Source organism: Rutidosis leptorrhynchoides, chromosome 10 (assembly GCF_046630445.1).
Source record: "Rutidosis leptorrhynchoides isolate AG116_Rl617_1_P2 chromosome 10, CSIRO_AGI_Rlap_v1, whole genome shotgun sequence".
Classification (NCBI taxonomy): Eukaryota; Viridiplantae; Streptophyta; class Magnoliopsida; order Asterales; family Asteraceae; genus Rutidosis; species Rutidosis leptorrhynchoides.
In genome coordinates, this window is record NC_092342.1 from 201,694,774 (window position 1) to 201,766,862 (window position 72,089).

Sequence of the window (72,089 nt, forward strand, 5' to 3'; positions counted from 1 at the left end):
GCGGAACCAATCCATAAAGTTCGTATGGTTGAGTTTGTATTTCTCGAGGAGAGACCTTAATGATAGGTTGTGTAAGTTAATTGGTGCATTTTGCGTGTTGTTGATGTTATTGGCGGCCATCTACAAAATTTAACAAAGTTCATTTAAGTATTGGTTTTAAATTTAATAAACAATACCCTTTTATATTTTAATTGACATATTAAATATTAGAATCCAACGGTAAATCAAATTTCGGTTAGGTGACCTTTATCCCGTTATTTGATTTAGCTAGGTAGTCATAATGACAATTACAATCCTTTTGCAACTTCTAAATTATGGGATCATGCAATCCTTTTGCATGGCATATTTATCCCATCAACGCCTATTTGTTCCTCATGCTTCGGTGACCCTAAGTTCATGATTCCCAAATCAAGTCGTCCTACTTGTGTAAACTTGTAAATTTAACATACAAGTGGTTAGGTGACCTTTATCCCACAAGTGTGCAAAATTTACCTTAATCATATTAGTTTGCTCATAACGGTTAGGTGACCTTTATCCCATCATGAGTTCCCTAATACGCCTAAGTGTCACACAATAGGATGGCGTTTAAACTTGTTTACCTTGTTGTTAAAAGGGATTTTAAGTTTTCGTTATTTCTAGTTTGAGAAAACATTTATGCCATACACCAACATGCATTTAGTGTATGGTACTTATGAAAATCCATTTTCATGTCATGTAATAATGCCAATTTTATTACTATGATATAAACCATTTTATATGTGCAATCCGTTTCTAGTTCTTAATAACCATTTATTAACGTCTTTTGCCATTTCAATTTAACCAATTAAATTGTAGTTTTGTTCATTGCATATAGTTAATAATTTAACCAATTAAATTGTAGTTTTATTTGTTGTTAACTTGTGTGATAACTTGTTGTAGTAACATACACAATCCACAATCATACAAGAAATTAAAACAACCACGCATGCAAAATAATTTTGTTCACAATCAAGCCTTTTGGTAAGCGTTTTGTTTAGCCGAAAACAAAATGCCACCGGGTAATGGGTCATAACACAAAGTAGGAGATTTTACCACTCCCACTTAATCTTTCATCCAAGTAGATTCTTCTTGTGTTCTTCCTTTGACTCCATCTTTTGCATCTTCATTTTTACAAAATTATATCCTAATACACTTTTCTAAAAAATGAAAATACAACCTAATCTATTTTACATACCAAAATAAAATAAATTACATAACCAAAATAATAATATTACAAACCAAATTGAATGAATATTACAACCACATGAATGAATTAATATTACATACCAAATGAATTATTAATAATCATCCAAACATGCTACCATTCAAACAAAAGGCCAAGGCTTGATTGTGAACTTCAACATACAACAAAATGACCAAAATGGAGGAACCAAACCCATTTTTGGAGCTTCCAAATTCGGCCAAAATCAAACCCACCCAAAACCCATAATTTTTGCATTCTATTTTCATGCATGTACATAAAATGCAAAGTTATGGTAAGTTCAAAAATCATCTCGAAGCATATTTCAAGACTTCGGCTCTAGATACCATTGATGGAATTCAATATATCAACAAGTTCATAGTGTTTATAAATCACAAAACCAATATTATGAATATTAATACAAGCGGAAGCATTATGTTATTTATGAACAAATGTATATGTTAAACCATTTTAGATTGAATTCCATGAAGTTATCAAGTCTTGAAGCTATACTTACAAACTAAAGAGAAGGATAAGAGATAATACCTCCTCAATATAGATTGAGGGCTGTTTTGGACAGCAGGAATGTAGAAGAAGATGATGCAAAATGAGCTTCTAACTTGAAGCCTCAAGTGTGCAATACCCCAAGCAATTAACCCCAACACCTTTCTCTATGGTTAGGCTTTTGTTTGACACTTGATACAAGCTTGCAATACAATTTTAGAACCCCCTTTTGGTCCCAAAACTGCCACGGCTAGCAGGCCTGTTTCAGCAGGAAGAAATGCAGTTTTTTGAAGTGTTTTGCTTGTTTCTCTCTTACCTTGAGTCTAGGAAATCCTTGGTTAAAAGGAGACTTGCATGCTTAAGGAATATCTTGTTCCAAGTTACCAAGTAAGCATGGGAATCACACCTAGGAGTCCCAAAATCTGCATCCTTTTATTTATTTAAATAACAAGTGTAATATATATAAAACTAGTTAATACAATTACAAAACTTGTTAAATAAAACCATGCATTATTTATGTTACTTATATTTTATAAACTTTTTATAAAATATAACATAATATAATCATTTAAACCTATAAACAATTATATATAAATTATCCAAATAATTTACCTCAAGTGATAATACTTTAGAAAACTGATATTTCTAAAATCCAAGTGTCGCGTATTTTCTTAACAATCCATTCGTTAAAATAAATACATATAAAGTGTTGGTAAGCTTGTTATTGGGTATGACCCGACTTGGATCATAACATAGTGGCCACGTTAATTTAATATGTCTCTCGGGCATACGAAATACCTTCAACTGGAACCCGGATGAATAGAATACCTAGTCTTATGCGCTTCATCCAAGACTAGTTCACGGAGATTACCGAAACGAGGAACCCAAATTTTGTTGCCAAAGTACCGTGTACCATTAGCTTTCACTTGAAGTTGGTTCTCGAAACCGATAGGTCCTTCACCTTCGATAAGTGTTGGTTTAATAGCTTCCAGTTGAGCTTCGCAAATTCGTAATATAAGATTTGATTTGATTTTCAGGTTTAGAGCACGAACACGTTTAGCATCGTATTTCTGACTAAGGGCATCGGCAACTACATTCGCCTTGCCGGGATGATATTTCAGCTCACAGTGATAATCGTTCAACAACTCGAGCCATCGGCTTTGCCTCATGTTCAGCTGTTTTTAATCAAAGATGTGTCGAAGACTTTTATGATCAGTGTACACCGTAAAATGGGTACCATACAAATAATGTCTCCATATCTTTAATGCAAATACCACGGCACCTAACTCAAGGTCATGTGTGGTGTAGTTCTCTTCATGTTTCTTCAACTGTCTAGATGCGTAGGCAATAACCTTTTCACGTTGCAGTAAAACACAACCAAAGCCTTGCTTTGAGGCATCGCAGTAAACAATAAAATTGTCAGTACCTTCGAGTAAAGATAGAATCGGGGCTGTGGTCAACTTCTCCTTCAGAATCTTGAAAGCAGATTCCTGTTCTTCGGACCACTCAAATTTCTTCCCTTTTTGTGTTAGCTTCGTAAGAGATTTAGCAAGATGTGAAAAATCCTTTATAAATCTCCGATAGTAACCGGCAAGTCCCAAAAATTAGCGAATATGCTTTGCAGTCTTTGGTATCTCCCAGTTCTGAATAGCAGTGATTTTAGCAGGATCAACATGTATTCCTCTTCTATCAACAACATGTCCAAGGAATTGTACGGTTTTGAGCCAAAACTCACACTTAAAGAATTTAGCATAAAGTTGTTCCTTTCGTAAGAGTTCAAGAATCATACGCAAATGTTGCTCATGTTTTTTCTCACTCTTGGAATAGATCAAAATGTCATCAATGAATATAATGATGAATTTATCGAGATAGGGTTTACAAACACGGTTCATAAGATCCATGAACACAGCAGGAGCATTGGTCAAACCAAAAGGCATGACACAGAATTCATAGTGCCCATAACGAGTGCAAAAAGCAGTCTTAGGAATATCGGATTCCTTGACTCTAAGTTGGTGAAATCCGGACCTAAAATCAATCTTTGAATAAACACTTGACCCTTGAAGTTGGTCGAATAGATCATCAATACGTGGCAACGGATAACGGTTCTTGATAGTAAGCTTGTTAAGTTCGCGGTAATCAATGCACATCCTTAACTTACCATCCTTCTTTTTAACAAATAGAATAGGAGCTCCCCATGGGGACGAGCTTGGACGAATGAAACCTTTATCCAATAGTTCTTGGAGCTGGTTGGAAAGTTCCTTCATTTCGGAAGGTGCTAAACGGTATGGTGCTTTAGCAATAGGAGCAGCACCGGGAGCTAAATCAATTTGAAATTTAACTTGTCGAGGAGGTGGAAGACCAGGAAGATCTTCGGGAAACACATCGGGAAAGTCTTTAACTACTGGTACATCTTCAATACGCTTCTCTTTCGATTCAATCATCTTAACGTGAGCTATAATAGCTGGATAACCTTTCTTAAGGTATTTGCGAGTTTTAATATAGGAGATGATGTTGAGATTGGAACCACTCTTTTCACCTTGGATGATGAGAGTCTCTCCATTTCCTAATGGAACATTAACAGTTTTATAGTAACACATGATATATATAAAACACTTTATATTATTAAGAAACGAGGCATTAAATAAGCCTTAATACATGATTCGGAATTAGAAATAGTTTTAAGGCATAGCCTTTACATAGATGGAAAAATAGAAAAGATAACTAAAGATTATTAAGATTGAAATAATCTTCATATCTCTTCTTTTCGTCCTCAAACTGCTTCATCACTTTTTCCATGTAATTCTTCACAAGTTTCTCTAACCTTTCGGTTTGAGAGTCGAGAGACTCTTTGATAAACTTATCATATCGCTCGTTCTTCCCTTTTTGCTTTTCGTAGAGATATTCGAGATTGTCATAAAGGTTGGTAACACGACTGTTAACGGCATTGATGTCGTATTCCCTTAGGGAAAGTTGCTTGTCGACTCGGCTTCTCTCCATTTTCATTCGGAAGTTAACATCCTCCTGGAGATGAGCAAGTGATTGCTTTCCCCAATGAGTGTTGCGTTCTTCCTCGTACTTTAGGAGCCTTAATTCTTTTCTTAGTTCAACATTTTCCTCCACCAACTTCTTAATTTCACGGTCCTTCTCATCCATACTGGCCTCCACTCTCACCATGTGGCGAAGCAAACCCTCATACTTAGCAGCATCATTATAAGAAGAAGATTGGACTCTTTTCCTTGACGGACCAGTTTCCTCAGGACGTTTCCCCTTGTCTCCAGTTTTCGAGGTCGGGTAGTGATCGGGAGAATTAGGTAAAGTATCCGGACTTTAGTTTGGTGAACGAGGACCACCAAAGCCATGAGGTGGACTTTGGGCTGGTCTTTCAGTGGAAGACCCTTTAGTATCTTCTTCGGTCGGCTTGAAAAGAGTCATTTTGTTCGTTTGATGAAAATTAGACATCCTAACATTAGGAAAGAGACTTTGATTAGCATTTTAAGCCAAGATTATCAAAGCAAGGTTGTTAATATTATAAGGTAATCCTAAGTGCTTTAAGTCTAAGGCATGAAAGGTTATAGTTTCCTAGATTGCTAAGGCACCCTAGCTAACACATAAGGCACACACAAAAATGCAATCCTGGTTCTCTATAACAGCCTGGTTATGCTCTGATACCAATCTGTGATAACAGATTGGGGATTTATTCCCAAACAGTGCCGTGTCTAGTGACCACTGAGCATACCTCAGACTCTGATTTTACAGCCCGCGTCACTGCTGTTATTTGGCTAACCATAAAAGGATCGTAAGGAGTAAGAGCCAATGCTTCGTCACAGGTAACATTGTGATAACCCCCTCAACAATTAACTCACCCAAAGTCGTTGCCGTTAACCGAACCCGTATCCTGGGAACGTTAATCGGTCGTTGCTTTGGACACAGTTGAACCAACTCTGATACCAATCTATCACACCCCCAGTTAGGGCCGGGGCGAAATGTGACTTAATATCAAAATATACCAACATATTATAATAACGTGAACAATACTAAATGAGAAAGTTAAACTTTATGGAGTACGCAGCGAAAAATGAAATGTCATTACAAAGGAGTAAAGTAAATGTTTAAATTCAATAGTAATAAATACGATAATCTCTTGATCCTATGTCCAAGTAGCATCACATAAGCAGTAGATAAGTAAGCTTGAATCAAACAGCACCTGAGACAAAACATGTTAAAGTGTCAACCAAAAGGTTGAGTGAAGTTCATAGGTTTAACAAAAGTTTGACCATTGTTTTAGACCACAAGATTTAGTTTGTAAAGTTGATCTCCCGTAGGATCAAAAAGTTATGCCAAAGCGTGATATTTAGACTAAACGTTCAAGTTTGCCCCATGACAAGTTGTGTCTGTCCTTGTCTGTTTAATTTCATTATCAAGTAATACAAAGACTTAGTCAAATGTATCGGGGACGTTACTCCCGATAGGCCTACCCCCAATAATTAAGCATGCAGCAGAAATTAAAAATATCACTGTAGGGACTTAGTCGGACATAGACGGGTATAGCATAGTTTAATAGTTTGGTACTTGTGTCTAAATTGTAAAAAGTAAAAATAGCATGTGTCTCACCCAAGTAAAGTAAGTAAGTTTGTTAGCAATAAAGAGGGGCTATGAATTCACCTTAAATAGCAGTTGAAGTTTTCCACGCAAGAAGGAAAGTAAAGCAAGTAAGTGATCTGGATATCAACCTAGAGGTATAACGTTTGATTAGTTAATGTCTAACTGACATAAATTATGTTTATTAATATAGCAACTATATTGACAGTGATGGTTTTCGAGAAAAGTTCCTATTTCTCAAAAGTTTCTATTTTTGGAAACTTACTATTTATGAAAAGCTTCCACTTATAGTAAGCTTCTAGTTTAAGAATGTTCGGGTTATAATTCTTAACAAAGATGTTGTACAATCTCGCCCAAACTTCGTTGCTAACATGGAAGTCACTTGAATGATCTATTGTTACCGAGTGGCCCAGGATCTCTTGACCAGAATCTAAGTCTTGGCATTCGAGATTCACAAGCATCCCATAATGGTAACAAGGATCACCCTAGGCCACAAGTAGCGGTGATGTTTGTAGTCTTTGTACGCTATCTTTAATTATAACCTTCACGTTAGGTGCGTATATACATATATATTCATTAATTCGATTTTAATTATAATTCCTATATATATTAATTCATAAAAATACTTTTATAATTTTTAGTAACATATATTACTAATTATAACATGTTATTTATTTTATTTTTAATTGCATATAATTTATAACATTATTTACATGTTTTAGTAAAAAAAATAATAAACCGAAGTAAAAAGTAAAAAGTAAAAAGTAAAAAGTAAAGAGTACGAAAAGAATACTTACTAATAGTAATTCTTCAAAGAGAGAATGAGAGAAATTTTGGTGTGAGTTTGAATGAGAAATGAGGGGTATTTATACTTGAAAAAATTAGGTTAAAAGAATAAAATAATTAAAAGAAAAAGAAATATTTTAATTTTTAATGGGATTTAAAATTCAAAAGTATTAAATTTTAGGTCATGGGATAATGCACAAAATAAAATAATGAAAGTAGTTTTTCCATTATAATTTTTTAATTAAAATGTATTTTATTTATTTATTTATTTTTATTTTTTTAATTCATTTATTTTAAGGATTTTTTTGTATAAATAAACAAATTTATTTAGTGCTTTTCCAAGAATATTTGTCAATATTTTTTTTATTTATTTAATTAATAAATACAAATTTTGCATAAAAATAATAAATAATCAGGTATTTTATATTTTTAATAATAATTATGATTTTAATTATTAAACTATAGTTTTAGTAAGTTTGTAAATATTATTACATTTATATAAAATGGATTTATTATATAGTTAAATATATAATACATTAACTAAATAATAAAAGTGATACAAAGTTTATATACTTAGTTAAATTATGTCAAATTATATAAATTAATAATATATTATTTATTTAAGTGTACATTGTTGACTAAAAATTACTATTCGGTCAATATTTAATTGTATATAATAACCCTTAATACATATAGTCAGGCAGATAATCCTAGGGTTAATTCAGTAAATTTAGAAGTCGAAAAGTGAGGGTTGTTACAACCTTCCACCTATTTTTGTTAATTGATACCCATACACACATTCTTAAATACTATTATATTTTTATATATTAAAGTCGGAAAAACCTGAAATATCTAGATCAAATCAAGTTTTGACAGAGCACGCATTATGAGTAAGACGGATTGGGTAATTTGTCATAACTCATACGTAGTAAGTGATTAATTTTTATATAGTTTTTATTTTTGTCCCACATAGTTAGCCATCGAATATGATTATTTTAATCAAAAAGAAATTTGCCTTATACTTGATTACCTATTCCTTTCAACAATTTAAAGATATTCTAAGATATGGTTATAGATTTTTGCTTTGTTAGCTCACAGACTTAATAATACTTTTATCTATGAAAGATGTCACCCATTTAACCAAACCAAAAACATCAACCTCAAACATCATCATCATGTTTCCATATAACCACACAACTTGTACCATTAGATTCCTACTGCGATTTCTATTTCTGCTTTCAATTCACTCCACTCACTTTATATACATATAATATATTCATATATGAATAAGCAAAACATCTTCTTTATATATCTTACATATATACATACATCACCACTAAACAACCCACCACCATGGAAAGCAACTAACTCGATCACTGTTTCTATTCATCACCATCTTAAAACACGACAACCTTTATTCACCACCATCATGAACACTCACCATCCTGCACATCCGGTATTGTTTTCTTATTTCTTTTATTCCTATTTTTCCTTCACATCACGCACCACTTTGATCATCTCTTAACTCCACCCTAATTACCACCCTACACCCACTATATGAGGCTACCATTATTTACTTTTTTTTTGTGCAAACCACGAGCCACCGAAACCTTGATCATCACCGCCACCTTAAACACCAAAATCAAAACCCATTTAAAAAAAAAAAACATGTTGCTGCCAGTTTTTGTTTCACGACCGAGACTCCTTTGTTTTGAATACTTTTGTTTAACAATTCGAGCTACATGATGAATAAAGATGATGAAAAGTGTGATTATAAGAATGTGGATCCAGCAATATAAAGTAACAAGAAGGGATTGTTTATTTTACAATCTAAAGTTAATCATGTGCAGTGGGACAACCCACAACTTCATGACAGACAAATTTGATGACATGTTGGATATTTTTTTTTTTAAACAAACCGTAAATAAACATTCAGTGGGGCTTGGGAATATGTTTTGGTAACTTGGGCCGTAAATTGTTTTGATGGGCCATATTTTTTTTTGTGGGCTGAGACCCATTGTTTTTGTGGGTTGGACTTTCAAATTTTCATAATACTTATAATGGTGATGATCGTGATAGATGATGATGAGTGTATGATTTTAAGAAGAATGATTTTATGATTATGTATGCAAATGATGATAATGATATAGATGGTTATGATCAAAAGGTTGGTAATGTTAGATGAGAATGATAATATAGATGATATAATGGTAATAGTGATAGGCGAATCATAATTGATGATGGAGATGATGACGGGTAGATTAGGATAAAAATTGAACGTTATTATGATATTGGCGATGAAGATGATATGATTATGATGTTGTTAAATGATGATCGTGATGATGATCACGAAGATGATGTAAGATGATGATAAAATGATGAGTGTGATGATGTTATGATTAGCGATAATGATGATAAAGTTGATGATGATGAGATAAAAGAATATAAATTAGTAAATATAACAGAAAAGCGGAGACAGAGGAATGGTTTAGGTTGTTATCGGGTTAGCGGGACGTCGCTGGTTCAAACCCGGACTTGGGCATTTTTTTAAGGGCTACTTCTTTGAGGTAGTTTACTTATTACTCATTATTATTATTATTATTATTATTATTATTATTATTATTATTATTATTATTATTATTATTATTATTATTATTATTATTATTATTATTATTATTATTATTATTATTATTATAAGTATCATTATTGTTATTATCATTATTATTATTTTTATCATTAGTATTAGAATTATCATTATTAGTAAAAATATAATTTTTAACATTATTATCATTACTAATATCATTAAAATTTTCATTATTATTAAAATTATCACTTTTAGAATTATTATTATTATCATTATTATTATTAGTATTAACAATATTTTATTTTTAACTTTATATTTATTATTATTATCATTATTTTAGGATTAATATAATTATTATTTTAAAACAAATGATATTATATAAAAATATACTTAACACATATAATATAACTATATTTATATTTTTATTTAAATGAGTACATGAAACATATAAGTTATTAATGTAAAATGATATAACTAATAAATTTAGATATATATAAATTTGTTCGATTACATTTATGTGTGTTAATATATATATGAATGATATAGGTTCGTGAATCCGATGTCAACCTTGCATTGTTCAGTTCCGGTGCATATTTTTACTACAAAATATCATATAGTGAGTTTCATTTGCTCCCTTTTTAAATGCTTTTGCAATATATATTTTTGGGACTGAGAATACATGCGCTGTTTTTATAAATGTTTTACGAAATAGACACAAGTAATCGAAAACTACATTATATGGTTGGATTATTAAACCGAATATCGCCCCTTCAAGTCTGGTAACCTAAGAATTAGGGAAATGGCCCCTAATTGACGCGAATCCTAAAGATAGATCTATCGGGCCCAACGAGCCCCATCCAGGGTATGGATGCTTTAGTACTTCGAGGTATTATTTAGTACTTCTATATGCATCTTGTTAAGGTCAGTTACCAGGTGTTCAATCCATATGAATGATTTTTATCTCTATCCAGTTTGCAAAATGCCTGATATGAGATGTGTATTTAGGAGAAATGAAAATCTTGTGGTATATTAAAATGATAAAAATGATCGTTTATGATAAACTAATGAACTCACCAACCTTTTGGTTGACACTTTAAAGCATGTTTATTCTCAGGTATGAAAGAAATCTTTCGCTGTGCATTTGCTCATTTTAAAGATATTACTTTGAGTCATTCATGACATATTTCAAAAGACGTTGCATTTGAGTTGTTGAGTTCATCAAGAATATTATTAAGTCATTTATAGTTGGATATATTATGAAATGGTATGCATGCCGTCAACTTTCGATGTGATGAAAGTTTGTCTTTTAAAAACGAATGCAATGTTTGTAAAATATATCATATAGAGGTCAAATACCTAGCGATGTAATCAACTATTGTGAATTGTTTATAATCGATATGAACGGGTCCTTTCAGTTGGTATCAGAGCGGTGGTCTTAGCGAACCAGGTCTTGCATTAGTGTGTCTAACTGATAGTTGTTAAGGTGCATTAGTGAGTGTGGACTTCGACCGTGTCTGCATGTTAAAAGTTTTGCTTATCATTTCTTGTCAGAAATTATCTGCTTATCATTCTTAGTCTAGACACATTTTACTGCATTGATTGCATGAATAGTATATAGACAAAAATTCATATCTTAGCGTATCTATTACTGTAGACTTTTCTTGATAGCTTCCGTAGATTCCTCCGTAACTTATGGGATTCTAGTATTATATATGCATATGTAAATCATGTATTGCAGGGTACTAATCTAAATCCTATAATCTATTTCTTATCGAAAATCCTTCATCTGATCGTACGAGATGAATCCCTCAACTAGTTCGAATTCCTCTGATTCCGACAGCTATTCTGATATGGAGTTTCACCTAAGCTCTGAAAGCAGTGTCACCAGAATGAATCAACCAATTCATTTGATGGGTTCGTAGCCTACTTAATCATTGGAGATAAAAAAAGGTGATCCTTTCCATCAACCAAATTCACCTCTTGGTTTAAGAACCTGAAGCACTTACCGGTGAACCAGTCCGAAATACCATTTTCACCCTCATTTCCTGAATATCTCGTCATGATTACATACTATCTCAGATTCTAAACCTTATTCATTCGCTCGTTCTTACCGACAATCATCCCGGAGTAATCAAAGAAGTCAACGAGCTTCGCGCCTGAGTAATGATTTTTGGAGAATATGGTGCAAAATTTACAAGCTTCAACAACATCATCGGCACCAACAATACCATTAGTAACAGCACCAGTACCATCAACAATCCATGCCTCAACATCTCATTCTATACCTCGAGTATAATCATCGTTCTACGTATCGTTCTACATCAATTATCTTCGTTCTTCATAGCGATTATGAAATCTCTAATGTTTTAGAGATTATGTATTCAAGTTCTAATGGTAAATCAAATGAGATTAATATCATATTAACTCATTAAATCTATATTACTCTGAAGAAAATATATATATGAAAGTATATTTTCATAAAGATTGTAATTAAAAATTCTTTTGTACAAACTGTTAATGGTGAAAATATTTTAACGGGTAGGTAATACCCGAGGAATATTTAAATTTCACATTAATAAGTACACTGTACATTCTTTCAAAGCTAATTCAACAGTCATTTACTATCCTATTTACAGCCACCGATATACGTATCCGTTCACCGCAGAATAACCCTTTTCATTCAATTTCATATTTGGATTTTGATCTATCAGAATCCAACAAGTGGCATAATGAAGAAAACATTGGACATGAGTTTGAAGAAAATAATGAAGAAAATTTGTAAAAGCTCAAATTTTGATCAATTTCGGGTAACCAAATTGTTTTTGCTTCAAAGGAGTTGTTAAAAATTTATGAGTATTGAAGACATGAGGTTATTATGAATAATGGGAGAGTTATCCAGTTAGTTGGTATTCAAGTCCCATCCCAATGGAATTTACTGAAATAGACACTTTTGACCCTCTCTCTCATATATAAGCATTGTCAGACCAACTTTTACGCATATAAGCATGAATTTTGCCTAATGTTTAGGCGAATTAGGCGAAACACCTTCCATCCAATAAAAACGTTCCACATCGTCAAAAAACTTTCGTCAAGTTTTTTTTCAATTTTTTAAAAAATTTCGCCTGACCTACCTTTTTTAGGCGAATTAGGCGAAATATTCTAAAAATAGCCTTCTTCTTCCTTTTCAGTTCCGGTCACAATTTTTTGCAAAATATAATCTCAGAAAGTGAACAAATTTTATGACAAAAATTATGTAATAACCACAAGTACGTTGAGAAAAGAATATTCACAACCGGGTAGCACAAATTCATATAATGGTAATGCAACATCATGTACATCACAAGTGACTCTCTATATGATAATGAACATCTTGAAATTCGTTTATAAATGTCATTTTTAAAATAAACTAGAGTTTCATATTGTGACGACCCGGAAATTTCCGACTAAATTTAAACTTTATCTTTATATTATTCTGACACGATAAGCAATGCTTGTTAAATTAAATCTCAAGGATTTTAAACTATGTTTATACATTCATTTAAACCTCGACCAAATTCCAATGATTCACGAACCATTAAATGAACATATATGAATATGTATGTATATGTGTATATGTTATAAATTGAAAATGTCAACAAAGTATTTAAAAGTATAATGCTTTATATGAACGTAATTGTTTCAATATGATTATCGATGAAATTAAAAAATATATATATATTAAATGATTGAATTATCAGAAACATTGAATTATGATTACAAGTCTCTGTTGAGAGGTCCACTATGATTTGAGAAATATATTCCTCTTAACGATATTCGGAATAATTTGTAAAACTATTTATAAATAAAAATAAAAAGTGTCATTTACGAAAGTTAGACAAAAGCTAGTGGAGAATTGGTTTCCATAATATTCTATTAATCTATTTTCAAACGTACAAAAACGTTTTCAGTTTAAAAAGAACTTTATTATTAAAACGTATATAACTTTTATAAATATCTAGAATCACTTTTGACAACTCATTACTTAACCAGTATAATAAATATAACGATATTTATATTTTATTTCATTAAATATATATAACGATTTAAATTAATATTATATATATTTATACGCGTATTATACATACATAGTTTTTATACTTTTACTATACTTTAACTTTACCTTTACTTTACTTTTACTTTAACTTCAATAATTCATACTTTAATAATTCACTTTAATAATTCATACTTTAATAATTCACTTTAATAATTCATACTTTAATAATTCACTTTAATAATTCATACTTTAATAATTCACTTTAATAATTCATACTTTAATAATTCACTTTAATAATTCATACTTTAATAATTTAAAAATCTATTATAAATAGAATTCAATAGGTTTCATTATTTCATAGAAACTTGAAAATATATTTCTCTAAACTCTCTCAATCGATTTACATATATATATATATATATATATATATATATATATATTTGCTCTGTATTATTTCAAGATATTATTAGTATACATAAAATATTACGACGGAGTGATGTCCGAGTAATTTCAAAATAATTTTTTGAATGAGTCAAAGCTAAGGAAATTATGGGTTATAGCTATGGAGGTGATGGGTATGGTTCATGGGTATGCTCGTGAGGTCAATTTAGTATTTATCATCTCCGTTACGTCTACGTACTTTTCTACAATATTGAATCTCAATATTGATACGTGAGCACTCATAACTTAACTTTTATATATCAATAGTGTATCCTTGACTAGTGCTCGAGTATATAGGATTATGCATGCTTGTACATTCGATATTGTCCTTAGATAGGTTTGTTGAATCCTGAATTAGATACATATGCTACTGAGATAGGGTATATGATATGCATGTCATTGGAAAGCTAGCGAAAAATTAAGAACTTTTCATTTAGATATCGAATGGTTTCGATGAACGGATTTGAAGTTATAGTCAACTGAATTTTAGTATTATTGTTAAAATGATTATTATTACTATCGTCGTTATTATTTTTAATAGAAATATCATTGTTATTATAAAATATCATTATTACTATTATGTTAGTATTATCATTTTATCATAATAACATTTTTAGTAAATATAAATATTGTTATTTTTTGTAGAATAATAATAATTATTATTACAAAATAATACAACTTGTACTTATTATTATGATGATCAATATTATTTTATCAAATAAATAGGGGATACAAAGATATTTTTCACCACGCGTAATATAATTACATTAATAATACTTACCACTATAGTTTTAAGATATTAAGTGAACTTTATAAATTTTACTACTTAAGATATATAAAAGTATATTTTATCATAAATAAACGTTAATATAAATTTATATTAATAAATGACTTTTATTACTATAAAATCTAATAAATATATTTAAATATATAAAACGACTATAGTTAAGTTATATAATAAACACGTATAAATTTTAGAAGTCATTTTGGGTCAAGTTGACTTTTGTTGACTTTTGCATATTAGTCTCGAGCATTAGAATTGTGGTACACTATGACTTGACCAAAAATTGTTAGACAAATATTGACCAACATATAAATATATAATTAATATAGGTTCGTGAATCCGAGGCCAACCTTGCACTAGTTAAATGACGTTATATGTATTTTTACTACGAAATACAGTATGGTGAGTTTCATTTGCTCCCTTTTATATATATTTTTGGGACTGAGAATACATGCGTTGTTTTTATAAATGTTTTACGAAATAGGCACAAGTACTAAAACTAATTCTACGTGGGTTTAAACCAGAAATATACCCTTAGCTTGGTAACATTAAACTACTTGTCTATGTACGGTAGGCGCGAATCCTAAAGATAGATCTATTAGGCCTGACAAACCCCATCCTGACTATGGGATGCCTTAGTACTTCGAGGTTATTTTAAACACACCTGATCTGGTGTACTTCAGAGGGTAAAACATGAATGTTAAGGCTTGTTACCGGGTGCCTACAATTTATAGAATACTCTTATACACTTGCGAGTGTACATATATTTATAAACGGAAATCTTGTGCTCTATTAATATATTGAAATGATTGTTATGATAAACCTATGAACTCACCAACCTTTTGGTTGACACTTTAAAGCATGTTTATTCTCAGGTATTAAAGAAATCTTCCACTGTGCATTAGCTCATTTTAAGGGTATTACTTGGAGTCATTCATGGCATATTTTGAAAGACGTTGCATTCGAGTCATTGAGTTCATCAAGATTATTATTATGTCAATTATAGTTGGGTGTATTATGAAATGGTGTGCATGCCGTCAACTTTCGTTGTAAAGAAAGTTTGTCTTTTAAAAACGAATGCAATGTTTGTAAAATGTATCATATAGAGGTCAAAATACCTCGCGATGTAATCAACTATTGTGAATCATTTATAATGTATATGAACGTGTCCTTTCAGTTGGTATCAGAGTGGTCGTCTTAGCGAACCAGGTCTGCATTAGTGTGTCTAACTGATAGTCGTTAGGATGCATTAGTGAGTCTGGACTTCGACCGTGTCTGCATTTCAAAAGTTTTGCTCATCATTCTTGTCGGAAATTACCTGCTTATCATTCTTAGTCTAGACACATCTTATTGCATTGATTGCATGAATAGTGTATAGACAAAATTCATATCTTAGCGTATCTGCTAATTCATATCTTAGCGTATCTGTTACTGTAAACTTTGCCTGACATATTCCGTAAATTCCTCCGTAATCTACGAAACCTTTTGCTCTATATAATTAGAATACCACCTGATAGCTGGAAAATCATTTCATATCGAAAAATTCTTTATTCAATCGTACGAAATGGAATTCGTCATTAGTTCAAGTCCCTCGGATTCCGAAATGGAATCCCACTCAAGTTTCGAAAGCAGTGTGACCGGAATGGATCAACCAATTAGTCATCATCTATTCTGGATGAATTGGGGATGGGTTCGTAGCCTCCTTAATCATTGGAGACAAGAAGAAGGTAATCCCTTCCATACACCACATTGCTCTCTTGGCGAAGAACCTGAAGCACTTACCGGTGAACCTATTCGAAACACCATTTTCTCTCTCATTTCCAGATTATCTCGTCATGATTATATACTACACCAAATTCTAGATCTTATTTATCCGCTCGTCCGAACCGACAATCACCCCGGTGTAATAGAAGAAGTTAACGAGCTTCGCGCTCGGGTAGTGGCTTTGGAGAATATGGTGCAAAGGTTACAAACACCAGCAGCAACACCAACAACATAACCAGTACCACCATCAACAACATCAACAGTACCATTACCACCACCAACAACAACCGCATCACAAACCTCAACTTCACAATCTGTCCCATGAGCATAGACGTCATACGCCCTGTAGATACTAAGGAATACCACAACGATGAAGTATTGATTCATAACTTCATTGGGAAAACATTCTATGATGATTATGTAATTTCTAAAGTTTAGAAATTATCTATCCTAGCCTTAACCATAAATTAAGTGAGTTTAATTTAATTTTAACTCATTAAATCAATATTATATCTGAAGAAATATACACATATATTTCCATAAAGACTGTAATAAAATTCTTTTGTACAAAATATTAATTGTGACAATTTTTTTTTAACGGGTAGGTAATATCCGAGAGATATATAAATTCACAATTAATATGTTACATTCTTCGAATCTGATTCAGCAAATCATCCATTATACTCCCTACTTTCACAACAATATACATTCTTTTATAGAAATCAAAACAACCATACTCATTCAAAAACCTAATTACATATTCTGATTTTGAAATCGCCGAATTCAATTCAAGTTATAACCGGTATCATCACTCTTAGATTCTTACATCTTTCAAAGCTATACTTTAACTTCAAAACTGTGTTAGAACATCGTATGTATATTAACGATTATAATCTGTGTTCAAGCCCTTCGAAATACCTGAAGACACTTCAAATAATGAACAATCGAGATGATGATCCAACCACATGTTATCCACAGTTACGTACCTGAAAAACTCTTGAAACAAAAGTCATAATTTAACATGTATCCATGTCAGACCTTTTGGCATTTACTAGCTAAAATAACTTTTCAATCCCTTCTAAAAATAGACGGTTTTGTCACAGCTCCAGCAAACCAACTTTAATTGTTCAATCGAATAAGCCTTATTATAATGATTACCTCTTCATCAATATTAACGGGGAACCTTTCATATCTCGCCACATTAGCAGTAAACTTATTAATAACTTCATTGATCTTTGACTTTCCGAAAAATCTTTATATTTATCAAAACCCCATCATTTACTCATCTGCATCTTGTAACGAGAATTGCCATACGAATCATCGAAAATTAGCAATCAGTATTTTGAAATCTCGCAGCATGTCTACGACAACAATTATATGTGTCTATCTTCTGGACTTATATACTGATGAAGCAGCAAAAATTATAAACGACCTTAACAGTAAAAAGTTTGATGATAAAGAGTAGTGTGTTGGCAAAGCTCAGAAAAAGAGAATATTTGGTACTAAAAAATACGGATTGAGCAAACCATGAAGAAGGATGTGGATAAATCACAAGGACGAAATCTACCTTCAAAGAATCCAAATGATTTCGTGTCTGCTGAAGTCATTATCGAATACCTTGCTCCTGACTCTAAACCCTTACGGACAATATTCTTCATCATCCTCTGATATTAGAAATTTTAAGATATCATCGTAACATTCATTATAAATATCCTCCATATTTCTGAAGATATTTCCATAATTATTCTTATCTGAAATCATTTACCTCTTCGCGCTATCTGTATTATATCATAAAAGAAACTATTTTAGTTTCTAAATTCTGAAACATTCGAGTTTAAAATAGGAATATTCTTGAAGAAGTGTTGGGAGCTGAAGCATGAGTTAGTATAATATAATGACACTTGATCAACGTGATTATATTACAGTAATTCATGCTGAGTTTCTAAATGGAACATGATGATTCACAGATCATAACGTCATCATGTGCTATATTACACGACTCTTGTATTCTCTTTGATCTCTAAATATCAAGAAAATATTTCTTGATGATTCGGCCTTTTCCGAGGTATTCTGGTAATTTGACAAGTCAAGATCGTGTCATTACAATTTCCTTCCTAGAAAATTAACAATGTTCATTCTAAAATTCATACCTGCGAATACTGGACCATTACAAACGTTGCTTAATTGCAAGAAGAAGAAACGAAAGGACAAAACTCCAAAATAGAAATTGGAGTATAAATCACAGCAAATAGAAGGGAGCATTAACTGTGGATGTCAATGATTATAGAAGACAAAAGCAGGGGCTTTGAAATATAAGGGAAGATATAAAACCCAACAACCACCCAAAAATTATAAACCGTATATATCGATGCATATAGCAATATAAAGACACGGAAGAACTAAAAACACTATAAAACCGAGAGTATAGTAGAAGTAAATAGATTCTTCCGGAGGCAGATGAAAAAGAAGAACGACAGATATGAAAGTGAGGAGTATATCGAGAATCAGTACTGGATGAAGCATATTGACAAATACTTTAAAATATGAGTTGAGGGAGAAAGAATAGAAGGTGTGAGTTGTAAGGAAACGAAGGAGGTGGATTTATAGTGAAATACCCGACAGAGAAATCAAGATGGATTATCGTATTAATTCGAAGAGAATCATAATCTCCTTAATCACCGAAGCATCAAATCCAACATAGATTACAAAGATTTTCTTTAAATTCGGAGATCAATTGTGATGACGTCAAAAGATATGACGAATCACTATAATCTTATTTCCTTCATTTACGATAACTTCCCTCATACGCTTTGAGTAATCGAATTATTTTATCCATACTTCTTAGACATGATAAAACTTCATAATCGTCATAATAACATTCTCATTGTTATCCATAACGACCTCTATCAAATTTCGGGGATGAAATTTCTTTAAAGGGTAGGTACTGTGACGACCCGGAAATTTCCGACTAAATTTAAACTTTATCTTTATATTATTCTGACACGATAAGCAATGCTTGTTAAATTAAATCTCAAGGATTTTAAACTATGTTTATACATTCATTTAAACCTCGACCAAATTCCAATGATTCACGAACCATTAAATGAACATATATGAATATGTATGTATATGTGTATATGTTATAAATTGAAAATGTCAACAAAGTATTTAAAAGTATAATGCTTTATATGAACGTAATTGTTTCAATATGATTATCGATGAAATTAAAAAAATATATATATTAAATGATTGAATTATCAGAAACATTGAATTATGATTACAAGTCTCTGTTGAGAGGTCCACTATGATTTGAGAAATATATTCCTCTTAACGATATTCGGAATAATTTGTAAAGCTATTTATAAATAAAAATAAAAAGTGTCATTTACGAAAGTTAGACAAAAGCTAGTGGAGAATTGGTTTCCATAATATTCTATTAATCTATTTTCAAACGTACAAAAACGTTTTCAGTTTAAAAAGAACTTTATTATTAAAACGTATATAACTTTTATAAATATCTAGAATCACTTTTGACAACTCATTACTTAACCAGTATAATAAATATAACGATATTTATATTTTATTTCATTAAATATATATAACGATTTAAATTAATATTATATATATTTATACGCGTATTATACATACATAGTTTTTATACTTTTACTATACTTTAACTTTACCTTTACTTTACTTTTACTTTAACTTTAATAATTCATACTTTAATAATTCACTTTAATAATTCATACTTTAATAATTCACTTTAATAATTCATACTTTAATAATTCACTTTAATAATTCATACTTTAATAATTCACTTTAATAATTCATACTTTAATAATTTAAAAATCTATTATAAATAGAATTCAATAGGTTTCATTATTTCATAGAAACTTGAAAATATATTTCTCTAAACTCTCTCAATCGATTTACATATATATATATATATATATATATATATATATATATATATATATATATATATATATATATATATATATATATATATATATATATATATATATATATATATATATATATATATATTTGCTCTGTATTATTTCAAGATATTATTAGTATACATAAAATATTACGACGGAGTGATGTCCGAGTAATTTCAAAATAATTTTTTGAATGAGTCAAAGCTAAGGAAATTATGGGTTATAGCTATGGAGGTGATGGGTATGGTTCATGGGTATGCTCGTGAGGTCAATTTAGTATTTATCATCTCCGTTACGTCTACGTACATTTCTACAATATTGAATCTCAATATTGATACGTGAGCACTCATAACTTAACTTTTATATATCAATAGTGTATCCTTGACTAGTGCTCGAGTATATAGGATTATGCATGCTTGTACATTCGATATTGTCCTTAGATAGGTTTGTTGAATCCTGAATTAGATACATATGCTACTGAGATAGGGTATATGATATGCATGTCATTGGAAAGCTAGCGAAAAATTAAGAACTTTTCATTTAGATATCGAATGGTTTCGATGAACGGATTTGAAGTTATAGTCAACTGAATTTTAGTATTATTGTTAAAATGATTATTATTACTATCGTCGTTATTATTTTTAATAGAAATATCATTGTTATTATAAAATATCATTATTACTATTATGTTAGTATTATCATTTTATCATAATAACATTTTTAGTAAATATAAATATTGTTATTTTTTTGTAGAATAATAATAATTATTATTACAAAATAATACAACTTTTACTTATTATTATGATGATCAATATTATTTTATCAAATTAATAGGGGATACAAAGATATTTTTCACCACGCGTAATATAATTACATTAATAATACTTACCACTATAGTTTTAAGATATTAAGTGAACTTTATAAATTTTACTACTTAAGATATATAAAAGTATATTTTATCATAAATAAACGTTAATATAAATTTATATTAATAAATGACTTTTATTATTATAAAATCTAATAAATATATTTAAATATATAAAACGACTATAGTTAAGTTATATAATAAACACGTATAAATTTTAGAAGTCATTTTGGGTCAAGTTGACTTTTGTTGACTTTTGCATATTAGTCTCGAGCATTAGGATTATGGTACACTATGACTTGACCAAAAATTGTTAGACAAATATTGACCAACATATAAATATATAATTAATATAGGTTCGTGAATCCGAGGCCAACCTTGCACTTGTTAAATGACGTTATATGTATTTTTACTACGAAATACAGTATGGTGAGTTTCATTTGCTCCCTTTTATATATATTTTTGGGACTGAGAATACATGCGTTGTTTTTATAAATGTTTTACGAAATAGGCACAAGTACTAAAACTAATTCTACGTGGGTTTAAACCAGAAATATACCCTTAGCTTGGTAACATTAAACTACTTGTCTATGTACGGTAGGCGCGAATCCTAAAGATAGATCTATTGGGCCTGACAAACCCCATCCTGACTATGGGATGCTTTAGTACTTCGAGGTTATTTTAAACACACCTGATCTGGTGTACTTCAGAGGGTAAAACATGAATGTTAAGGCTTGTTACCGGGTGCCTACAATTTATAGAATACTCTTATACACTTGCGAGTGTACATATATTTATAAACGGAAATCTTGTGGTCTATTAATATATTGAAATGATTGTTATGATAAACCTATGAACTCACCAACCTTTTGGTTGACACTTTAAAGCATGTTTATTCTCAGGTATTAAAGAAATCTTCCGCTGTGCATTAGCTCATTTTAAGGGTATTACTTGGAGTCATTCATGGCGTATTTTGAAAGACGTTGCATTCGAGTCATTGAGTTCATCAAGATTATTATTATGTCAACTATAGTTGGGTGTATTATGAAATGGTGTGCATGCCGTCAACTTTCGTTGTAAAGAAAGTTTGTCTTTTAAAAACGAATGCAATGTTTGTAAAATGTATCATATAGAGGTCAAAATACCTCGCGATGTAATCAACTATTGTGAATCGTTTATAATGTATATGAACGTGTCCTTTCACATATCAACCTATTTTATATGTCATGCCAAACTAAAATTACTTAGATCATCTTCCACAAAATCATTCCTACTTTTTGTGATAAAGATACTTAACTGCATAAAACTAAAACTAAAAACCAAAAGGAAGTTTTTTACAGTGCATATATGCCTTTTTAAAGTGCATATATAGATCCATAATTGAATGTATGACATTATAACCAAAAATTGCAACTGAAACAGAGGGAAGAAGAAGGCTTATTTTTTAGAACATTTCGCCCGATTCGCTTAAAAAAGGTAGGTAAGGCGAAAACTTATAACACACGTGGCGGATTTTTATTGGTTATATGGTTACGCCTAACTCGCCTAAAATAATTTCGCTTAATTCGCCTAAAAAGGGTAGGTTAGGAGAAAAGGTTTAAAAAATTGACAAAGAAATACAAGACGGAAGTTTCTTGTACATGTGGCGAGTTTTGGTTGGTAAAAAAAGATTTCGCCTAATACGCCTAGACATTAGGCGAAATATATGTCTATTGTTGAAAAAAGGATTCTGACAATGTTTATATATGAGAGAGAGGGTCAAAAGTGCCTATTTCAGTAAATTTCTCTATTATAAAACCATTCCGCTAGGGAAGTGAATTTTCGAGGATTCAGGTGAATTTATGCAATCAAAATAGAGTTATTTTTAGCTTCTGTATTGTTGGACACTAGTCCAAATATATGACAAATCATTTAGTAGACAAAGTCAAATTGACTTGTGCATGTATAAATTGCGGCTCTGCCCACTTGTTTGCTTTTCACATGTATATTCCATCTAAGTCAAAAGTTGCTAGTTGCTAGTAGCTTCTACATGGAGGTAGGAGTGGACAAAGTAAAATTGTCTTAGGATTTTGGTTGATACTTGTCCAAGTTTCATGCATGCATGAATATGCTCAAGTATATATATGTGATATTGGAGACGATGGAAGGAGATCCACAAAAATAAGATCACAAAGAGAAAGAAAAACATAGTTGATAGGTTTATCAACGGAGTGTGTTTATTTGTGAGGCCAAGAGTTTATTCTTGTAAGGATTGTAAAAGAGTGTACGGGAAACTTAGATTTTATACTAAAATCTAAGGGGCTTGGATTTGGGTTTAACTCATAGTGTACTTTTTCTTATATCGGGTTCTTTTATATTATAAGAATAAAAGGAACTCTTGGGGTGGACGTAGGCAGGGTTTTGCCGAACCACGTTAAATCGTCGTGTTATCAGTTACTTTATTTGCTTTCTATTATTTCTAGCAAGTTTGTCTCAAACAAATTATATTCTCGCTTCCGCTAGTGTGGGTTCGCTAGGCAAATTGTCATAACAAGTGGTATCAGAGTGTATCCAGGTTTATCGGATATTTTTTGGTTTGAGATGGCGGGAAATAGCGGTATGCAGTTTAAGGTGGAGCCATTTGATGGAACCGGGAATTTCACCTTGTGGCAAGCAAGGGTGAAGGATGTCCTGGTTCAACAGGGCTTGGCAAAGCCGTTGAAGGGTAAAAAGGATGGAAAGCCAGAAAAGATGACGGATGACGATTGAAATGACATCGAAGAAAGATGTGTCAGTACCATTCGCCTATCCATCATTGATAAGATCATTAATAATGTCAGTGACGAGACAACCGCAACGGGGTTGTGGGTGGCCCTCGAGAAGTTATATCTCGGGAAGAATATGACCACAAAGCTGAACTTGAAGCATGATCTTTATCGGTTGAAGATGGAGGAAGGCGGGAATATCATTGAACACGTGAACGTGTTTAATGGTCTGGTGGATCAACTTGCAAAAGTTGAGGTTAATATTGAGGAAGAAGATAAGGCCCTTATTCTTCTTACCTCTCTTCCCAATTCGTATGATACTTTGGTTACTACTGTTCTTTACGGAAAAGCTACTATAAAGATGGAGGAGGTAGTACCGGCACTCTTATCTCAGGATAAGAGACGAAGATCCGATGACCGTTTTGAGCATGAATTTGCTATGGTTGGTCATGGAAAGGAAAGGTTTGCCGAAAAAAGATCTGGTAATAAAAGTAGGTTCAGATCAAGATACAGTGTGAAGGGTGTCCAGTACTTCAAATGTCAAGAGTGGGATCATTACAAGAAGGATTGTCTACTGTGGAAGAATGGTGAAGATAAATCTGGGGGTTCATCAGCTGCAGTAGCAGTTAATGAGTCGGTTAATTTGGGAGATGTTCTCACAATCTCCAAAAGTTCTACTTCTGCTCAAGATGAATGGATTTTAGATTCGGGTTGTACGATGCATGTGTGTTCCAAGAAAGATTATTTTGATAAGCTAATATTAAAGAAGGCGGTGGTGCTGACTTTAGGTGATGGTTCAACATGTGATGTTGAGGGTATTGGCATGGTAAAAATAAAATTGTTTCACGGAGCTGCTTACACACTTGGTGGCGTGGCGTACGCACCAAAGATGTGCAAAAATCTAATTTCCTTAAGCCAGTTAGATTCTCAAGGATACGGCTATTCGGTCGTAGGTGGAGTTATGAAAATCACACGTGGCGTGAAGGTCCTGATGATTGGAGAGAAGTATGAGGGTTTGTATCGTCTGGTGGGGAGTACTAGATGTACTCGTATCTCGAAGGTTTGGAAAGTGTGCACACAGGAAATTGATCGGGAACATGTGACGACATGTTCAATCGAGTTAGATGATGGTGAGAAGAAAAATCCTACTGTGGGAGAGGTGATTCGAGACTCCTCTCCGGAGTCAACTATGTAAGTTGACAGAGTTAGCTGCACATGATTATTGGCCGTTTTATTTGAATCAGGTTCAGGACCGAGGTGATTCAAGGTGTGTGCAGCGGTTATAAGGAGGCCAATGGTGAAAATACTAGGTGATAATATTTTAGGTGACGAATAAAGATAAATGTTTGTCAAGGTGGAGATTGTTGGACACTAGTCCAAATATATGACAAATCATTTAGTAGACAAAGTCAAATTGACTTGTGCATGTATAAATTGCGGCTCTGCCCACTTGTTTGCTTTTCACATGTATAATCCATCTAAGTCAAAAGTTGCTAGTTGCTAGTAGCTTCTACATGGAGGTAGGAGTGGACAAAGTAAAATTGTCTTAGGATTTTGGTTGATACTTGTCCAAGTTCCATGCATGAATGAATATGCTCAAGTATATATATGTGATATTGGAGAGGATGGAAGGACATCCACAAAAATAAGATCACAAAGAGAAAGAAAAACATAGTTGATATGTTTATCAACGGAGTGTGTTTATTTGTGAGGCCAAGAGTTTATTCTTGTAAGGATTGTAAAAGAGTGTACGGGAAACTTAGATTTTATACTAAAATCTAAGGGGCATGGGTTTGAGTTTAACTTATAGTGTACTTTTTCTTGTATCGGGTTCTTTTATATTATAAGAATAAAGGGAACTCTTGGGGTAGACGTAGGCAGGGTTTTGCCGAACCACGTTAAATCGTTGTGTTATCAGTTACTTTATTTGCTTTCTATTATTTCTAGCAAGTTTGTCTCAAACAAATTATATTCTCGCTTCCGCTAGTGTGGGTGCGCTAGGCAAATTGTCATAACATGTATAGTAGGTGATAGGTATGCTCGGATACCATGGCGGAGTTGGGACGCATTAATCCAAAGATGGATTCAGTTTTAGCAGAAGAGACAGGTTTGAACTTCCTTTATTCGATTGCATTCATCATCAAGCAAGTTTAGTAGTTTAATAATCTCATTAATTTTAACCAATAAAAATAAAAATAAAAATGGTGGTCCGTATCAATTTCACGTCAACTTCTTGTCAAACGCTAAAAAATTGATTGATTGATATAATCATCATTCCAATTGACACCCAAAAACCTCCTAGTAGTGTAAACACTTTCTTATTGTACATTCCATCTACGTTCCTTGTATTTTGCAAAACTGAATAATTATATAAGTTTTTTTTCCTTAATATAGTATACAACAAAAACAACAACAAAACCAAATACCATATGAGTGGTGTATGGGGAGGTGATATGTAGACAATCCTTCTCCTATCCGAGAATAAAAACAAGCCATTCCTTAATATATAGTATAGTATAGTATTAACAAAATGTAGTATCCTTGTACTGTAATATTCCTTTTTACCCGGGTCTTGTAGATACTGTTCTTTCTTTAAACACACCGAGTGTATATAAATTGTACACAAGTAACCGAAAATGCAGGGAAGGTGAGTGATTTGGAAAACCAAGAAGACAGTAGTAATGATATTAGAAACATACTGTAATTCTTTGTATGCTGACACACTACAGCCAATTAACGGGCAGATTGGTTTCTGATAACAGATGCTGCTCGATTTACATGAACCGTGTTGGTGCTTCCTTAAATATATCTTTTCGTAGAATAAACCAAAGCTTTGTCTTGTGAGTGGTTTCGATTTCCTTATTTTTATTGTTTTGTACGTCTTATTACACATACAAACGTTTCAAATGATTGTGTATGCCTTCCTAGAATTAACAGGTATATGACTCAACCACCCACCATTCATGCCAAACTCTCCCGTACAAGATTGGTACAACTTTTTCTGCCAACTTCTTATAAGATTGTGCAGTTAATCTAGTTATTACAATTTCAAGTTAACCTATTAGTTTTCAGTCTTCAGTTAAAAATGATAATAATATATTTTATTATAATTATAATGTATGGTAAAAGACTTAAAATATGAATCATATTGAGAGAAAAAGTTACAGTAAAAAGATCAAGTATTGAGATACATGTATTACTTACATCCATTGTTGTAAACGACGTCGGTTGCGACGCCCTTTGCGGCATTTTGGTGACTAGCCCGTCTCGATCCCCTCTCGCCGTCTAATAAGTCGGTCAACGGTCAAAAGTCGGGCCTAAAGCGGGAACGTTCGGGTCAACGCCGGTCAAAAGTAAAATGTTCGATTAAAATCGGTCAAATGTCGGTCAAATCGATCAAAATTGACGTAGTTTAGTGTTACTTTTTTGTATTATATTAGCAGTAATAACGATTATAGGTACAAACTGGTTAACGAAAGTTTTTTGGCTTTAAAATATGTGTATATATATAAGTCAACGCTAGTCAACGTCCGTCTCGACCCTGTCTCGATGATTTAAGGTCCCGACCGTCTCGACCCTGTCTTGCATCTTTTTCAATCTTGCCTACATCCAAGCACCCCTTCACTTCTTAATAATGATTTTCAAAACTCGTGCAAACACCAGGGGTGGAAAATTTGAGACACGGAGATGAGTCAGTTGGGACTTTCAAATGACTAGTCAGTCGAGTTGGGGTCGAGTCGGTCATTGACTAACATTGACTTTTAGTAATATCCTAGTAGTTATGATGTTTATCATTTTTTTTGTTGTAACATGATGCTATTTTTCTATGTACGACTCTTGGATTATTGCTTACTTTTGTGAACTTTTCCTTTTTTATATATGTACTAGGATACGCCAGACATAAAGTATTGGGACGACTTGCAGCGCGAACGAAGTTTAGAATCAACAAGGGTAAGTGGGAAGCATACAGATATCTCAACTCAATTACAGGTTTGAAGTTCTAAATTCAAAATAGTCCTGTCAAAGTACCTGCAAAATGCGTGAATGGTCATGTTCATAACAAATGGGCTGGTTAAGTACTTATGTTGATTTGCAGAGTACTAATAGCATTCAAACTGGATAATTCTGCACCACGTGCATCCTAACTTACAGGTTTGCATCATATGTTACACGTGATTTGTGTATAAGTAATTACATGATCAAATATTTATTGGTTACATATATTTTCAGAAAAGACGGGAGTTCATTTTGGAACTTTTTGTACATGTCACTTGTGCGGAATGGAATGCTTCTAGCAAGGTAATAAAGAGGTTGCAAGCATTGAAATATATAACTTCATCCAATTGTTATGTAAAAATTATTAGATAAGTTCTTAAAATTACTTGTAACCTAACATTGGCCATTTTTATCAGGTAAGTCATACATGGGTCGTAATTGCCACCTTTAGTTCTTTGGGATTAAATAATGCTAATAATTTACAGATAGCATACCTCCTTGAGGTACAAAAAGACATGTGAGTCATGAAAACCAAATCTGAGCCCAGAAATCAGGCAAAAGTGTTTTCGGTGCTGTAAAAATAGTGGTGCTAAGTTCAGGAATGATTGCCATCCACTTACGACTCAGATTCGAAAATGATTTTATTTGTTAGCAAAATGTATTACAATGTGTTGTATTTCAAATTAAAGATAGAATGTTACAGTAGATCTTCAAGAAAGAATGGGGATATGAGGGGTATGGATCTGTATACTTTAATCACGTCACGAGCTTTACAGATTAAAATTCTAATATATGGTTCAAAAACAAAACATGATATGGGTTAACGTGTGACGGAAACAACCACTGAATGAGTTGTCGTCTACTGATTAACATTGCAGGCGAGGCCTGTAGATCGAGATCTGTACTTGTAGCGATTGGCCCAAAACAAATAATGAAGGAAATTGAGTCCACTCAACGCACACATGAGCCAGTAAAATCTCTCCAAATCGTAATGGTTCAAATTCTTACCAGACAACCATCCCTTATTGCCAGTCGCACTATTCACAATCGACACGATTACAGTGCTCAAGTAGTACCCCATTGCCAACGATGCGTATGATAATGCAGTGGCTAACGATCTCATACTTAACGGTGCTTCCGTGAAGAAAAACTCAAGTAATCCGGCCAATGTGAAAAGATCCGCGGATCCTAAAAATAGATACTGAAATGCGATCCATAAGAATGATATGGGAAGTGGGTTTAGAGTATCGAGACCGGTTTTTGTGGCAACTTTTTTGCGCTTGATCTCAACTAGAGCTGCGATGGCCATGGCTACAATCGAGAGAAGTAGTCCGATACCAATACGTTGTAAGTGTGAAATTCCCATTTCGGATTTGATTGCTTTACGAGCAAATGGAACTATGACGTGATCATAAATAGGTGCAAGTAAGATAATGAAGACAACAGGGAAAACGGGTAGAGATGCTGGTGGGACTTTTAAGTTTCCGATTTTTGTGTCCATGGTGGCCGCTTGTTGGACCGAGAAAGTAGACAACTGGGCTAGGCAACAGTTGAGCATAATGGTGCAACCGAATATGGGCAGAACTTTTAGCACTATTTTGACGTTTTCAACTTCAGGAACCGAGCATTGGAGGAACATGTAGGCCGGTTTGTTAATAGTAGCTCGGTTTAGAAACTGCAGGGTCATAGATGGTATTTCGGATTGCTTTGTCGTGTTCATAGTTTGCTCTTGCTCTTGTTCTTGTTCTTGTTCTTGGGGATTTATGGAAGAATTGCTGGGACTCCTTGCTAAACAAGTGTTCAACATCGATCCAATTAGAACCTGCATATTAATTAAACATATGTTATTATGTTAATGTGCATCATTACGAAACACTAAAACGCGAAACTGAAACATGTAAAATTGAAGCGTAAATTTGAAATGAGAAAATGAAAACTACAACGCAAAAGTGATACTGAATTTGCAAAACGTGAAACTGAAAGCTGAAAATGAGTCTCGACCCAACTTGACCCGGGTCTCGATCCAACATGTTCGACTTATTTAAAAGCTTACCAGTGCCGACCCATTTGTTCACAAACCCATTTGATTCCTGACCCAACCCGACTGCTAGGTATATATAAATTGAATAAGTAGCTTACAGTCCCGAATATTTTCAATAAAGTTACGAGTAGTTACAAAGTAGTACGCCGTACCTTAAAAATAGTGGTTAAAGGGCTTCCACGAGGAAGTTTGTTGCGATAAAAACCCGAACCAGCTAGGAAAACCGGGATGGACAAAAAGATAGTCAACATAGAGACACCAAACCCCCATTCCCACCCTTTATTGTCTTCAATCCATACGACTAATGTAACTGCAATTAGCGCACCAATGGCTAACGAAAACACGAAGTAGTTGAAAAACGTCGATCTTTGTTTTCTTCCTTCAATGTTGTTGTCGTCGAACTGTTGAGCTCCATGTGCTGGTAAGGAACCTTTAATACCTCCAACGCCTAATGCCACCAAGTACAGTCCCAAAAACAACATTGCAGCTTTACCACCATCAACTTGTTGGCATGAACTCGATGACGATGGTATGCACTTGGGTGGTTGCAGCCGCGATGACCGGGCTTGCATTGTTAGTATCACAAGACCCTATATATCAAGTTGAGACATGCTTAGTAACGAATGAATTAGGAGGCCGGATAAATTATAATTATGTTAACAGCATTTTCGACCCATATTTAGACGGATTTAAAGCGTAATCGACTTATTTATCTCTAATGCTCCTTCTAACTTATAACCAAGATTGTTATTTGTTGCACGTAACAAAAAACAATGAAAAGATTAATTTAGTCATTTTTCTCTTATTATTCAACCACACGTGTGTATCTTGTTACTTTTTTGTGAGTTAACGTATGTGATACCAACGAAATCAATCATTTTTATCTAGTAACAAATCTCATTATCTTTGTTAATCACTAATAAAAACTAATTGTCTTAGTTTAATACTCGTAGTTAATAAAAGAATGATACATTAAATTAGCACTTGAGAAACTGTAAAATACGATGACATTGTAATTTTGATGAATATTAAGGTAAGGTAGTTGTTGATTTGATTTCTCGATTAACATTTATTATAAAAGTGGGAAGTAACACAGGTAACAAGTGCATTAAAAGTTTTGTACCCATTTTGTAGTTAACGTAGGATAAAGGGAATGAAGAAACAACATATTTGGTTCACATGTTCCACTTGTCCAACAAGGGACTAACATCTTTGTGCTGCATCTAGCATAAGTTGCCACATATCTATGCATTTTTATTATTTTTATTTATACTCCTTTTTAAACCATTTATTTTTCACTTGTTCATCTTTTAAAATATATAGTATTAATCAATTACTAACGCTTGGTCCATGTTCTTCGCACTTGACAGTTTATTTTCATAAAATTTAAAGTTTCTTATATTATAATCTTCTTGGAAACGTGTGACATTAATTTTGGTCAAACAATTATATTTATTATATTTATTTATATATTCCAGTACTTCTTGAGTTTGTTAGGATGTGACGTTAGGTTGATTGCAATATTCAAAAAATATATAACGTGTCACTTTGAGCATTACATGTCATTACATCCACTCATAAATACAATTATAAATTTTGGTGGACTTTCGAATCACAAGCTAAGACAATCTGACGGTTATAGGTGTGTTTGGACGAAAGTAGCTGGAGCTAGAGTTTATGGCTGGAATTGAAGTTTATTTTGAAACTGGAAGAGCTTATTGTGTTTTATAAGTTTTGATAAAGTAGCTGAAGCTTATATTTGTGAAATGACTTAAAAGGACCCATATATAAAATGTAAACTAATATAATAAATGGTTTATTGGTAAATTTATCTCTCATAAGCTCTTTTTTTTTCAAAAGCTAGTTTCAATAGTTTCTTTTTGTAGAGCTTCTTTTTTGTATAAGCTCTACTTTTTTGTTTTGCAAAAAAAACTTATGACTTGTAGCTTATTAAAATTATAAGCTCAAGCTCCAATACGCTCTCATAAACTCCCATAAGCTCGTCGGCTAAACACACTCATATATATATATATATATATATATATATATATATATATATATATATATATATATATATATATATATATATATATATATATATATATATATATATATATGGGCATGATCAATGGGGAAGTAACCAATTGGGGGAAGCAAAAAAAAAAAAATTTCGTTTTTTTTGAATTTTTTTTCCGGCATCAAGATCACACGAAAATATGAACATTTAGAAGAGACACTTCGTGATGAATGTTATTATTTAGGCGGGAAAACGATCGACAAAAATAACATTCAAGATAATATTGTTCGTGAAGAATATGAACGTTTTTTTCTTCATGTTTTGTGAAGTAAAATTTAGCCCGATTTAGAGTTTAGGGTTTAGGGTTTAGGGTTTGGTATTTTGGGTTTATGGAATAAACCCAAAGTACCAAACCCTAAACCCTAAACTCTAAACCGTTCGTGTTAAAAACTCAATCTAAATCCTAAATCTAAACCCTAAATCTAAACCTTAAACCCTAAATTTCTATACCCTAATATCTAAACCCTATAAACCCTAATATCTAAAACCTAATATCTAAACCCCAATAGCTAAAACCTCAACATACGCTCGAAAAACACGATAATTGTTATATATATTACTTCTTCGAGTGTTTTTCCGCCAAAATAAAAACATTTATCACAAAGTGTCTCTACTAAATGTTCATATTTTCAACTCATCTATAATGTTCGTGAACAAAGTTTTTTCAAAAAACGAAAAAAAAAAGTTTTTGCTTCCCCCCGTTTCCCCCCGATTGGTTACTTCTCTCTTGATCCTACCAATATATATATATATATATATATATATATATATATATATATATATATATATATATATATATATATATATATATATATATATATATATATATATATATATATATATATATATATATATATATATCTCTTAAATTTTATAGATTAACAGTTATTATTAGCCCGTATATTTATTTTTATTATATGATATTTGACAATTTACGATTTGTCATTAAGTAATTAGAAGATGCAATTTTATTTTGTACATTTTAATAACTATAACATTTTATAAATAACTACCAACAAATGTACCATTATTCAATGGACACATTTGCTTTTTAACTAGTCCGGATCCGGAACGCGCGATACGGCGAAAGCTTTCGGCCTGTGTATTCATATTTAATATAGCGTTGTGTATTTAAAGAAGAAAAAACGGCTCATGTCTTAAGCGTCGTTTTAGTTGTCGTTGTCTTAAGCGTTTTTTAAAAAGTGTCCATTTCGAACGTAGTTAGTTTCGTTTTATTCATAAATTTTTTTCGAGTGTAACGGTGCTGTCGGAAAAATTTAACTTGCGGCGAACAGAAAGATACGGGCTGGCGTTGTGTTAAGCGTTTTTTAAAAAGTGTCCGTTTTGCGTATAGTTAGTTCTGTTAGGTTCATGAGACTTTTTCAAGTTGAACGGTAGTCTCGGAAAAATTTAACTCGCATCGAGCGAGAAGATAGGGCCCGTTATAAATTCGGGGGGAGTTAGTTTCTTTTATTTTAATAAAATTATATTTTTACACTTTGTACCCCTAAGAAAGTGTAAACTTGAGAGATTGTTGTGTAAATTGAGGCAAAGTTGAGGGGCCGTTTGTAGTGTGAACGCAAACTCGAAACTACAATAAAAAACAATTAAAACTACATATTTCTACATGTCTTTTAGCATATAAGGGTTAATAATTAATGACACTAAAATATTCCTTCTATATGGTAAATATGAGAAAACCTTCTCTATTTGTCAGTTTATCTGATTGTATTTATACGTGTGTTCAGTGCAATTACGGAGCCAGGATTAAGGATGCGTTTGTCTACCTTTAAACTGAATGGTGCAGCATTGAATGCCGACTCATTCAGCATTCAACGCGTTTGTTTTTGACGTCTGAATAACATATGATGCTGAATAGCCGAACCATTAATAGTTGAAAGACTCTCCTAACTATAGGTGCACAAAAAAACCGAATTCGAAAAAAAACCGAAAAAAACCAGAACCGGATCTGACAGGATCTGGATTTAGTCAGAACCGGATCCGGTTCCTGGATCGGATCCGGATCCGACAGGATCTAAACGTTGGATGGGGACCGGATTTTTTCAGATAAAAACCGGATAAAATCCGGATTTTTTTGAACCGGATAAAATCCGAATTTTGCTGCTGTTCGAGTTTAAAAAAAAATAGCCGTTTAGACCCCTTTTTTTGCAGTCTTTTGAATTTTTTTGGACCATTTTACCCCTTCAGGTGTAGTATAAATAGATGATATTGGGTTTTGGTTGAAAGCACACCATCTAATTCTCTCTATTCTCTCTAAATCTCAAAATACTCTATAATTACACTATAATTACTCACTAAACTCTACTTACTAATCCTATAATGGATAATTCACAAGCATCCGCTTCCGATTCCGCTTCCGTTGCCCAATCTTCACAACGTTATACCAACAACGATGTTCGTATGATCAAAAATACGAGTCGAAAAGGTGACGTTTGGTCTAATTTCGACTTGTGCGTGATGAACGATAATCAAGAAAGAGCTCGTTGCAAGAGATGTTTTAAGTTCCTAGGTGTTTCGGGTAACTCTACTTTAAGAAAACATCTTGGAAAAAGTTGCCAAGGAGCCGTTCAAGAAGACCCGACACAACCTACACTTGGTCGGGATGGTTCAATTTTTTTATATGATCAAGAAGCTCTTCATCAAGATTTGGCAAGGTTTGTCATTCAACAAGGGCTTCCTTTCAATCACTTCGACAATCCAAAGCTTACGGAGCTAATTCGAAACCGACTACAACCGCGATATAACAATGTAAGTCGTACTACTCTAAGACGTGACGCTTTTAAATTATGGAAAAAAGCTAAAAATGATATAATTGAAGGTTTTCGAACATATAAACATAAAGTTTCTATAACTTGTGATGTTTGAACCGCACCACACGGAACGACAAATTCTTATTTAGCCGTTACCGCTCATTGGTTTCATCCCGATTCGTGGTTATTAATGAAACGGACTATCGCTTTTAAATTATTTGGTTATCCGCATAATGGTAATAATTTAAGAAAAATTATACAAGACACTTTGATTGAATATAATTTAATCGATAAATTTTTTACTATTTCGCGAGATAATGCTTCTAATAATACTAGCGCCATGGATATGTTAAAAATACGAATGCAACCGGTTTAAATGGTCGTTTTTACATACACGTTGTGTTGCTCATATTATAAACTTGGCCGTTCAAGATTGTTTAACTTATTGTAGTTCGTTAAAAGATAAATTTAGAAAATTATTAGTAACGATATATCGTATGAGCAACGAACGACATAAAAACTATAAAAATTTCGTTAAAACTTGTAATGGCACTTGGTTAGGTCCTTATTTTGATAATAATACTAGGTGGAATTCTACTTGTCTTATGTTTGAAAATATATTACGACAAAAAGAAACTTTAATCGGTTTTAATAATAGACTAATTAGAAAGGGATATTTTGAACCGATTGATAACGATGAATGGGATGACTTAGAAGCATTAACAAATTTTTTACAAGTTTTTAAAGAGGCAACGACAAAAGTTTCGGGTGTTTATTACCCAACTAGCTCACTAGTTTTACAACAACTTTATATAATGAAGGAAAAAATTAACGAATTTGCGAACTCAAATAATCGTATTTTTAGACAAACCGTTTTTCACATAAGAAAAAAACTAAAAAAATATTTTGGAACAATACCTAAAAAAAATTTATTTGCGGCCGCACTTGACCCGAAAATCAATTTTAATGGGGTGGAACTTTTGATGACAACAATATATCAAAATTTGGATTGTATTCATGGTCACGAATACGACGAACCCAACTATATAAACAACCAAATATTCGAATTTAATAACACCTTTGAGCAATTATTTTCAATTTATGCAACAACTTATGGTCGACAAGCAAACCCAATTGTTGACCAATTTGAGAGCGAATCATCTTCTCGAAGGGCCCGAGACCTTAATATTAGTCTTTTTAACCAATTACGTGAAGACGCTTCGAAACGTGCCCGAACATCGGCACCCACAAGCGACTTGGGAAATTACAAGATTGGAAACTTTGCACTAAACATGAATCCCGAACAATTTCACAACTTTGATGTTTTGGCTTGGTGGAAAACAAAAGAAGATACCTATCCAATAATATTCGCTATGGTTCGTGACTTATTAGCCGTTCAAGCTTCAACCGTAGCTTCCGCTTCCGAATCGGCTTTTTCTCTTAGCGGTCGAATTATTTCGAAAAGAAGGTCAAGACTTACCCCCCAAGCCGTGGAAGTATGCGTATGTTTGAAGGATTATTTGGACGTGGTAGATAGGATACAAGATCAAACGTCATTAAAATGTCCGTTAGATAATGACGTTGAAGATTTTATAGAGATGGAAGAAATAGAAGCGGGATTATCACCTTCATCAACCGAAGGAAATACCGAGACCGAAGTGGAGGAAGGTGAATATGATTCCATTAACATGGACGAATATATTGCAAATTACCAACGAACATTTGCGGTTGATGACCCCGAATTTGAGGCAAGTGAACAATATTACGAACGACGAAGGCAAGACGAGTAATGTATAATGGGTGATGGCAATGCCGAAGCTCGATATACTTTGCTCGTAATACATTATCGGGTGATGGCCATGCCGAAGCTTGAATAATGTATTAACTTTTGTATACTTATAGTTGTAACGTGTATCGTTCAAATAAATGTATTGTTATTGTTATTTATATTATCTATAGTGGTTAATCATTTGAATAAAAATGTTGTTATTTATATTATTTATAGTGTTAAGCGTTATAAATTATAATTATATTATTTATAGTTGTTTAAGCGTTATACATTTTGTTTATATTGATTATATTATTGTTGTTCAAAAAGTTATAAAAATTGAACCGGTAAAAATATAACCGGTAAAAATCAAAATTCGACAAAGATCTTAGTCCGAAAAAAATCCGGTCGAGATCCGAAAAAAATCCGATTCCGAAAAAAATCCGAAAAAACCGACCCCGAGAACCGGATCCGGAACCGGATTTGGAAAAATCCGGTTTTTTTGTCCGGTTTTTTTAAATCCGGATCCGGTCCGGATCCGGTTTTTGTGCATCTATACTCCTAACCATTAAAGACATAAATTATTTGTAATGTCCTTATCAAATTATATCCAAGACACTTCGCTAATAAATATATTGAATTTTTTATTCCTCCAACACGTTAATAAGATAATTTTACCCATTTCATATAGTTCATTTAAAATGATTATCAAACAGCTTATTTTCATTTCAGACCCCAGTTTATTCGGAGACGCTGGATTATTAACCATTAAACGCTAAATTATTCAGTTTTATCAAACGCACTATAAATTCATGTGCTTCGATTGGTGAAGCAAAACGGTACTATTTATACTTAGCTTGCCAATTAGTTTTTGTAGGAGTATCCATTTTAAACAGCACTTTCGTTTTTTTTTTTTTTTTTTATAAAGCAAGCAAGTTATATGTATTTATTTTTAAAATCCACAGAGGTGTCTTCGAGTAGGAGCAAGATAGACAATCTGTAGAGGTGTCTTCCCAAAAAAAAAGTCAATCTGAATTTCCGTCTATGGGCGGATTGAAATTTTTTTTTATGCAGATTGACTTTTTTTGTGCAGATTGACTTTGTTTTGTGCAGATTGATTTTTTTTGTGCAGATTGACTTTTCTTTGTGCAGATTGACTTTTTTTGTGCAGATTGAGTTTTTTTTTTTTTTTTTTTTTTGCAGGTTTGAGTTTTTTTTTTTTCTTTTTTTTTGCAGGTTGAAATATATATATATATATATATATATATATATATATATATATATATATATTTTTTTTTTAGATTGTAATTTTGTTTTCATAGACCGAAGCTAAATCTGCCCACATATTGAAGTTCAATCTATGGGTTTTATGGGTTATCTCTCACCTTTAGTTCTCTCTGTAATCGATTAAATTATTAAATATAAAAATCGTTAGAAAACAAATATATGAGAATAAAATACCTTGATACACCTATCTTGAAATTTTTTCATATTAATAAATTTTAGTATTATCTTTTTATCTGTATTAAAAAATATAACGTGTATAAGGAGTCTATTCTTATTTTCGCTCAGCATCTTACAAAATTTTAAGACGGCCCTGAAAGTATAGAGATGTAAACCATTAAAATTATACATTCATAATATATAATAATGGATGGATGCAAATCTTCCTAATACTTGAAATACGTATGATGATAAATGCAGAAAACCAAAAATTGTGATTTTGTTGACTTTAATCTAAACATGATATAACAACGGTAGATTTGTCAACTTATATCAATAATCAATAAATTTTAGAAATAAGTGATCCTTCCAATATTCTTAAACCGTTTCAATGTAGGGTCATTGGTCTAACAACTATTATGGTCCATGTCTCCATGAGGTTGTGGGTTAATCTTTAAATGAACAATTGTGTGCACTTTTTAAAAAAAAATTGTTTTTTCATAATTTGTACTCTGTCTACGGATCACTTATTGTACCACCTTGTGCATTCAGAAAACAAATGTTAAAATGATTCCATACTCTGTAGAATGATAATCTTGCAATTCATTTACAATCACAAATATTGAATATCCGCATCATAAGCTCAAGTAACACTTGAACTTACATGTATATAATTGTAGTAAAATTAGTTAATAAAGAATGAAAGATGTTTAATTACCAGAAACTCAAGAATTGCAGAAATGAGATAGATGTGGTAAGTGGTAAAGAAAGCATCAGATAAGAAGCCACCCAACAGAGCAAGAAGAAAAGCAGTTCCCATGAAATTTGTCACATTATTTGCTGCTTCTGAAACTGATAAGTGCATGTGTTGTGTTAAGTACAACACCAAATTGCTTGCATTTGCCAAAAATGCCAAATTCTCCATAACCTCCACAACTACATAAATAAATATCTAATATTTCAATTACCATATACGCATAAATAAATAATTTTCAAAAAATTTAATTAATTAAGTACCAAGCTAGCTAGCTAGTAATTAACTAAATACCTAGGACAAACAGGGCAGCAAGCATTCCACCATGTTGACCTTTTTTAGCAGGTCTCTTCTTCCAATCCACATATCCTTCCCAACTATCCAATTCCTGCATATATCATCACATAATCAACAAACCTTAATTAGATGGTTGACTTAAAAAAGTCAACTTTTGTGATGGGTCAAAAGAAACTTAATGAAGATGAGAAACAGAAATTAACTGATAGTCATACCATCTGCATATGTGTAGTGAGTGTTTTGCAAGACAGGAGTTGAGAGGGATTAATAATAGAAGGGAGGATTTGGGAAGGCAATTTGAAGGCCGATTTCAACGGGACATGAGCTCCAGAATTAGGACACGTACGACTTTAAAAATTAAGTTATACGTAGTATCAGCTACCTAGTTGTATGGCATGATCATCATCTCATCACATGCCATATATTTGGGAATGGGAATATAAATAAATTTGTAACGATATTTTTTGTTTCTTTTCAGAAGTTGAATACTTCTCCTCAGGGGAAGAGGAGTGATTTAGGTGTTTTCTATTATTAGTGAGGGAGGACGTTTTATATATGTATAATAATTACTTGTGGTGGGTGGAGTGACTTGAAAAATATTTGTAATAATAGACAAATATTCAAGTGAAATCTATATTATTAAGTTTGAGATTGAAGGGACAAGTCTCATCCCTTAGATTGACTTTGATCAATGGCTCAGATTAAAACTTACAACATATCATTATTTGGGGCGGAGGGGTATTTTCGTCCATTCACTAACAAAATATACCTTGCACCCACACTCTGGAAGTTCATTCGATCGATCTCATTCTTCACACACAAACACACAGTACGTTCTAGGGTTTCAACACCGATTGTTATTTTCCTTCGATCAACACTAATCAAACCTGCCATTATCAACAATCATCAACAACGATCAACAATAATCGATCATCATCTATCAACAATGGCTAAATCAGACGATTCTCTGATCAAAAAACCATCATCGGCTAAAAAACAAGCTCCGGTTAATAAACAAGTTCCGACCATAAAACAAGCTCCGGCCAAATCTACTGGTAATTTAACAAGTTTTATTGATGTTCGTTTATCATCAATCAAGTGTGTTTGTATTCCTTTGTTGTTTTAAAATTTTTAGGGTTTCGTGATATAGTCATTCGTGTGTGTTGCTTCTTTAATCACATGTTATTTATTGTGATCGTTTAATATGTGCTTTTTATCTGTGTATGAGTTGCATATTCGTTGTTGTTAAATCAGAGTGTAAGTATAAAATTTGTGAGTACCTTTTAGGTTTTTCCAATCACGCGTGATTATACAAGAAATCACTTGGAAGTCATATTTAGATGTTAACAAATGATATCACCTGTGAGTTGTTTGGTTTAATGTTACTGATTTACTTTTGTAAATCACATTTTTTTAGGTAAAATAAAAGATCAATATGTTACCAATGAAGTAGATAATCCTAAACAGAAATATAAGGTTGTGACTGTTGAAAAACTTACCAACGAAGAAGTTAAACCTAAACATAAAGGTAAGGTTGTGGCTGATGAGAAACTTGTTTCTAAGTTACCTGCTATTAGGCTTAGGACCACTCCTGCGCAGTTTGCAACGTTCATGTGTTCTTTGACCCCTAAACAGAAAGCATGTGTCACAAGACTTGGTTTTTGTTCTTTGATTGGTTTCAACATAGACCAATTGCCTGGTAATCTTGCTTACTACGATGTTGATAATTTTGATTGTAATGATGGTGCTGATATAGACTCTTTAGAACGTAAGAGTCATAGCCCTTTTGTTCAAATTGGCTCGATCAGTTTCCACCAGACAAGATCACCCGTTCATCGTCACTTAGTGATATGATTCTGAGCTCCACTGAAGTAGATAGTATCTTTCAGATGAATTTTATCATGTTCTTTGCAAACATGATGGTGTCATGCGAAAGAAATGGGAAGGTGAGTTTGCCTGTGGTGACGATGTTGATATTTCAAGTATCAACTGGTGCAAGTTTCTTCTTTCTTCTTTGAAATATAGCAAAACTTTTTTGAACAGAAATGATCCTGCTACTTTTCTCACTGTGAGTTATCTTTTTGTTGATGCATTTTTTGTAAGTCCCTAGTCATCTAGCTTACGTTTGTGAACAGTACTTCAGTTTATGGGCTACCATGATCGCTCGTTATTATGCTATCTATGTTTATATGTGGTTACAAGTACTACAGGAACACGATAAGGATGTTTGACATAATTAGACTCTGTCAGACGTACGAGTGAAGTCTCACTCGTACGGCTGACAAGCTCATACGCACGGTTGAGCTGAGCTGAGTCACAAATCTAATCTGAGTATACATACACGAGTGAGTGATCACCCGCACGGCTGAGACAGATCACTCGTACGAGTGACAGCTGACTCTCACGGTTGACTCAATAGCATGGGTATTTAAGTGTTATGTTCTTCATTTTAGGTTAAGCCTCTCATTACACACACATCACTCAGATCTGGTAGCCTTATCCGATTCTCTCTCAACCCAAATCACTCAAGAGGTGAATAATAGCTCTAGGTGTTAATCTAATCACACAATCTATTATTGTGGTTTAACTAAATTAATCCCAAAAAGCACAATATTCACTAGAATGGTTTGATTCACTAATTCTGCCTTTGTGTGAATTAAACCTGTTGATTTCGAAGTTCCTAGTCATGTTTCATCATTGGTATCAGAGCGTTGGTTGTGATTTCAACATCATCTAGTGATTTTTGGTGATTAAAGAGTTTGTTATTTTGGGTTTTTGAGTTTTAGAGTGATTTTGATCAAAAAGGAATCATTTTTACGTGTGTAATTGTGATTAGAGAGTGTGTTTATGTTAGTTTAGTGCTAATCCAGCTTGTGGATGAAGAAATTGAGGTTTAACATCAATTTCTAGGGTTTTTGAGTGAATTAGGGTGAACAGCAGGTCACACGAGTGGGGCAAAAAAATTTGCTCACTCGCACGGTTGACCAGACGGTTGACATCACTCGTGAACTCACACGCACGGTTTAGCATAACCTTGTTAGGTTAAGTGACTACAGTCTGATCACACGAGTGATCAAGCGGTTGACAGTAACACGTACGAGTAATCACACGAGTGATTCTTACTCTCACGTCTGAGACTTAGTAATTGGTTCTTTGGTTGAGTAGTGACACGTACGCTTGAGTTGTGACACGTATGGTTGAGATTGTCACGCGTACGGTTGATATCCTGAACCGCATGGTTTACCTTTGGTAAAATTTTTCAAGATGTTTAATTCAAACGATTATGCGTTAGCTGTACCGTTAGTTCAGAATATTACGAATATGACTCAATGATTACTCCTTGCTGAGAGTAAATCCGAAAGTGGTACTAAATGTCCAAGGTTAATGAATATGGATAACTATTCCACTTGGAAGTCGAGATTTAAGATTTGGTCTGATGGTCAGGACACGAAGCTTTGAAAGTACATTGAAACCGAATTTCAATGCCCAAGTTCACCTGTGTGAACCGTACGAGTAACCACATGTGTGAGGTTAACCGTACGGATGACCCTGTTCTAAAATGTCCTAAGACATCTGGGTCACACGCACGAGTGATTATGTGAGATGCGCGGTTGATGATGAATCGTGTGATCAACCGTACGGTTGATCACGAGAGTATAAATAGGGGATGCTGAGCACAGTCGCTCACTCTTGCACTCTCCATCTACTTTCTCTCTCTAAAATCGATCATCACCGATTTAGTTTTCCACCGCGGCGTTTGTTAAGCACATTAAGCCAACCACAGCACCATCATCTAGGTATATTTTAATCAAGTTTTGGTAGGTTAATTCGTTGTTTGAATGTGTCAAAACCCTAAGGGTTAGTAAGTCGAATTTCATGAAATTGAAGCTGGTTTTGTTGCTTATTGTTAGTGCACGAAATGGAGTTGTCCATCGCTGTCGAACAATAGGAGAATGGTTTAGGTCTACGTTGTACACCTAGGGATGGTTTGAACTAGAAAACTCATGTCACAGGAGCATATGTGACCAAACGTGTAATATAGGTCTGTCATACGAGTGACTGAAGTCACTCGTACAGGTGACAACTGTCAGACGTACGGTTGAGACCTCAACCATGCGTGTGAGCTGACAAATGACATAAAGTATAAATAGAGTTTTCCTTGTTCTTGGTCATTTGAGGTTTCCACCAAGAACACTTGAGTGTGTGTGAGGTGTGTGCTTCTCCTCTTCACCTTCATGGTGATGAGGATCCATGGTGGATTGATGCTCCAACCACCATAGAAATGGCAAAGTGATTAGTCTAATTCATGTATTTGCTTATTGTAATCATTTCTATCAGTTTATTACATGTAATTTGGACTATAATCAGCAGATTATTACTACTTTGTTCATTGTTCATCTTTGTTCATCATCTTATCTCATGTTTATGATCAAATTGCTAATCGATTCTTGTTCCTTGATCAAACGATCCTAGCAACTGATGCACGTGATCCAACAAATGGTATCAGAGCGTAAGATCAAACAAGATTAGATTAAACAGATGCAATTTGATGAAATTGAAGTTTAGAGCTCGGTTTTGACTTTTGTTGACTAAATTTGGGTTTTAATGATTTAGCACGAATTAAGGAAAACTAGGAATGAGGAATTGTTGGTAATCATCTTGTGAATGATTCCTCAAATTTACAGGTTCCAATTCGTTGTTATGAGTGTGTTCTAAGAAATTTTTGTTTTCAACTTTTTGAAACTGAAATCGACTAGAAACAGAAGATTTGTTGTTTGTTTGGACGATTTTTTAATGGGTTTGTGTTTAGCGGGTTCTAAGGTTGCTCCCTGTCAAATTTGGTGAGTTTTGGTGTTGATTTGAGCAAGTTTCCATAACCGCTGCCACTGACCACCGTAGAACCACCGTAAACAGTTGCCGGAATCTGGAAATCATGAAGAACACGATGATGATATGACGCGTACGAGTGGATAAGTGTGGATAGTACGGTTGATGAAGAAGAACAGTCAAGCACACGGTTGATTGGTTAAACGTACGTATGTTGTGTGATTAAAAGTGACACGTGCGTTTAAGGTTTTGGTTTTGAGGTTGAAGACAGTATACAGTAACCTGACGATGGAATATTCAGTAAATAAGGTGAACTAGCTCGTGGGTCCCACCTGGTGAACCATATTTTTTGCTAATTAAAAAAAAGGAAAGAGAGGAGTAAAGACCGTAGACCCCACCTGCATTTCCCATGTTGTCTTTGTCGGCTGGTTAATATGAAAGGTAGAAAGGGTGTGGAGCCCACTTGTCATAGATTATCCCATTTGTCTCCTAAGCCTAAACCATTGAATCCGGTCACCTTTCTTAACCAAGTTCAACCATGAAACCCATTTATCAATTCAACTTACAAGATCCGGATCCAGCTTCTGACCCACAGATCCGACCCGAAATTTAACCCAAATTCAACCCAACAGCAAACAATTAAATATTTAATGCTGTTAGTCCTTCAGTTAACTACTACAGTTAAATATTTTAACGGCTGTTAAACACAGGGACTTCTAATCCAAAATTTTGAGAATATTTTTAAAATTTTCATTTTTAGCCCCTGAAGTTTAAGAAAGTTTCATTTTCAGCCCCTGAAGTTTCAAAAATTTACAGTTTTGGTCCCTCAACTTTTGAAGTTTACACTGCGGTCACTGAACTTTCCAGAATTTTCAGAGATGGGTCCTTAACTTGTGTATTTATTTATAAATGGTCCTGGAATGTTACTTTTCAGCTGTTAATCTATGTGTTGGAAGGTTTGTCAACAAAACAAAGTCATTATTATCGATTGATGTATGTTTGAGACGCGATTGAGATGTGATCGAGATGTGATCAAGAGATGATTTGAGATGTGATTGTATTGAGAAGCGTAAGAGAGGTGATTTGTGCCGAAAATATGAATTAAGCTACACGTTTAAGAATTTAGTGACTCACTGGGGTCTTGCATCATGATAATTCTGACCCGACCTTGGTCTGCACGAGAGAAGTAGCAACGAGACACCATGAGCCCGTGAACCTTTGTTGTTATGCGTTAAGTGATGTCACGTATCTTAAATTCAGTCGTATAGATTCGATTGATCTGTACGAATGAAGATTTGAACTCATGCGAAGCTACTTTGGATTTTTATTCGTGGGGTTTAATTATAAGACGCACAATCAACATCGACCTACTCAAGCGTTATTGATAGTGAGAGATGATGTTTACTATTCACTGAAGCATTGATATGCAAAGTTTAGTGGACAACCTCCTTTGTTCGTTGAACTTACTGAGTAAGTGTTTATGTAAAGCACTTGTGTTATGCGAAGATTAGAGGGGCAGCCAGGAGCATCTGACTGTTTATGGGCCAACGACGTGTTTAATTCCGCATCGTCCGTGTAAGATGAGTACACGAGACACGAGTGTTAAGAAGATTTTTGTGTGGTAATTAGAATCATCTGATTATTTATGGGCTGAAACATTTTAAATTCCCAATTTCGAGAGTTACATTGTGTGAAGGAACCTGGTTGTGGAAATTCCGCTGGATATAGAGCATTTGAGAAGATTCCACTCTGTCAAGGGAATTATTGAGAGTGATGCGCAATCATGAGATACCAGATTGACAACGTGTGATAAATCAGATAAACTGTGGATCAAATTTCTCTGATATTTTGCCCATTACAGTAGGCAAGTCGTGATGAAGACGTTTATGCTTGATTAAAGTGTTGAGAGAATGGGATACATTGAACGCTGAGAAAGAAGATTCTACAGTCAAGATAATTTGAGAGTGTCTTTTATCTGAAGAGTTCGTCAGAGATATCAGTGTCGTGAGATGGTAATCTGAATGACTGGTTAAGTTAGAGATTCGAAGAAGTTTCTACATCATATGGGGAGTTTGACGATCATGCTATCAAACCAATAGCCACTGATCGACTACCAAATCATTGGGACTACCCGCGGGAGCCAATGATCGAGCTTTAAAGATGAGCCCATGTACTTTTATTGGGAAGCTTCAGAGTTTCGACACATCAACTCAAGTCAGACAAAGATTGATCTCATTTCAGTCTTAGGGGGAGTACTGCTGCATTTGGTTCTATGGGTAAGTGTAAGTGGATTTGAAGTCTCTTCGAGAATATTAAACGGCAATTCGTAATGGCGGATCTCGATGACCTAAAAATCATTGAGATGCGAAGTTCTGTATTACATGCATTCAAGAAGATCTTTAATGAAGCCTGATGATTCAGAAGACCCGGTACCACAGCAGAGACTGACTAAAGATTGCAAGAGGTGTTTTCAACGACTTATCGACAGCAAGATTCGCCAGCAATGTCCAAGTGGAGTTGTTAGTGCATGAAATGGATTTGTCCATCGCTGTCGAACAACCGGAGAATGGTTTAGGTCTACGTTGTACACCTAGGGATGGTTTGAACTAGAAAACTCATGTCGCATGAGCATATGTAACCAAACGTGTAATATAGGTCTATCATACGAGTGACTGAAGTCACTCGTACGAGTGACAACTGTCAGCCATACAGTTGAGACCTCAACCGTGGTTGTGAGCTGACAGATGACAGACACTATAAATAGAGTTTTCCTTGTTCTTGGTCATTTGAGGTTTCCACCAAGAACACTTGAGTGTGTGTGAGGTGTGTTCTCCTCCTCTTCACCTTCATGGTGATGAGGATCCATGGTGGATTGATGCTCTAACCACCATGGAAATGGCAAAGTGATTAGTCTAATTCATGTATTTGCTTATTGTAATCATTTCTATCAGTTTATTACATGTAATTTGGACTATAATCAACAGATTATTATTACTTTGTTCATTGTTCATCTTTGTTCATCATCTTATCTCATGTTTATGATCAAATTGCTAATCGATTCTTGTTCCTTGATCAAACGATCCTAGCAACTGATGCACGGGATCCAACACTTATCTGTTATTGTTTTGTGTTAAACGATACCTAATGTTTCTATTGTGATGTAAATCGGCCCCTAAAACGATCAATCATGTAATCTCGTCGATTTAAATAATGCATTTAATATCAGTTTCATCAGACATGCACGAGTGACATCATTCGCACGCGTGAGACATGACTCGCACGAGTTAGTACGCGGTTGATGATTAACCGTGTGAACCTTGAGCCCACTCATTTGATTTCTGTTGGCTGCTCACTCGTTTGACAGAGCTGACACGCATGATTAACCGCACGAGTCACCACACGGTTGACTCACTCGCTTATAAATGTTGCCTCAACTGTGTACCTTGTCTGAAACCATATTACTGCTCAAACGTGTCAACAGTGGCACGAGTGACTATGTTACTCGCACGTCTGATCCATCAGCCGCACGTGTGACAGTATCACTCGCACAGTTTATCCTATTAACAAGTTTCTAACACTTTGATGCAAATGCTTTGAGGTTTTATGATATGTGGGATGTATTTCTAACATTTCTGTTGCTATTTCAGTTTGTTAAGAAATCATCAATGGCAGAACAACAAGTCAATGTCCCAGTTGTGAACCTAGAAGGACAAAGGGAGCAAGTAAATCCTTAAGTGAATCCCGTTAACCCACCTGCTCAACAAGATATTATCCTAGAGAAGGGTGAGCTGAACAATCAAGTTGCTCTCTATGACACTACTCTCGAGAGGGGTGATCATTTTAAAGAGATTATAGCTTTTCTTCAGTGATCAAGGATACATACAGCTATTTCTACTCATTGCTCGGCTTACTACAGTCATCAAAGAGAATTCTGGAGAAATGCGGCACTTGATGTATCGGAAGATGAGACTAAGATAGTCAGTACTGTTCAAGGGCATGAGATCGTTGTTTCTAAGACTGTGATAAGGAGGATTTTAAGTTTTGATGATGAGAACGTCTCCCACATGACAATCAATCGTGAAAGAATTCATGGATGCTTTAAGAGATGCGCCTATTCTGGCTACATTGCTGGTAAGTCTAAACTGATGAAGACACTTCTGCCTCCACAGTTTCGATATCTTACTCATGTGATCATGCATTGCTTGAGTGGACGCAAGCTGGGTTTGATAAGTTGAACGAGAAAGTGCAGAGTATGTTTGTGGCACTTGTCCTAAGGGCTCCATACAATTTCTCAGGATTCGTCTTCTACTACTTCAAAGCGAATCTTTTCAGTTCTACTCAGAGATATCTTATCTATGCTCGTTTTCTTCAAATGATTATAAATGACACTGCACCAGATTTACCAAAGCTTGAAAAGGATATAATTCACCTTAAACCAATGAATCCGATAACTTTTCGGAGAATGGAGGAAACAAGAAACGAGGGTTTGAAACCTGATTTTAACAGAAAGCTTGTTTGCCATCTCATCAAGGAGAATTATCGATGTCCAGCTGGTAATACTTGGAGAAATGACGATTCCGACTCTAACTATGAAGTTACCGGTGAGGAGGAAGGTGGAGATGATAATCAGAGAGCTACCGGTGAAGCTTAAGGAGGAGGTAATGTTAATGATGAAGTTATTGAAGGTGATGATGAAGCGACAGAAGAGGATGTTAGTTTGATCCAAAGAAAGAGGAAAGGGAAAGAAGCAATGACTTCCGAACAACCCAAGAAGAAGGAGAAGAGAACTAAACACAATTATGACTCATCTCAGAGGTCATCTCAGGGAGGTTCTAAACAACAAGCTCAGAGACAATCTTCCGGTTTCATTAAGGACGCTAGAGCCGCTGTTACCTCACTAAGACCCACCACCACAACACCTCAGGTCACGTCATCCGAATTCAAGACACAGCAAAATCTACTGTTGTCTTTGATCACAAAAATAACCAATCTAGAGAATCAAGCCACTGAGGAGAAGAAGATTAGTGAAGCAAAGATTGAGTCGTTAGTGGAAGAAAACAAGAGATTATGTAATCGAATGAATCGTCAGAAGGGTAGGACGGAGAAGTTGGAGAAGAAGATATTGGCGATTAAGAGTGAGAACAAGGAGAAGTTGAAGGAGATGAACAATAAGATTGAATTACTTACCTCTGGTAAAACAAAGTTGATTAAGGATAGAGGAGAAGAATATTCCTCTGATTTGGGTGGTGATGACGAGAAAGGTGATGAAGAAGATGCTGGAACTGGAGGACCCTCTTTTGAAATACCATTAGTGATACCTATTTGAAGCTTTAATGAATATAGTGAGGTCTTTACTGCTGAATATTATATGAATTATTCAAATGTTTTTGATGATGCAGAAAAGGGGGAAGTTCCTCCAAGTGATTTCCCAGTGGAACAGCTTGCTGCTCTGGCATACGATAGTGAAAATGATACAGAGGATGCAGAGATAGTTGAAGCTGAAGTCAAGGCTCCACAAGAAGATCCAACTACTAATGTCCCTCCCGAATCAATCTAAATATTGACTTAAGTGATTTTGATAATTTGTTTGCGGATGAAAAGAGTGAAGATTCTGTTGGTAAGGATAATGTGAAAGAGTATGTGATTGTTGAATCCGAAGATGAATTGGTGACAGAATCTGAGAATGAAGATGAAGAAGAAGAAGAAGTTGACATTGTTATGCCTTTGCTCGAGCCCTACTCGAATCCGTCACTCAATACCTTAGGTGACTTTTTCAATTTGAGTAGCGAGGTGAAAACAAATAGGTTGAATGAATTAGAAGAGGCGAGGAAGGTATACAAGGAGCAAATCAAGGAAGTTGATGTGTTAATGGAAAGGAATAAGAGAATCCGACATGAGAAACTGCTCGTTGAGAAAGAAAGAAAAGAGACTGAGCTGAAGAAGAAGAAACTCCAAGCCGAGCAAGCTAAGGCCGAGGGATGGAATGAGATTAATAAGTGGTTCGAACGTGATAGGGTTAAAGTTAACAGTAACATTGAAGAAGACGAGATCCGTCAAAGTTGGTGGAAACAGAACGTTGTTAACCCTGATCAGATGAATAAACCAGAACTCGAGCCAAAGTTTGTAGTTTCTATGAAAAGGGAAAGAGAACCAAGAAGTATTCCAAGGGTAAAATTTTGAGCTGGGGTTACTTCAAGGAGATCAATTATTTTGCGATCAAGAGGGAAGGAGGAGTTGATTATATGGCAAGACCGAGTCACTTCAAAACTCTACCTTACTTTGAGATCATGCAACTTGCGAAGCTGAAGATGTTGAAAGCTGAAGATAGTGACCTTTCTAGGTTGTTTCAGAGAAAACTCAGATATGAGTACAAGACAGGGAAATGGGATATCTTTAAGTCAACAGCCGCCAGGTTTTCCATACACCCAACAAAGTTAAATTCAAAAGGTGGACCTGTTCACATTGTTAAGTTCCGTACAGCCAAGTACATGAAACAATCTCCTTTGATGCCCCTACCCAAGGATATATGTAAAAACTTCAGATGGTGGTTCTATGACGAATTGTCGGAAGAAGCAGTGATCCTGACTGCAATTGAGAAAGAAGATGGAAGCATACAGTTTGACAATGTGAGGATTCTAGATCTTATGTGGCTGAGAAACTTGTCGAGATTTGATGTGGATACACTTCACCGCCATCACATTACGTTCAGAGATGATAAAAAGGAGGAAGCTATGAGATATTAACGTGTGATCGATGTCTACTATGCATACCTCAACAGAGAAAGTGATGCTCAAAGCTCAAACCAAGCTCAGGCCAACTGAATCTTGTCGGATACTGTATTGCTAGTTTGTATTTTGTTTTTGATGATGTATTTATGCGAGAGAGAGAATCTGGATATGTAATTGATGTTAAACTGATGTTACTTTTGGACTTTTATGTATTTCACGAACGTTTACTTTATTGTAATCAATGTTCTAGGTCCTAGGGAGAGTTGTTGATGCATTTTCTTTAAGTCCCTAGACATCTAGCTTACGTTTATGAATAGTACTTTAGTTTATGGGCTACCATGATCGCTCGTTATTATCCTATCTGTGTTTATATGTGGTTACAGGTACTGCAGGAATGCGATAAGGATGTCTGACATAATTAGACTCTGTCAGACGTACGAATGAAGTCTCACTCGTACGGCTGACAAGCTCATACGCACGGTTGAGCTGAGCTGAGTCACAAATCTAATCTGAGTATACATACACGAGTGAGTGATCACCCGCACGGCTGAGATAGATCACTCGTACGAGTGACAGCTGACTCACGCGGTTGACTCAACAGCAGGGGTATTTAAGTGTTATGTTCTTCATTTTAGGTTAAGCCTCTCATTACACACACATCACTCAGATCTGGTAGCCTTATCCGATTCTCTCTCAACCCAAATCACTCAAGAAGTGAATAATAGCTCTAAGTGTTAATCTAATCACACAATCCATTGTTGTGGTTTGACTAAATTAATCCCAAAAAGCACAATATTCACTAGAATGGTTTAATTCACTAATTCCGCCTTTGTGTGAATTAAACCTGTTGATTTCGAAGTTCCTAGTCATGTTTCATCACTTTTCATAGTCTATATATCTATATATTTTTTACTAATTGGTTTGATAACTATAATTTTTTTATGTTTGTTTCTTAGTTGCTCTATCTTGACCGTACAAAGTTTGATTCTTTTCCTGTTGTGCGCGGACGTCCAGTTTTCAAGAACTAAAGGAGCGAATGTTGTTCGTACAAAGAAAGAGGTTGCGCTCAGATCATTTGGACTGTTGGAACTTGCAGCAGAATATGACGAAGAAGCAGAAGATGGAGAGGGGTTTCTAAAAGTTAAAGATAAGGAAAAGGCTGATCTGCTTGAGATTGAGGTAGTTTTTTTGTTTTTTTGTTTTTTTCCTTTTTTATAATTTAAACATGTGTTTTAACTAATTAAATCATGCCATGCAAGTATTGTTTTTTGTATACAATCACATGTGATTGAATTTAGAAGAATTACATGATTTTCATACTTAGTCTGATTATACATTCAGTAAATAATATTATATTATGCGATAACTTTGATCTTTTTTTATAATTTTTCTAACCTTTTGCACATTATATGCAGGGCTATTGTGAAGTTATTGAGGAGAAGTTTAAATTGGTTAATGACTTGAAGCATTTTTTGTCACGAACAATAAGTGAAAGTTTGTCCAAGTACCCAAATGAGAAGATATTGATATCTTATGAAAAGAAGTTGAAGGAAGTTTTTATAATGGATGTGGGTGATGTGAATATTGATCATGAGATGAAGGTTGTGGATGATGAGAAGAATGTTGAGTTCGAGAAAAAAGATGAGGATGAAGAAATTAATGTTGATGATGATGAGAAGAAGGATGAGTCAGAGAAAAAGGATGATGAGAATCATGCTGATGAGAAGAAAGATGAGTCGGAAAAAAAGGATGATGATGATCATGATGATGAATTTATGGATGTAAACAAGGGTGAGTCTGAGAAAAAGATTAAGGATGGTGAATTTAAGGGTGGTGATGATGGGAATGATGAGCAAGAAATTAATCTTGGTTCCGACTATCTATTGATCCAGTTGTGACATAAGTTGTAGGTGGAAAGGTTGCTGACAAAGATGTTGACAAGAACCAAAATGAAGAAGAGTACACTTCCTTGACACAATGGTTTGACACCAATGCTAATGAGGTCATTGATATTTGTCAAATTATATCTTAACTTAATGTACCAACAAGCCTTCCAGGGTTACCTGTTCATAATACTCCAACAACGATGAGTTTAACCTCTCTAACTTTTCATCTCTGATCTTAGGAGGATAATTATGAGAACAAGGAGTATGATGATGCTTTGAAATTGTTAGAGAAGGGCAGATTGGCAAGCATCCTTAAAGTTGGAAACACGTTACAGAATCAAAAGGCTGTAAAGCTAAAGAAATTTTGTAAAAAATCTATACAAAAAGATGTGACACCCGTTCTTAGATTTGCGTATATCAACTGTGACGACCCGGGAATTTTTGACCAAATTTAAACTTTAATCTTGACATTATCTCGACATGATAAGCAAAGTCTGTAAAGTTGAGTCTCAATGTTTTTGAACTGCTTTAATATATTCGTTTAACCTTTGACCATTCCCGACGATTCACGAACAATTGATTGTAAATAAATGCATATATAAATATATACAAAAGTTATATCTATTATATGTCGAAAATTATATTAACAAAAGAAAATAACATATCAAGTAAATACATATATAATACTTATAAATATATAAGACAATCATATTTAAATACAAACACAAATTGTATAATGTATTTATATTAAAATGAATAAATAATATTCAACATATGTTATACGTGGTACAACTATAATAGGTACTATTAATATGTTAAATATAATTATACATTAAAAATATTATTTGTTATATTAATATCACTATTATTATTTTTATTATTATTATTAATGTTAATATTAATACTAATATTTGTATCATTAATATTATTATTTCTAATACAAGATATATATATATATATATATATATATATATATATATATATATATATATATATATATATATATATATATATATATATATATATATATATATGAAATTGGGTATGAATAAGTTGGTATATACAAATTGACATGTTATTATTATTATTGATGATATTAGTATAATTAGTATTATTGATATAAACCATATTATTGTATTATATATGGTAATTGATATTATTATCATTAGTAATACTGTTATTACTATTATATTATTATAAATTTGTATTATTTTTATTAAGAGTATTATTATTATAGTTATATATATTAATATTACAACCTATGAATGTCCGCATATAAAAATAAGAGATATATAAACACAGATATAGATACAAAAAGATATATAAAGATACATATTAAGAAATCAGTATTTATATTATAAAGATAATTATTAATAGTATTATTATTACAATTATTATTATATATCAATAAAGCAAATTATTAATATTGATATCATTAAGAATATTATTATAACTATTAAGTTGTTATCTTAAGATTGTTATTATTAGGATAACTATTAATAAATTTATTATTATGTTATTATTAATAATAATCAGTATAATTATTATTTAATAGAAATTTTAAATTTTAGTTTTATAAAAAAAACAAATATATATATATATATATATACATATAAATAAATACTGATATATATAGTGCAAGATAATATATATATAACTACAAATATAATCAGATATAATCAATTACGCGTACTATAAGTTGTAATCTATCATTATCAGGATGTAATTGTTCTTTTTATTAACAATTCAATTATATAAATTATAAAGACGACTGATTGGTACGAATCACTGTAACCGATTTTTGTTCTGTCGAGTTTGTTACATATCACTCTCAATCACAATAAAAAAAACGAAATCATCCATTATATACATAAGCATCTGAGATTGATTGAGAACAGAAGATGAAATAAATAATTAAACCGTAATAAAAACTCTGTTTCATATTTTTTTTCAAAAACTTCGAAATTGAATGATTTTCAAAAAATGTGGAATTGCAGTTTAGTTAGGAATCTTTCAACAAATCTCTCTGCAAAAATTCATATTCCAATTCCTCAAATCGAGTTCTAATTTTTGAGTCAAACGTTTAATTCAAAAAGGTCAAACTACCTGTTCTTCATGAAATTCGGATTGGTTTTGAGGTTATAAGTTAAATTGACAGTTTTAAAAGTATCTATGTATGAATTGAAAACTATTTCATGAAGAAAGCACAGGCTAAAAACGTTTAGAATTCAAAATCAATTTAATTTTTTTTTACGGACGAACAAGAAACAGCAGGTTTCAGTTTGTATTTTTCTTCTTTTCCTTTACTGATTAATACAAATATTATGGGTTCATTATAATTCTATTAATGAATCTAAACATTTGATTTTTGTAATTAAATTGGTTTGATCTTGGAACGATTCAGTTTAAGTGTGTTGTAGAAGAAGAAAAATAGAAACATAATCATTTCGGGTTATATATATTTAGAGTGTATATTAAATCAGAAATAAAGACACAGAGGGATGGTTTGATGGGTTGTCGGGCTAGTGTAAGGTCACGGGTTCAATTCATGGCAGTGACATTCTTTTTAGACAGCTTAATTCTTGAGGTAGTCTCATTTTTATTATTATTATTATTATTATTATTATTATTATTATTATTATTATTATTATTATTATTATTATTATTATTATTATTATTATTATTATTATTATTATTATTATTATTATTATTATTATTATTATTATTATTATTATTGATATTACTATGATTATTATTAGTGTTATTGACATTATTGTTATTATTAGAATTCGAACATTTATTATTATTAATAACATGGATGTAAGTATTAAAACCACTATTATTTTTATTAACAATATTAATATATTTATTATTATAAATTTTGTCATTCAAGTATTAGTTATCATTATTATTATTATGATCATAGTTATAAATAAGAATATTGTTATTATTATCATTACAATAATAAAGTAAAGTATCATTTTAATACTATTAGTATAAATATAAATATAATTATTAATATTATTATTATTATTATTATTATTATTATTATTATTATTATTATTATTATTATTATTATTATTTTCACCACTATAATCAGAATTAACAAATTATCATTTTCTTAAAATTCAACATTTTACCAAAGTTGTTATTTTTATTAAGGTTATCATTATAAAAAATTACATTTTTATTATTACTATCGTTATTATTATTATTATCCTTAATCTAGTGTATTTACAAGTATTAATAAATGATCTTTATATAACAATATATTTAATACACATAACTTAAATATATTAAATTTTTTTATTTGATTAAAATATATATAAAATGAATACCTCTATTTTAATAAAGAAATATATATAAGTTAATAATATAAAAATCATATCACTAATAAATTTATATACATATTCATTCGATTACGATTACATGTATTAATGAATATACAAATAATATAGGTTCGTGAATCCGAGGCCAACCCTGCATTGTTCAATGTCGTCATATGTATTTTTACTACAAAATACAGTATTGTGAGTTTCATTAATCCCTTTTTAAATGCTTTTGCAGTATATATTTTTGGGACTGAGAATACATTCGCAATTTTTATAAATGTTTTACGAAATAGACACAAGTAATCGAAACTACATTATATGGTTGAATTATCGAAATCGAATATTGTAATGACCCGGACTTTTTCGATCGATCTATACTTATAAGATTAATATTTACATAAATTAAACCTTACCAACATGATAAGCAACCCAAATTGTTGAGACTTATGTTTTTGAAAAGAGATTTACACAACGTTTGACCGTCTAGTTTGACCGATGATATCACGAACTATATAACATATGATAATTATAAGTTTGTGTATATATATGTATATATACATATTTAACATGATCTAAGGATGTTTTAATATCTCATTTTGTATTAATAACAATAAGTTATAAGTATATTTTGAAACTACTAACTTAAGTTTTCAAAACGATAACTTTAAGTAACGTTTTTTGATATAAATACTTATAACCTATAATGTTTATACATATATCGTATATGTAATGTATTTAATCACTTTTTAAGGACTTAAATACATAAAACAATATAAGTATATTCACAAAAGATAACTATATTTGAATCCTCGTTCCGTTTTCACAAGATTTCTATACGTATATCTAGAGTATATGTACTCGTATCATACCTAACTTCTATACGTATTTACTATTGGTATATACACATCAAATCACCACCTAACTAGCCCTTGTTACTGCCCTAAGGTAGAGGTAATTACTTTTGTAAGATAGTATGACTAATTACACAAAATAACAACCTAAAATCTTGTCTTGGTTCCCCTTGATTCACGTTTTTAAGAGCTAGGGGGGATCATCATTTTGATTCATTTTTACCTCAAATCTCTAGCTAAATACACACACACTTATGAACCCTAAACACCTTAACCATCTCAGCCCACAACCATGAAGATCTAGCTTCAAAAACATCACTTAATCACCATAAGAAAACCCTTACAAAAACACTTCAAGAATCCTTCCAAGAACACAAGTTTATTTCCAATCTTTCATCCAACTCCACCACTCTTTTGGTTCTAGGTTTTTACTCCTCTTTTACAGCAATCTTGTCCAAGTAACTTGAGGTAGTAACTTTGTTCATAACCTTATTCGATTCATATATATATAGTTATCTTATTTTATGGTATACAATTTTAACAACAAGAACATAGTTTGAATGATTTCAAACTTGTTTGCAAACTAAATAGATCCTTCTAACTTAACTTTTAAAATACTTCAAGACCTGTAATATATCATAAATATATGCTAATTTAACAAGGTATAACTTGGTTTTTCAAAGAACACCTTAAAAACTGAATTTACGACGTCGGAGTACAACCGGGGGCTGTTTTGGGTTGGATAATTAAAAACCATCTTGAACTTTGAATTGGAGGCTTATTTTCTGGAAAATTGATATTTACTATGAATATGTTAACACATAAAAATTTCATGATTTAACTCAAAGTATAAGTATTTTTAGAAAAATAATCATTTAAGGTTGTTTACATGATGGAAAATGATCAACTTCATAAGTTTCACCAAAGTTTGACCTATGACCTGTGATTTCGAATACAAACTAAGGTATTTACAGTTCATATTCTTAAAGAAGGACTCGATCCAAGGAAGTGGCAAGTTGAACCAACGAAAACGGAGTTGTAACGAAGAAACTATGACTAAAACAAGATCGGATATCCAAAACTAGTTTAGCCACGAAAATAATTGGAGAAAAATTAAATAAATCACATCTTTCTAAAATAACATGATATTTTATATATATGTACTCATAATTTAATTTTATATATTTCAGGATCACCCATAAACTATACGAGAAGATTAATCATAAGATCCCATGATTGTACGCAATACGTCTTCTTGACAATATAGGTACCATGGGTCAAGATTAATCCCGACCAATACAAATACGATGGGGGTTTTATTTATTTCGATGGGGATTTTATTTATTTCGATGGGGGTTTTATTTATTTATTGAACACCTAAATATGAACCATTAAAATTGAATTGCTAACTACGGACTAAGAAGACATTAAAAGTATTATAAGTATATATACGTGACGATTGTTTAAAATGAAAATATATTGATATATTATATATGGATAGGTTCGTGATATCAACCGGAGACCAAGTCAAAATATATATATCTTCAAGGCAAAAGTGAGTATATAGTTCCACTTTTAAACTCTAAATATTTCGGGATGAGAATACATGTATTTTATGTTTTACGATATGGACACAAGTAACTGAAAAATATATTCTACGTTGAGTTGTACCACTGGCATACTTCCCTGTAGCTTGGTAACTACTATTTACAGCAGTATTGTAAACGCGAATCCTGTTGATAGATCTATCGGGCCTGACAACCCCAACCGGACTGGATGACCAGTATTCAACGATTGCACAGTACTTCGTTTCGTGACTACACTTGGTACGGTGTAGTAAGATTTCATAATAAAGGGAATATGCGACGTGATTAAATGTTAAGTATGGTTACCAAGTGCTCAACCACTTAGAATATTTTTTTATTAAAATGTTTATATATGAAATCTTGTGGTCTATATATATATATATTGCTGCCGGCATTAAACCTATATCTCACCAACTTTATGTTGACGTTTTAAGCATGTTTATTCTCAGGTGATAACTAAAAGCTTCCGCTGCAACATGTTGAATTTAAGCAAGATCTTGAGTATGCATATTTGTGTCAAAAATAAAACTGCATATCGGAGGATTTGTAATGTAAAATATGTTGGAGGTCGTATTGTTATTATCACATGTAAAGTTTGTAAGTCTAAGATTATCGCTAAACGATAATCCTTATTAAGTTGTTTAAACCTTGTATTTGTAATAAAAGCTATGGTTTGTATTGTAAAAACAAATGCAGTTTTTGAAAAATGTCGCATATGGAGGTCAATACCTCGCGATGAAATCATATGTTATTGTATTCGTCCTTATGGTTAAGGTCGGGTTATGACATGTGGTATCAGAGCGGTGGTCTTAGCGAACCAGGTTTGCAATAGTGTGTCTAACTGATAAGTCGTTAGGATACATTAGTAAGTCTGGACTTTGACCGGGCCTGATTTAAAAACCATTGCTTATCATTGTTGGTTAAAATTTATATGTAAATATTATGTAGTACTAATGGGTTAGTTGTTGTGTGATAGATGTCGGGCTCAAAACTTGTTATCACATTCAGCGACTCCGAACCAGAATCTTCAGATGGTGTTCCAGTCATTAACCTATCCGATGACGAAAATAATATCTTTGGGGAAGACTCACAAATTCCGGATGAACCGACTATAGAGAACCCGGAAAGTGAACCCGAGGAGGAAAGTGAACCCGAGGAGGAAAGTGAACCCGAGGAGGAAAGTGAACCCGAGGAAGAAATACAGGAAATTACAAAAGACAAGTTCGAACTAGGAAAGAAACGAAAGGCTAATGAATTAGAAAATTCAAATCCCGAGTTTAGTGAGGATGATGTGGCACCAACTCCACTAGACACTACCACCCCTATTCCCGCTATTCCTATTCGTTCTATCCCGGCATCCAGTTCTTTAGCCCCACAGCCAAAATATAGGCAGACAGCCAGGATAAGCGTTAAGCGATTCTTTGAACCTAAACGTCCTAGAAAATAGACCAAACGATGCGCTGCCGTATTAAACCATGGGATCATATAATGTTTTGTATAATATTATTAGTGTGGTTTGCTTAATGTTCGATGTAAGATAAGCATATGTAAAATAGTGAAGTATGAAATGCAATAATTTTCCATGGTTAAGTATTATTTAGATGGTAGTAATTGGTTCTGTACTAAGCTATTAAGTATGGACATTAACGGGTAGGTACTACCCTAGATATAATTATAAAACGCTAATAAGAAGAAAAGGCTTTTATAATAATACCTGGTTCATATTATTAATAAGCTATAATGTACTGTAAATATACACTACATCTATAATATTCCATGTGAATAATTATTTTCTTTTCATTCTTATAGAAGAATATGGCGCGATTGAATCGAATGACGGAACAAGAAGTCGAGGAATTCATCAACCAGCGAGTGAACGACAGAATGTTATGGGTCGAGGCTGCAAGAGCTGCTGCAGTTAACCCAAATCCTCATGTAGGATGCACCTACAAAACTTTTCAAGCTTGCAAGCCCTCATCATTCAGTGGAACAGAAGGACCGATCGGTTTAACCCGGTGGATAGAAAAGATGGAGACTGTGTTTAAAATCAGTGGTTGTGTTGAAAAGGACATGACCAAGTATGCATCGTGCACTTTACAAGATAGTGCAATCACGTGGTGGAAAAATTATGTGAAGGCTGTAGGAGGAGATGTAGCTTATGATACTCCATGGGAAGAATTCAAAATAATGTTAATCAACGAGTATTGTCCAAGGAACGAGGTTAGGAAGTTGGAAGATGAATTACGAAGCCTGAAGGTTGTTGGTACTGAAATCACCAACTACAATCAGCGATTCATGGAATTAGTTTTGCTATGTCCTGAATTGGTTCCAACCGAAGAACGGAAGATTGAAATGTACAAAGATGGTTTGCCCAAAAAGGTCAAGGCAAATGTTACAGCATCGAAACCTAAGACAATTCATGAAGCTATAACCATGGCAAACGAGCTAATGGATCAGGTCATCATGGATAAGAAAGTATCCAATACTGATGTGAAGGTATCAGATAACAAAAGAAAGTGGAATGGAAATTATGATCGAGGTAACCAACAACAATATTTTAAGAAATAAGAAATCACGCAAGGTGCGGGTAGTGGTTTAAGCTTTGGTTACAAAGGACAAAATCCTTTATGTAACCGATGCCACAAACATCACTCTGGCTACTGTAATGTGGTATGCAACAAATGTAATCGAAAGGGTCATCTTGCTGAAGATTGTAGGGCTCTCGTTACAAATACAAATGGTACCAAGACTCCTGCCACCAATGCAAATAGAACTGCTTTGGCTACCATTACTTGTTATGGGTGTGGAAAACAAGGTCACTATAAGAGCCAGTGCCCGAATCCTGAGAAGAATATCGGACCTGCACGTGGGAGAGCATTTATTATTAATGCTAGAGAGGCATGTGAAGACCCGGAGCTTGTTACGGGTACGTTTACCATTAATAACTTATCAGCATCTATTATATTTGATACTGGTGCTGATAGAAGTTACGTGTGTAGAAATTTTTACACTAAATTGAATGGTTCATCATTACCTCTAGATGCTAAGTACATGATTGAGTTAGCTAATGGTAAACTAATTAAAGCCGATAAAATTTGTCGTGATTGTAAAATAAATTTAGCCGGAGAAACGTTTAAAATTGACTTGATACCCGTAGAATTAGGAAGTTTTGATGTAATAGTCGGCATGGACTGGATGTCCAAAGTAGGAGCTGAAGTTGTGTGTGCCAAAAAGGCAATTCGCATTCCTTGTAAGGATAAAATGCCGGTGATGATTTATGGAGAGAAGGGTAACTCAAAGCTAAAACTCATTAGCTGTTTGAAAGCCAAGAAGTGTTTAGAAAAGGGATGTTATGCTATTCTAGCACATGTTAATAAAGTCGAAAAGAAAGAAAAAGAGAAGTGCATCAACGACGTGCCTGTGGCAAGAGATTTTCCTGAAGTTTTTCCGGAAGAGTTGCCGGGATTACCTCCATTTAGATCTGTAGAATTTCAAATAGATTTAGTACCAGGAGCTGCACCAGTTGCCCGTGCTCCATATAGACTTGCACCGTCCGAGTTAAAAGAACTTCAGAGTCAGTTAAAAGAATTACTGGATCGTGGATTCATACGACCAAGTACTTCACCGTGGGGAGCTCTGATTCTATTTGTTAAAAAGAAAGATGGATCTTTTAGGATGTGTATAGATTATCGTGAATTAAATAAGTTAACTATCAAAAATCGGTATCCACTACTGAGAATTGACGACTTATTTGATCAACTCCAAGGATCATGTGTGTACTCGAAAATTGACCTAAGATCGGGCTATCATCAATTACGCGTCAAAGAAGAAGATATACCGAAAACTGCTTTTCGGACACGTTACGGTCATTACGAATTTTTGGTCATGCCGTTTGGATTGACGAATGCGCCAGCTGTATTCATGCATGAATCGAGTTTGTAGTCCATATTTAGATAAGTTTGTTATTGTTTTCATTGATGACATTCTTATCTATTCCAAGAGTGAGCAAGAGCATGAGCAGCATTTAAGGTTAATATTAGAGTTGTTGAGAAAAGAATAGCTATACGCTAAATTTTCTAAGTGTGCTTTCTGGTTGAAAGAAGTGCAATTTCTTGGTCACGTTGTTAGTAGCAAAGGAATTCAGGTTGATCCAGCTAAAATTGAGGCCATTGAAAAATGGGAGACTCCTAAAACACCAATGCAGATACGCCAATTTTTGGGTTTAGCCGGTTATTATAGAAGGTTTATTCAAGATTTTTCCCAAATAGCTAAGCCGTTGACAGCATTAACGCAAAAAGGGAAGAAATACGAATGGACCTCGGAGCAGGAGAACGCATTTCAATTACTGAAGAAGAAGTTAACTACGGCGCCTATTTTATCGTTACCTGAAGGGAACGATGATTTTGAAATATATTGTGATGCTTCGCGACAAGGTTTTGGTTGTGTTCTTATGCAATGAAATAAAGTTATTGCATACGCATCCCGACAATTGAAGATTCACGAGCGGAATTATACGACGCATGATCTAGAACTGGGAGCAGTCGTGTTTGCGTTGAAGATATGGAGACACTACTTATATGGGGTTAGATGCACTGTGTTTACTGATCATAAAAGTCTTCAACATATTTTCGATCAGAAACAGCTGAACATGAGGCAACGTAGGTGGGTCGAGCTGATAAATGACTACGATTGTGAGATTCGCTATCATCCCGGGAAAGCGAATGTAGTGGCCGACGCTTTAAGCAGAAAGGAACGAGAACCAATTCGAGTACGAGCAATGAACATAAAAATTCGCATGAATCTCAACTCACAAATCAAAGAGGCTCAACGAGAAGCTCTTACTAAAGAAAACATAGGAAATGAAATAATGAAGAAGTATGGGAAACAACTCATTATGCGGGAAGATGGAATTCGATATTTTGCAAACCGTATTTGGGTACCAAAGTTGGGTGGATTAAGGAAGTTAATATTGAATGAGGCACATAAGACAAGATACTCGATACATCCTGGAGTTGGAAAGATGTATCAAGATCTTAAGACGCATTATTGGTGGCCTAATTTGAAGACAGACGTTGCAACATATGTTGGGGAATGTTTAACTTGTTCCAAAGTCAAAGCAGAACACCAGAAGCCGTCAGGATTACTTCAACAACCAGAAATCCCAGAATGGAAATGGGATGGTATTACCATGGATTTCATCACAAAATTACCTAAGACTGCCTGGGGTTATGACACCATTTGGGTAATAGTTGATCGTCTCACCAAATCTGCACATTTCTTGCCTATAAAGGAAACGGATAGAATGGAGAAACTATTACGATTATACATAAAGGAAATTGTTTCAAGGCATGGAATACCTATTTCCATTATATCCGATCGTGATAGTAGATTTACATCAAAGTTTTGGCAATCACTACAGGAGGCCCTAGGAACTCGTTTGGATATGAGTACCGCATATCATCCACAAACTGACGGGCAGAGTGAAAGAACAATTCAGACTCTTGAAGACATGCTTAGGGCATGTGTGATCGATTTTGGAAACGGATGGGATAAATATCTACCATTAGCAGAATTCTCGTATAATAATAGTTATCATGCGAGCATTAAAGCTGTACCATTCGAAGCACTGTATGGAAGGAAGTGTAGATCCCCTATCTGTTGGAACGAAGTAGGAGATCCACAATTAACTGGACCCGAGATCATCCATGAAACTACTGAGAAGATAGTGCAAATCAAGGAGAAATTGAAAACAGCCCGTAGTCGCCAAAAGAGCTACGCCGATGTCCGAAGGAAACCATTAGAGTTTCAGATCGGTGACATGGTTATGTTAAAGGTGTCACCTTGGAAAGGTGTAATACGTTTTGGAAAAAGGGGTAAACTAAACTCAAGGTATGTAGGCCCGTTCAAAATTATCGAACGCATCGGACCGGTAGCTTATCGACTCGAGTTACCGCAACAACTCGCCGGAGTACATAATACATTTCACGTCTTGAACCTTAAAAAGTGTCTTGCAAAGGAAGACCTCACCATTCCTCTTGAAGAAATTCAAGTTGACGAGAAACTACAATTCATAGAAGAACCAATCTAGATCATGGACCGTGAAGTTAAACGGCTCAAGCAGAGCAACATACCGATCGTTAAAGTTCGTTGGAATGCACGAAGAGGTCCCGAGTTTACTTGGGAGCGAGAGGATCAAATGAAACAAAAATACCCGCATTTGTTTCCCGATGACGCAAAATAGGTACGATTTTAAAATTTCGGGACAAAATTTATTTAACGGGTAGGTACTGTAATGACCCGGACTTTTTCGATCGATCTATACTTATAAGATTAATATTTACATAAATTAAACCTTACCAACATGATAAGCAACCCAAATTGTTGAGACTTATGTTTTTGAAAAGAGATTTACACAACGTTTGACCGTCTAGTTTGACCGATGATATCACGAACTATATAACATATGATAATTATACGTTTGTGTATATATATGTATATATACATATTTAAAATGATCTAAGGATGTTTTAATATCTCATTTTGTATTAATAACAATAAGTTATAAGTATATTTTGAAACTACTAACTTAAGTTTTCAAAACGATAACTTTAAGTAACGTTTTTTGATATAAATACTTATAACCTATAATGTTTATACATATATCGTATATGTAATGTATTTAATCACTTTTTAAGGACTTAAATACATAAAACAATATAAGTATATTCACAAAAGATAACTATATTTGAATCCTCGTTCCGTTTTCACAAGATTTCTATACGTATATCTAGAGTATATGTACTCGTATCATTCCTAACTTCTATACGTATTTACTATTGGTATATACACATCAAATCACCACCTAACTAGCCCTTGTTACTGCCCTAAGGTAGAGGTAATTACTTTTGTAAGATAGTATGACTAATTACACAAAATAACAACCTAAAATCTTGTCTTGGTTCCCCTTGATTCACGTTTTTAAGAGCTAGGGGGGATCATCATTTTGATTCATTTTTACCTCAAATCTCTAGCTAAATACACACACACTTATGAAACCTAAACACCTTAACCATCTCAGCCCACAACCATGAAGATCTAGCTTCAAAAACATCACTTAATCACCATAAGAAAACCCTTACAAAAACACTTCAAGAATCCTTCCAAGAACACAAGTTTATTTCCAATCTTTCATCCAACTCCACCACTCTTTTGGTTCTAGGTTTTTACTCCTCTTTTACAGAAATCTTGTCCAAGTAACTTGAGGTAGTAACTTTGTTCATAACCTTATTCGATTCATATATATATAGTTATCTTATTTTATGGTATACAATTTTAACAACAAGAACATAGTTTGAATGATTTCAAACTTGTTTGCAAACTAAATAGATCCTTCTAAATTAACTTTTAAAATACTTCAAGACCTGTAATATATCATAAATATATGCTAATTTAACAAGGTATAACTTGGTTTTTCAAAGAACACCTTAAAAACTGAATTTACGACGTCGGAGTACAACCGGGGGCTGTTTTGGGTTGGATAATTAAAAACCATCTTGAACTTTGAATTGGAGGCTTATTTTCTGGAAAATTGATATTTACTATGAATATATTAACACATAAAAATTTCATGATTTAACTCAAAGTATAAGTATTTTTAGAAAAATAATCATTTAAGGTTGTTTACATGATGGAAAATGATCAACTTCATAAGTTTCACCAAAGTTTGACCTATGATCTGTGATTTCGAATACAAACTAAGGTATTTACAGTTCATATTCTTAAAGAAGGACTCGATCCAAGGAAGTGGCAAGTTGAACCAACGAAAACGGAGTTGTAACGAAGAAACTATGACTAAAACAAGATCGGATATCCAAAACTAGTTTAGCCACGAAAATAATTGGAGAAAAATTAAATAAATCACATCTTTCTAAAATAACATGATATTTTATATATATGTACTCATAATTTAATTTTATATATTTCAGGATCACCCATAAACTATACGAGAAGATTAATCATAAGATCCCATGATTGTACGCAATACGTCTTCTTGACAATATAGGTACCATGGGTCAAGATTAATCCCGATCAATACAAATACAATGGGGGTTTTATTTATTTCGATGGGAGTTTTATTTATTTATTGAACACCTAAATATGAACCATTAAAATTGAATTGCTAACTACGGACTAAGAAGACATTAAAAGTATTATAAGTATATATACCTGACGATTGTTTAAAATGAAAATATATTGATATATTATATATGGATATGTTCGTGATATCAACCGGAGACCAAGTCAAAATATATATATCTTCAAGGCAAAAGTGAGTATATAGTCCCACTTTTAAACTCTAAATATTTCGGGATGAGAATACATGTATTTTATGTTTTACGATATGGACACAAGTAACTGAAAAATATATTCTACGTTGAGTTGTACCACTGGCATACTTCCCTGTAGCTTGGTAACTACTATTTACAGCGGTATTGTAAACGCGAATCCTGTTGATAGATCTATCGGGCCTGACAACCCCAACCGGACTGGACGACCAGTATTCAACGGTTGCACAGTACTTCGTTTCATGACTACACTTGGTACGGTGTAGTAAGATTTCATAATAAAGGGAATATGCGATGTGATTAAATGTTAAGTATGGTTACCAAGTGCTCAACCACTTAGAATATTTTTTATTAAAATGTTTATATATGAAATCTTGTGGTCTATATATATATATATTGCTGCCGGCATTAAACCTATATCTCACCAACTTTATGTTGACGTTTTAAGCATGTTTATTCTCAGGTGATAACTAAAAGCTTTCGCTGCAACATGTTGAATTTAAGCAAGATCTTGAGTATGCATATTTGTGTCAAAAATAAAACTGCATATCGGAGGATTTGTAATGTAAAATATGTTGGAGGTCGTATTGTTATTATCACATGTAAAGTTTGTAAGTCTAAGATTATCGCTAAACGATAATCCTTATTAAGTTGTTTAAACCTTGTATTTGTAATAAAAGCTATGGTTTGTATTGTAAAAACAAATGCAGTTTTTGAAAAATGTCGCATATGGAGGTCAATACCTCGCGATGAAATCATATGTTATTGTATTCGTCCTTATGGTTAAGGTCGGGTTATGACAAATATGCCCCTTTTTATTAAGTCTGGTAATCTAAGAATTAGGGAACAGACACCCTAATTGACGCGAATTCTAAAGATAGATCTATCGGGCCCAACAAGCCCCATCCAAAGTACCGGATGCTTTAGTACTTCAAAATTTATATCATGTCCGAAGGAGGATCCCGAAATGATGGGGATATTCTTATATGCATATTGTGAATGTCGGTTACCAGGTGTTCAATCCATATTAATGATATTTTTGTCACTATGCATGGGATGTATGTTTATGAGAAATGGAAATATGAAATCTTGTGGTCTATTAAAATTATGAAATGATTATTTATGTTAAACTAATGAACTCACCAACCTTTTGGTTGACACTTTAAAGCATGTTTATTCTCAGGTACGAAAGAAATTTTCCGCTGTGCATTAACTCATATTAGAGACATTACTTGGAGTCATTCATGGCATATTTCAAAAGACGTTGCATTCAAGTCGTTGAGTTCATCAATATTATTATTAAGTCAATTATAGTTGGATATATTATGAAATGGTATACCTGCTGTCAACTTTCGATGTAATGAAAGTTTGTCTTTTCAAAAACGAATGCAATATTTGTAAAATGTATCATATAGGAGTCAAGTACCTCGCGATGTAATCAACTGTTGTGAATCGTTTATAATCGATATGGACTTCGTCCGGATGGATTAGGACGGGTCCTTTCAGTTGGTATCAGAGCGGTGGTCTTAGCGAACCAGGTCTTGTATTAGTGTGTCTAACTGATAGTTTTTTAGATGCATTAGAGAGTCTGGACTTCGACCGTGTCTGCATGTCAAAAGTTTTGCTTATCATTTCTAGTCGGAAATCACTTGCTTATCATTCTTAGTCTAGACACATCATACTGCAATGATTGCATGAATAGTGTATAGACAAAATTCATATCTTATCGTACCTGTTAAATCATATCTTAGCGTTTCTGTTACTGTAAACCTTGCCTGACATATTCCGTAGATTCCTCCGTAACTTATGGGATTTTAGTATTATATATGCATATGTAAACTATGTATTGCAGGGTACTAATCTACATCTTATAATCTTTTTCATATCGAAAATCTTTCATCTGATCGTACGAGATGGATCCCTCAACCAGTTCAAATTCCTCGGATTCCGACAGCTATTCCGATATAGATTTCCACTTGAACTCCGAAAGCAGTGTAACCTCAGCCATCATCAATTCTGGATGAATTGAGGATGGATTCGTAGTCGACTTAATCAATGGAAACGCGAAGAAGGTGATCCCTTCCATTCCGCACATTCCCCTCTTGGTGAAGAACCTGAAACACTTACCAGCGAATCAGTCCGAAACACCATTTTCACCCTTATTTCCAGGATATCTAGTCACGATTATATTCTATATAAAATTCTAAACCTTATTCATTCTCTCGTTCCGACCGACAATCATCCTGGAATAATAGAAGAAGTCAACGAACTTCGCGCTCGAGTAATAAATTTGGAGAATATGGTGCAAAATTTACCAGCTTCAGCAACATCACCGGTACCAACAGTACCATCAGTAACAGCACCAGTACCATCAACAATCCACGCCTCAACATCTCATTCTGTACTTCGAGTATGATCTTTGTTCTACGTATCGTTCTACCTCATTTATCTTCATTCGACATGGCGAATATGTAATCTCTAAGGTTTTAGAGATTATTTATTCTAGTTCCAACCGAAAACTAAATGAGTTTAATATTATGTTAACTCATTAAATCCATGATTACATCTGAAGAAAATATATATGTATATATGTTTTCATAAAGATTGTAATTAAAAATTCTTTTGTATAAACTGTTAATGGTGAAAATATTTTAACGGGTTGGTAATACCCATGGAATATTTAGATTTTACATTAATAAGTTACATTGTACGTTCTTCAAATCTGATTCAACATTCATTTACAATCCTACTTACATCCACTGATATACGAATCCGTTCACCGCAGAATAACCATTTTCATTCAATTTCATATTTGGATTTTGACCTATCAGAATCCAACAAGTGGCATAATGAAGAAATAATGGACACAATAAAAATTGATTAGAAACAGACTAATTAACAATATGAAATTTTGTTAAGAAAAAACGCTAACAAGATCCTAGCTAACTGCTCCTAGCTAACTGTAATTCCGTATTACCTTTTAATTATCGTAATTTATTTATCGCAGTTTATTTATCGCAATTTATATTCTCGCAATTTTATTTATCGTCATTTAATTTCTGTATTTATTTTACGCACTTTAAATATCGGGACACGCATACAAGGTTTTGACATATCATATCGACGCATATATATATATATATATATATATATATATATATATATATATATATATATATATATATATATATATATATATATATATATATATATATATATATATATATATTATTTGGAATAACCATAGACACTCTATATGCAATAATGATCGAGTTCTCTATACAGGGTTGAGGTTGATTATATAATAATATATATACTTTGAGTTGTGATCGAGTCTGAGACGTATACGGATCACGACACGTATTATTTAATTCGAATATAATATATTAAACTATATATGAATTACTGGACTGTTAACTATGAATTATCGACCGTGGACTAATGACATTGGACAATTAAAATGAATTAAAATATTGATTATAACATATGAAACTAAATAATTCTTCAAGTTTGCCACTTGATTTCATCTTAAACCTCATTTGTATCTTGACGATTCCAATCTGCGTTCAAACCTTTCATGATTCTTAAAAATACCTCAATCGAGAGGTTGAACCAACCGTACTTCATCTACGGAAGAAAAGATTGATGCATATAGTTATGCACCTGAAAACACTCGGAAACTGAGTAAACGTTTAACGTGTAGCTGTGCTAATTCCTTTAGCGTTATTATTACCGAAAATAACCTTGCAATCTCTTTCAAAGTAGTAAATTTTGTCACAGCTCCAGCAAGTCAACTTCGATTTTTCGTTCGAAACAACCTTATTAACACCTTGATATATATGCGTGCTCTTTATTGTTACTGGGGAACCTTTTATATTCCACCATGTTACCATCAGCGTTTAATCATCTAAAAACACAATTCTCTTGAAACCACCTCGGATTGATAACCGATGATTCAGATATGGTAGCATTAAACGTAGAGGAAACAACAAAATTGTAGATAGCCTAAATGGCCAAGAGTTTGATGATAAAGAATGGAGTGTTGGGAACTCCCGATAGAAAATTTGGTACTAAAAAAAAATAAAAATTTGAGCTAACCATGAAGGAGACCAAGGACAAATACAAGGACCAAACCCTATATTCAAAGAATCCAGGTAATTCTAGATCCGATGAAATCTTTAGAGAATATCTTGCTCTGAAGTCATGTTAAAATCTTGCGGAAAATTTTTCTTCATCAAACCTCAAACTTAGAAATTCCAAAATATCATCATAAATATCTTCAATATTTCTAAGGATATTTTCATAAATATTCTTGTCCGAAATTATCTACCTCTTCGTGTTTTCTGTATTCCATTATATTGAAAACTTGGCCAACGTGATTATATTACAGTAAGTCATGCTGAGTTTCTAATGGAACGTGATGATTCACAGATCATAACGTCATCATGTGCCATGTTACATAACTCTTTCATTCTGTTTAACTTCCGAACGTATCAAGAAAGTATATTCTTGATAGTTCTATTCTCAGTAATTCTGGTAATTTGACAAATCAAATCATGCGATTATGTTCTCTCTTGTTTGGAATATTAAGTCTATTCGAAATTCCATACTTACGAATTCTGGACCGTTACTCGCTTTACTAGAGGTCGAGAAGATAATAAAAAGGCAAAGAGCTCCGAAACATAAGGGAAGATATAAAACCCGACAATAACACTGAAATCACAAACCGTGTACATTAATACGAATAGCAATATAAAGACACGGGAGTATGATAAACACAATTACCCCAAGAGAGAAGTAGAAGTTAACAGTTTCCCCTGGTAAAAGTTGGAATAGAAGAAGGATTGTTGCGATAGTCAGAATGAGGTTGAGAACCAGAGTTGGATTAAGCATATTCACAATCATTGAAAGTATGGATCGAGAAAGAAAGTATTGGAGTGGTGAAGTAATGGAACGGAAGAAGTTCATTTATAATAGAAATATCAGACGTAGTAATCGGACAAATCATCGCATTTAATTATAGAGGTCTTAATTTTCATAAATCCCGAAGAATAAGATCTTATAGATTTCCAAGATTTTCTTTGAAATTCCTTGAAATCCGGAATTCAATCGTGACTACGTCA

At 33.3% G+C, this 72,089-nt stretch overlaps 1 protein-coding gene across 1 annotated transcript; it reads right to left on the reverse strand.

Annotated features, from left to right (window-relative positions):
- Positions 1-28,934: 28,934 nt before the first annotated feature.
- Positions 28,935-39,915, reverse strand: LOC139872168 (protein NRT1/ PTR FAMILY 4.6-like). Its single transcript, XM_071860004.1, has 5 exons — positions 39,627-39,915; positions 39,409-39,502; positions 39,079-39,296; positions 30,454-30,891; positions 28,935-30,082 (listed from the first exon to the last, which is right to left on the reverse strand). Exons 1-5 carry the CDS (start codon positions 39,633-39,635, stop codon positions 29,120-29,122), a joined length of 1,722 nt encoding a protein of 573 aa, XP_071716105.1. The 5' UTR covers positions 39,636-39,915; the 3' UTR covers positions 28,935-29,119.
- Between the last annotated feature and the right edge of the window lie 32,174 nt (positions 39,916-72,089).

Bases quoted from the DNA above. Each gene is read 5' to 3' on its own strand.
- LOC139872168 (XM_071860004.1), bottom strand. The intron at 39,297-39,408 runs GTATTTAGTTAA...TTATTTATGTAG, and splicing joins TGCTGCCCTGTTTGTCCTAG to TTGTGGAGGTTATGGAGAAT. The intron at 30,892-39,078 runs GTAATTAAACAT...CTTGATATATAG, and splicing joins CTGCAATTCTTGAGTTTCTG to GGTCTTGTGATACTAACAAT.